General features: G+C 30.6%; 5 protein-coding genes across 8 annotated transcripts; 4 read left to right on the top strand and 1 right to left on the bottom strand.

The window, feature by feature from the left end:
• The first annotated feature begins 11,497 nt into the window (after window positions 1-11,497).
• Window positions 11,498-21,726, top strand: LOC107934687 (ATP-dependent DNA helicase 2 subunit KU70). The gene is made up of 20 exons (XM_041086849.1): window positions 11,498-11,708; window positions 11,802-11,879; window positions 12,106-12,222; window positions 13,116-13,230; window positions 13,465-13,570; window positions 13,684-13,801; window positions 13,932-14,015; window positions 14,108-14,166; window positions 14,830-14,963; window positions 15,051-15,094; window positions 15,769-15,845; window positions 16,613-16,760; window positions 18,060-18,121; window positions 18,248-18,308; window positions 19,183-19,275; window positions 19,354-19,474; window positions 19,989-20,091; window positions 20,197-20,370; window positions 21,047-21,081; window positions 21,258-21,726. The coding sequence occupies exons 1-19, from the start codon at window positions 11,643-11,645 to the stop codon at window positions 21,069-21,071; spliced, it is 1,785 nt and encodes a 594-aa protein (XP_040942783.1). The 5' UTR covers window positions 11,498-11,642; the 3' UTR covers window positions 21,072-21,081; window positions 21,258-21,726.
• Window positions 21,727-22,678: 952 nt separating this feature from the next.
• LOC107934688 (LEAF RUST 10 DISEASE-RESISTANCE LOCUS RECEPTOR-LIKE PROTEIN KINASE-like 2.1) lies at window positions 22,679-25,913 on the top strand. Its single transcript, XM_016867170.2, has 3 exons — window positions 22,679-23,811; window positions 24,422-24,463; window positions 24,555-25,913. Exons 1-3 carry the CDS (start codon window positions 23,004-23,006, stop codon window positions 25,706-25,708), a joined length of 2,004 nt encoding a protein of 667 aa, XP_016722659.1. The 5' UTR covers window positions 22,679-23,003; the 3' UTR covers window positions 25,709-25,913.
• Window positions 25,914-29,146: 3,233 nt separating this feature from the next.
• LOC107934656 (LEAF RUST 10 DISEASE-RESISTANCE LOCUS RECEPTOR-LIKE PROTEIN KINASE-like 2.1) lies at window positions 29,147-34,511 on the top strand. Its single transcript, XM_016867136.2, has 3 exons — window positions 29,147-30,151; window positions 33,022-33,063; window positions 33,147-34,511. Exons 1-3 carry the CDS (start codon window positions 29,290-29,292, stop codon window positions 34,298-34,300), a joined length of 2,058 nt encoding a protein of 685 aa, XP_016722625.2. The 5' UTR covers window positions 29,147-29,289; the 3' UTR covers window positions 34,301-34,511.
• Window positions 34,512-36,596: 2,085 nt separating this feature from the next.
• On the top strand, window positions 36,597-40,678 carry LOC107934685 (BES1/BZR1 homolog protein 4). 3 transcript variants are annotated; one of them, XR_001693985.2, is made up of 4 exons: window positions 36,826-37,525; window positions 39,395-40,152; window positions 40,224-40,324; window positions 40,536-40,678. XR_001693985.2 is itself a non-coding variant. In XM_016867166.2 (3 exons), the coding sequence occupies exons 1-3, from the start codon at window positions 37,310-37,312 to the stop codon at window positions 40,225-40,227; spliced, it is 978 nt and encodes a 325-aa protein (XP_016722655.1). In that variant the 5' UTR covers window positions 36,597-37,309; the 3' UTR covers window positions 40,228-40,678. The 3 variants fall into 3 exon arrangements, 2 of the variants coding, with proteins under 2 accessions (XP_016722655.1, XP_016722656.1); XM_016867166.2 differs by having other exon boundaries at window positions 36,597-37,525; window positions 40,224-40,678; XM_016867167.2 differs by lacking the exon at window positions 40,536-40,678 and having other exon boundaries at window positions 36,823-37,525; window positions 39,395-40,239.
• Window positions 40,679-55,604: 14,926 nt separating this feature from the next.
• On the bottom strand, window positions 55,605-59,626 carry LOC107934692 (uncharacterized). Of its 2 annotated transcripts, none has more exons than XM_016867173.2 (5): window positions 59,423-59,626; window positions 57,600-58,508; window positions 57,272-57,472; window positions 56,822-57,017; window positions 55,605-56,202 (listed from the first exon to the last, which is right to left on the bottom strand). In XM_016867173.2, exons 1-5 carry the CDS (start codon window positions 59,489-59,491, stop codon window positions 56,018-56,020), a joined length of 1,560 nt encoding a protein of 519 aa, XP_016722662.1. In that variant the 5' UTR covers window positions 59,492-59,626; the 3' UTR covers window positions 55,605-56,017. The 2 variants fall into 2 exon arrangements, with proteins under 2 accessions (XP_016722662.1, XP_016722663.1); XM_016867174.2 differs by having other exon boundaries at window positions 57,600-58,548; window positions 59,423-59,554.
• Window positions 59,627-72,089: the final 12,463 nt, after the last annotated feature.

Consider the following 72,089-nt stretch of genomic DNA (forward strand, 5'->3'; position numbering starts at 1 on the left):
AATTTTTGAATTTTGAATTATTTAGTGATAATATTTAAAATTATTTAGTAATAATATTTAGGAAAAATCTAGCTAAATTTTAGCACTAAAAGTGTATATAAATAATTAGTAGCTACAACCAATTGAGCACAAAATAATAATAAAAATTCCTTTTTTTTTTCTTCCCTTTCCGGCGTCAATTCACATACTGTTTCATTCCTTTACTTTCAACATTTTTGGTTTAATTACCTTTCAAGGCCATTTCCTTTTCCATTTTCCATAATTCCAATTAAACTATTTATTTTGATTCTTTTCATGATTAACTAAACTCTTTTTAGCTTTAGCCCGGTAATTGCTCCAATAAAACAATCGTGAGATACGAGCCCACTCAAAAAACCTCTCAATGCAGTATTTTCTATCTCTCCAGTATATGGGATAGTACAAATTCGTCCTTTAAAGTTGATTCAGCTTCAATTCAAAAAGTGCACATTGGGTTGGAGTTGTTTTGCGTACAGTTGGGAAGATGAATCGGTTATACTGTGTTCGAATTCCCACGAACAAATTCGCGTGTCTAGGTGGGAAAAGCCAATTGGATTCCGTCAAGGGAGATAGAGATCAGATTTAAACGACCCACGCAGTTGAGACTGTTGATTCGAGTTGGGCTTTTCAGATCGCAAGGCTGTCGAAATCTTAAATTGCGAACACGTGTATCGTAGTTAGAAATTTGGCAAGAGTCAGTTTGTAGGTCGAACCGGGATTGACTAAATAAGGAAAAGTTAGCGGTCGGGACGTTCTTCGTCGGTATAATCAGCTTATTGCTTGGAAGGAAAAATATATTTCAATGATTGATTCAAGATTGGAGTACACCGAGGCTAAGGCTAAGCTTAAAAAAATATTTTATTTATCCATTTATTTTATTTTCTTAAATTTATTTTTACATTTTCAAATATGTTTTTATTTTATTTTTCGTATTTCTTTATTTTATTTTCTTAATCAATTTAAGCCCCACATTTTTATTTTTATTTTCAGCATTTTTACACACAAGTTGTGGGCACGACTGTGATCGCAACAATGATTTTGGTTACGGAAAAAGGCAAAATTAGATAGCCAATCCATGTGAATTCGACCTTACTGCTCTATACTACTAATTATTGTTATTTTGTCGTAGGAATTTATATTTGGTGGTTTCGACGCCTATCAGAGATATATAGGCGAGAATGAGGTCTTGAAGACCCAAGAGGTGGAAGATCGTGTTTCGAACTCTACAACCAATTCCTAGTTCGATGGCTCAATGATGGAGGTGTGAAAATTGATGAGCTCAAAGTAAGGGGTATTGGTGCTGATGGTGTGGGCGAAGGTGATGCCCAACGCTTGACTAATTTGATAAGGAGTAAGGTCAAACATATAATAAAATTTATTATTTATAAAATAAACTAAAAAAAAGAGAGAGAAAAGTTTGAATATGATTTAAGTATTGTTTGTGAGGTTTTTTTAAAAATATTTTATTTATAAAAATATTGTTTTAATAAATAAATTTTATGTTAGAAAAAAGAGAAAATATGTATTCATTTATTTATAATTTGTTATGTATTTTTATAAAAAAAAACTTTTAAAACTTTTAAATATTTATTTTTGAATTTTTAAGAAGTAAAACTACATTGACAAAATGTATAAAGTTGAGAGCTAAATTTGTTGATTTTTTAGATTTAAAGCTAAATTGATAGTATCTGTCAACATTGGAGGGTTAAATTTGTTATTATATTAATAAAAAAAGGCCACCGTTAGTGATTTAACAGAGGAGCAACCAAAATATTAAATTTCAATAATGTTAGTAAATGAAATAGAAAATTTTAAACTTAAATGACCAAAATAAAAACACACTAATAATTAGATAAACTATTTTTATAGTTTGCCCTAGATTTAATAATGGTTACCCAATTTTCCATGATTCTTCCATTTTCTTACCCCTTTCTTGGGGTTGGGACCAGGCGCCTTGACCTGATTTGTTCAATCTAAAAGCCTTTCAACTATGTCATCAATTGCTTATGACCGTATAATGTCAAACCTTATAAGCAATTGGGCAATTGGACAACGAAGCTATCACTTTTCTTCTTCAAGGATAATTAAGATGGGTCCGGTTATTCTTTTTTTAATCTCTATACATTCAATAATGCTCCAATGGTTATTCTTTTTCTAACCCTTTTTTTTTTCCTGGACTTTGTTGTGCAATTTAAAGTCTTTCTTTGGATAATTATAAAAATAGTCACTCAATTTTGGTTAAATTCATCTTTTTGTAATTGAATTATGAAAATATTACAGTTTGGTCGCTAACAGTATCAAGTTATAACATTTTGGTCACTCGTCCATTAATAGTCGTTACATCATTAGCTGAAAAGTGACATGGCATGTTAACTCAAGGGTTAATATCTAAATTGACTCTAAATTATAGTTAAAATATTCTATTTGGTCTTTTTACAATTTTTTTAACAATAATTCTAAAAATATTTCATTTTTACAGAAAATGATAATTATGTAATTTTTTAAACTATAAAAATATATTTTTAAAAATGATAATTATGTAATTTCATCCTAGCAATTGGACATTCAAGCTGACATTTAAAATTGATTTGGACTACAACATAGGACTGTCGTTAGGAAGATAATAGAGTTTAACGGTAGAGTGACCACTTCTTAACAAAATGATAACGTAAGTGACTAAAACATAACATTTTAAACATAAGTTACTAAAATGTAATCTAAGGCAAACAAAAATAATTATTTTTATAGTTTACCCTTATAAATAAGTAGATATAGATATAGATTATATTTATGTCAGGTGAAAAATAATATTTTTCAAAATAATTAAAAATGAAAAATAAGGAAAGAAAATTATAAATATGAAAAATTGAAGGTGGAAAAATAGAAAGATGAAAAATATGATTTTTATTTTCATAGGTGTGCTTCGCAGGAAATATGAAAAAATTTAACGAAATTTAATTTTCTTTCCACCTATTGCTTGGTAGTATTGAAAAACGCATAACTTTAAATTACCATACACATCTCTTTCATTTTCTTTCGGTTTATCATTCCAATTTTGAAAGATTGATTTTAATGTATTATGATGAAAAATTATTATCTTTCCTATTTTATTTTCTTTCACTTTTCTTTCTTACCAAGGATATTAAAAAAATTATTTCTTTCCACTTTTCCATTTCTCCCCTCCTTCCTTCAATTTTCCACCCAACCAAATAAATCCTAAAATATTGTGACTCAAGTCCATCACCACCCTTCCACACCCTGCTGGACTTGAATACCCTCTCACTGTACCATTCACATTAAGGGTAGATTTGGATGGGCGATTAGGTGCGGTGCATTTAGCTTACTTTTAGTCTCACATTACAATATCGCTACAGTAAATATACCGTCCATCCAAACCCACCCTAAATTTAATGGAATGAAAGCAAAATCAAGGATAATCCCACCTTAAAGATTCAGTCAATGCACCTTGAACATTGATCTCAGTTTAGTTAGAAAAAAGAACCTCCTCCATTGAAACAATCTTATAATTAGAAACCACCTTGTTTTTAGCTACCCATAAGGACCACAACACAGTTGAAATACAAATAAGCCACCAACATTTTAACAGATTTATAAAAATTGTAAAAAAAAATGTTTGTAATGACAATATATCGTAAAGAAAAGAGAAATAAAAAATAAAGAACACAGATTTTACATGGAAACCCTTTCGGAAAAAACCACAGACAAGAGGAGTAGACTATGTCTATTTATAGGCTTGTAAAACCATATTCTAATAGGAGTGTAGTAAGATTGAAACACCTTATTCTAATCAATATCAAATAGATGGAGTTTAATAAGGTTTAAAAAACCTTATTCTAAAATAAAATAAAAGAATTGTAGTTCTATAGAGATTTTACTTTTATATTATTTTACCATTGTATTTTATTTAAATAAGGATTCGGGTCACTTAATTCTAACAATCTCCACATTGACAGGAATTCTCAATGAACATGTTCTTCATCGTGAACTCTCAACCCTAAACCCTAAACCCATAAAACCCTTTAAGGGTTTAACTTCAACAATGAACACCAACCAAGTCTAAGCAAAGCTCAAACTTGGTTATAGGAAGTGACTTAGTCATCATATCTGCGGGATTTTTGTGAGTACTAATTTTGCTTACAACAATATCACCACAAGCAATAATATCACAAACAAAATGATATCGAACATTAATGTGTTTTGTTATCTCATGAAACATTTGATCTTTTGTAAGGAAGATGGCACTCTGACTGTCACAAAATATTGTACTGATTTAAAGGTCTTCATTGAGTTCACTAAAGAGTCCCTTCAACCAAATAGCTTCTTTACAAGACTCAGTAATCGCCATGTACTCAGCTTCAGTGGTAGACAAAGCGACTGTAGTTTACAAAGTAGCTTTCCAACCGATTGCACAACCTCTGATTATAAAGACATAACGTATGAGAGATATTCTTCTATCAAGGTCTCCAGCAAAATCAGCATCAATATACCCAGTGACTCCATCTCTAGTTCTTCCAAAATGTAAGCAAACATCAATAGTACCTCGTAAGTATCTTAAAATACACTGAACTGCTTTCCAATGTTCTTTATCTGGATTTGCCATGTATCTGCTAACTGCACTAACTACATATGATAAATCTGGACGTGAACAAACCATAGCATACATGAGAGATCCCACTACACTAGAGTATGGAACATGTAACATGTACTCAATCTCATCATCTGATTGTGGAGACAAAGCCGATGAAAGTCTAAAATGGGTTGCTAAATGAGTATTAACAGGCTTAGCACTCTGCATATTGAACCTGCAAAGAACTTTCTCAACGTACCCTTTCTAACTTAGGTACAATTTACTTGTTTTTCTATCTCTAAGAATCTTCATACCAAGTATTTTCTTTGCTGGTTCCAAATCTTTCATCTCAAAATTTTCACTTAGTTGGGCTTTAACCTTTCTTATCTCCTCTTTATCTTTCTCTGCTATCAACATGTCATTAACATAAATTACTAGATACATAAAAGAACCATCACTATTTTTCTTAAAGTAAGCACAACTGTCAAAGCTACTTCTTTTGAAATCATGAAAAGTCATAAAGGAATCAAACATCTTGTACCACTATCTTGGTGACTGTTTTAAATTTTAAATGGACTTTTTTAGCAAGAAAACATAATCCTCTTTTTTTGAGATTGTAAAACCCTCTGGTTCTTGCATGTAAATATCCTCTTCAAGTTCTCTATGCAAAAATACAATTTTTACATCTAACTGCTCAAGCTTTAAATCATGCATGGCCACAATACCAAGCAAAGCTCAAATCGAACTATGCTTCACAACTAGGGAGAACTCATTTGTGAAGTCCACTTCTGGAATTTGACTGAACCCTTTGCAACAAGCCTTGCTTTATATCTGGGTTCTTCAACTTCTGGAGTCCTTTCTTTCTTTTTAAACACCCATTTACAACGAACAACCTTTTTACCTTTAGAAAGTTTCACAAGATCCCATGTTCTATTTTTGTGGAGTGGTTTCATCTCCTCTTGCATAGCAAACATCTACTTTTCTGAGTCTTCACAGCTAACTACCTCAGAATAATTAGATGGCTCTTGGTTTGCATCTATATCTTCAGCCACATTTAAAGTATAAGCAACTAGATCAGCCTCGACATACTTCTTTAGATGTTTAATTTCTCTTCTAGTTCTATTTTTGGCGATAGTGTATTATGATGAAGAAGTAACTCTATTCTGAATTTCTGTACTAGCTTGAGGAGTCGACTCTGTTGTAGATTCTGGATTAATTTGATGCTCTACCTGCTTTTGACTTTCTTTATGGGAATAGTATTTAATAGATAAGTTAGGTAGCATAGTAGTTTCATCAAAAATAATATCTTTGCTAATTACAACTTTTCTATTTTCAGGACACCATAACTTATACCCTTTTACACCAGCTTTATAACCAAGAAAAACACATTTAATGGATCTCGGTTCCAATTTTCCATTATTAACATGAGTATATGCAGGACACCCAAAGATTTTTAAATCAGAACAGTCAGTAAGATTACCAAACCATACCTCTTGTAGAGTCTTTTTCTCAATGGCAACGGATGGAGATTGGTTGATAAAAAACATGTAGTAAAGGTTGCTTTGGCCCAAAATGACTTTGATAAGTTGGAATTTGACAACATACATCGAACCTTCTCTATGATCATTCTGTTCATTCATTCTGCAATATCGTTTTACTATGGAGTATGACGAACTGTCAAGTGTCTTACGATCTCTTCTGACTTGCATAGTTTATTAAACTCATCAGAATAGAACTTTAAGCCATTGTCTGTGTGGAGGTATTTTATTTGTTTTCCCATTTTTTTCAATCATAATTTTCCAAGACTTAAATACGAAAAACATATCGCTTTTCTGCTTCAAGAAGAGCGCCCAAACTTTTCTGGAAAAATCATCAATAAAAGTTAGCATATAATTAGCTCTACCTCTCGAAAGCATTCTAGATGGTCCCCACAGATCAGAATGAATATACTCCAATGTTCCCTTCGTGTTATGGATTCCTCTAGTGAATCGACCTCTCTTTTACTTCCAAAAAATGCAGTGCTCACAGAACTTCAGTTTGCAAATTCCTTACCCATCAAGAAGTCCTCTTTTGTTCAATTCTGTCATGTCATTCTCACTCATATGCCCTAGGCGCATATTCCAAATTTTAGTAATATCATCATCTGACAAGGAAGAGGAAGTGACAGCTGCATTACCAGTAATAGTAGAACCCTACAAAACATATAACTTGGCAGTCTTTCTCTGCCCTTTCATCACAACAAGGGAACCTTTGGAAATCTTCAAAACCCCACTTTCAGCTGTGTATTTGTACCCTTTTAAATCAAGAGTACTCAACAAAATTAAATTTATCTTATATTCTGGAACATGTCGCACGTCACTAAATTTTCTAACAACTCTGTCAAACATCTTAACTTTAATCGTTCCAACACCTGTAATTTTACACGAAGTATTATTTCCCATCAAAATAATACCTTCAGACACTGTTTCGTAAGTTGTAAACCAATTCTGATTGGGACTTATGTGGAAGATGCAGCCCGAATCAAGGATCCACTCCTCGCTCACTTTAGAATTGTTGACAGAAGCGACTACAAGTTCACCATCACTGTAGTATTCTATAACATCAGATTTACTGAAATTTTTTGGTTGTTTTCTCTTTTGATTCACAGCCTCCCTTTTGATCTTGTTCTGTAGCTTATAGCACTCAAATTTAATGTGTCTTTTCTTCTTGTAGAAGTTACAAGTTTTACCTCTTTTTGAAGACTTTAATCTACCCTTAGATTTACCGCGAGGACTCTGTTTCTATGTCCTTCCACGATCATCATCAGTATTTCGATCTTGTCTCCTACGAACAATGAGGCCCTTTCCCTGAGAGTCGGTTTTAACCATAAGATGCTTCATCTTATCATACGAGGTCAAAGAATCATAAACCTTATAAACTATGAGAGACTCGCGATTATATAAAATTGTGTCTCTAAAGGTTGAATAAGATAGGAGAAACGAACAAAGTAGAATCAACCCTAGATATTCCTTATCATATTGAACCTCCATGGCCTCCAAGTTTAAGAGAATTTCTTTAAACACTGTTAAGTGTTCGTGCACAGACGCACCTTCCTCCAAACGATGAGCATAAAAACGCTGCTTCATATGTAACCTAATTTTCAGTAATGTCAGAAACAATGATTCGAGATCACTAAATCTAACCAGTGAGTTTTAAAATCTAATAAATAAATACATATGAGACAAGTGTGATTATAGAAGAATTCTTGAATTAGTGAATTTTGTGATTTAAAAAGAATTTAATAGGTAAATTGGGTCTAAAACGAAGTATCGAGACCTCGAATTCATAAGCCAAGCCATAAATATTTTTATAAATATTTATGGAGTGTCATTGAGTTAGTATAAAAGTTTCATTAGAAAATTTTAACGTTTGGATAGTTAATTAACTAAAAAGGACTAAATTGAAAATAGTATAAAATTTGTTAAATATGTTATTAAATAGCTTAAGTGACTAATAAGGAGGGATTTAAAAGGAAATTAGGCCCAAATTATATGGGCTGGACGGTTGGGCAAGAAAAATCAGCAAGAAAGTAAGGAGAAACAAGGGCAAAATTGGAAACTTTACAAATTAAATATATAAAACAAAGACAAAAGTGAAAAATCTAGAGATTTCTTCATAATTTATCAGCAAAAACGCCATAAGAGGTCTGAAACAAGCTGGTTTCTCATATTTTTATACCATATTGGGAATTCAAAGATAAACGCGGAAAAGAGAAAATATCAAACTAGTCCCTAAACTTTTACAACTCTTACAAATTGGCCCAGGTAAGTTCATACGGCTGAACTTTTATGATTAATTGTTAATGTGGGAATGATATATTGTATCAATTCGTATATTGTTGTTGAATTATGATTATGGTAAAAATGAGAAAAAAAATAAGATTGTTAGTTCAAATTAAGGGATACACAGGATTGAGTACAGATGTTCGATAATCAGTGATGAATTGACGAATAAGTCCATGGTGAATCCATGGCAAATTGTGAAAAGTAGGTATGGTGTTTCAATGAAGAAAACCATATTGAATTGTGAAAAGTAGGTATGGTGTTTCAATGAAGAAAACCATACTGAGTTGTGAAAAGTAGGTATGGTATTTCAGTGAAGGAAACCATACTGAGTTATAGCATTGTAAAAGATTCAAGCAAATCGGGGCACCGGGCAAACGATGTACCCAAATCCGTAAGACGATCCTTAATTTGATAAGTATTTAAAAATGCAATTGAAGCTAAACGTTGGAATATAAGTTGACATCTGATATTGAGCTCGATTGAGTAAATTCATTGTTTGAGATTGTGGTTGGCAGAAGATGTTGAATTTTATTTGTTTATTAATATTGTTAGTGAAATTTTGGTAAGATTTTATTATGAGCCTATGAACTTACTAAGCTTTCTGTAAGCGTACTTGTGTGTGTTTATTGTTTCTTGTAGATTGACGTATATATATATATGTTCGGAGGATCGGATCTACATCAACGATCACACACTATCCAGATTTACTCCGGTAGATTTTGTTAAACAACTTTTTGATTTATATGGCATGTATAGGGACTTGGTCATTTTGCGTGTATCCTTATGATATGGCTAAGAAGTAGTACGTAAATATTCGATAATGATTAACTATTGAAATGGCTATATAAGAACATGTTTTGGTGTTGTGTATGCCTAAATGATAGTTAATACAAAGAAATTATAAAAGGGTAAAAAAAAATTGCAATGGAACAATTTTTTTTTTGGACAGCAGCATTGATGTGAATTTGAAAAATCACCAAAAATGGTGGAAATTGAATTAGAAGCTGAGTGAGATATGAAATTAAAGCTGAATGAGTCTATTTTAACATGAAAGAAATAGAGTAATAAAAAGAGTTATATATTTTTAGATATTTGAATTTTAGTGAGACAGGGTAAGAATGGTTTTTGATTTCCCCTGTTCTGACTTTAGAAAAACATTAAAAATTTTATAAAAATAATTATGAGTTATAATTTATATGTATAGATTCCTTAGTGAGTCTATTTTCAATAGAAACAAGTGGAATCACCATATGAGGTCTGTACAATGAGATAATTGATTTTTAGTGAATAGAGGTCAAAACCGTCAGACAGTGAAACAAGGGAGACTTTAACGAATAAACTGTACTAATTGGCTAACCCAAAAATTCTGAAAATTTTATGGTAAGAAGATATATGAGTCTAGTTTCAAGGAAAATTTATGGATCTAAATTTAAAGTTTTGTAACTTGAGTTATAATTAAATTAGTGACAGTTATGCAGGTGGACAGTTTTATTGTGAATAGTGAAATAAATTATTTTGATTTGTTTAAGTATTCGAAAATTTTTTAATGTTTCCAGTTTGGACCCGAATAATTTCCGTTGTATGTTTTAGGGTTTCGAGTGCTCTTTTTAGGACATATTGATTGAACGCGAGCAAATTAATTTTAAAAGCAAATTTTTATGCTCCGAACTGGTAAGTTAAGTCAGGTAACGCTTCGTGCCCGACTCCAAAAAAGGTCTCGGCAAAGATCTATCTGCGCAAGAACTGCTTGCATCTTAATCTACTACAACGCAAATATGGTGTTGCGATCCAATAATGGAATTTCATACTTCAAAGACGCCATTACCGTGATCAAGATGAACAACCCGGAAGCTCTGATACTAATTTGTAAAAAATAGAATGTTGGTAATGACAAAATATCGCAAAGAAAAGAGAAATAAAAAAAATAAAGAACACACAAATTTTACGTGGAAACCCTTTCGTGAAAAAACCACGGGCAGAGGAGAAGAAAATTCACAATGTCAAATTCGAATGATTACAAGAGGAGTAGACTATGTCTATTTATAGGCTTGTAAAACCATATTCTAATAGGAGTGTAATAAGATTGAAACACCTTATTCTAATCAATATCAAATAGATGGTGTTTAATAAGGTTTAAAAAACCTTATTCTAAAATAAAATAAAAAAAAGTATAGTTCTATAAGGATTTTAATTTTAATTTATTTTACCACTGTATTTATTGAAATAAGAATTCGAGTCACTTAATTCTAACAAAAATTAATGTTCAAACATTCCATCCAGAAGCTTCTCAATCGATTTCAATTGGAGTTTGTGTTCTATTGTTTTAACCAATAAAATGATTACCTTTTTTAAGAAAAAAGTGCATGTGACCTTAATTTTATTGTTTCAATGCCTAAATTTTAATTTCTTCTTAGTCTTCACAATTACAAATACAATTACAAATAGTGTAACCTAAATAAATTATAATTAGAATCAATAATTATAAAGCACCCTCATAGTAATCAACAATAGATATTCGAAGCAAATTAGAATAGTTTCGGAGAGAGAGAATTCAAACATAGAGAGATTTAGGCCAAAATAAATATGGAAACAATTTTTACATAATTATTTGGATGGGAGTTGAACTTGAAATATTAAAGTTTCAATTTGGATGGGTGATACGGTGTGTTTAACTTATTTTTTATCTCACACTACAATATTATTACAATGTCTAATTACATTGCCATAACTATTTTTACATTAATCGCAGATAAACACATCGCTCATCCAAACCCGATATTATTCCTTCTTAAATTTTAATATTAGTACGAGAATTCAGTTAATTTAAACAAAATTATTTCATTAAGTTTAAAAATATATGAAAATCATAAATTCTAAATTAACAAAAAAAGAAGAAGATAGAATATCAAACAACATGATTTCCTATTATACATAGAAAAAAAGAATCTATAAAGACAAAGCAGGCCAAGCTTAAGCCTCAAAAACTTTGCCAAAACCTGGTTGAAAAATGTATCGGACCCGAAGCTTTATATGGAAAAGGCTCTCAAGCCCATGAACACTTTGATCTCCAATTGTCAGTGTCCTTCCTTTAGCTTGTCCAAGACACCTCCACTCCAAATATCGAAATGTATTTAAAAAATGCGTAGGAACTGGGAAAGTTAGCAGCACTTCAGAAACCGGCAAAAAACCTTTGAAAAATTTCATCTTTAACAATGGATTTGGACCCAGAAGATGTTTTCAAGGACGAAGAAGACGACCCAGATAACGAATTCTTCCAGGTTTCCTCTCTTTCTCTTTATTTTCTTCTATATTCTTCTCCACGGTTAAGAAACGAGAGATGTAGTTGTGTTGTTTTTGTCCAATATTTGCAGCAAAGTGAGAGTTCCAAAGAGTATGTTGTTTACTTGGTCGATGCTTCTCGGAAAATGTTCAGCACGACATGTCCTGGTGTAAGTTTTTATGTATAATCAAAACAGATAAAGAATACCCATTTCCTTTTCTTTACAGTTTTTTTAGTAATTGGTTTTCTTTTTTCTTTCATGGATTAATACCCTAATTAAGCTTTTCTGTAATGGATATGTTTTTTGATTAACATGTTTTTCTTCTTCTTCTTTTTCTATTTGAGATGTACTGACTAGCTGTTGGTTTTTTATTTTTATTTTTAAATATTGACAGAATGACCAAAAGGATGAAACTCATTTCCACACCGCTGTTAGCTGTATTGCTGGATCACTCAAGACTCAAATCATTAGTAGATCGTATGATGAAGTTGCAATTTGCTTCTTTAACACTGTAAGATGCAATTCTAGCCCTTTAGGTTGATATTAATTATTTTATTTACTGTAGTTAGAGCCTCTGGTCCTGGTGTACAAAAAAAAAAAAGAAAAATGGCAGGGGTGGGGCTTTCCACTTAGTCTACTCACAAAATATACTGTTGAACTAGTAGGTGTAACTTTTTAGTTCTAGGGTGGTAAACTCAATTGGGTGAAAATCTTGAATTAGATTAGATTTCTTTGAAATCTCATGGCGATCAGTGAATTGTGGGGAAGTGTTGGAAAATAGGTGTACGAATCCTCAGTAAACAGAAGTGTACATAGCAGTTCCAATGCTACTCTTTGGATCACTTGGCCATCATTCCTACATGACAAGATGCTATCAGGGCTTTTTGGTAACGAGTTGGTTAATCAAAAAGTTTTCAAATAAATAGCATTTTCGTTTGTATATCTCAATTTGGTTTTGCCACAATCACACATGGAATCAAAAGAATAGGTAGGAATGCACATAGAACACCAAGTAGCTGCCTTTGTTGGTCAATGGTTTCCATCAATGTGGGATAACTACTCCTAGTTTGCTATATTTTCTATACCAACGTCAACTAGTAAATTGGGTTTACTAGCAAAATATACCACATCTATTTGCAGGGATTGGACTTATTTTCTATATGTTTATTAAAGGACTTGTCTATGTGCGGAGATTGTACTTATTTTCTGTGTGTTTATTCCGACCAGTTGACATTGGTAAAACTTGGACAAGTTTCCATCAAATAGATGAGTCCTTTAATAAATATACAGAAAATAAATACAATCTTTGCAAATAGAGTTGGTATATTTTGCTATATGCTCTGGAAGTCTGCTGCCCTAAGTGCCTATGATATGTTTTCTTACTATCTTGTGTTCTGTCTGCAGAGGGAAAAGAAGAACTTGCAAGATTTAAATGGTGTTTTTGTTTTTAATGTTGCTGAAAGGGAGCACCTAGACAGGCCTACAGCTAGGCTTATTAAAGAATTTGACTGTATAGAAGGTAATTTATATTCAAATTAATTGCATTATTGGTGATCAATAATGAAGATTTGATTCTAAGCTTTTGACTGCCTGCTTTAACTATAGATTTTTGCTACAATACTATAAACTGATCGCAAAGTACTACTTAAAAGTTCATCATATTTCATTAGATTCACTAAATATGATCTTTTATGTTAAAATTTGTAAAAATCTTTTGGGGAACCAATGTACATATTTTTAAGCTATTTTGCAGAATCATTTATGAGAGAAATTGGGAGTCAGTATGGTATTGTTCCCGGGTCTCGGGAGAATTCCCTTTATAATGCCCTCTGGGTTGCTCAAGCTCTTCTTCGTAAAGGGTATGGTTTCCTGTTGCATTTGTGTTATGATTAAACAGCGCTTGTTTCCTTTCTTCCTTTGTTTTCCAAGGTTCCTGCATCTGGTTCAGTTTTTGACAGCAATACTCTTTCAGGTCTATTAAGACAGCTGATAAGCGAATTCTTCTCTTTACTAACGAAGATGATCCCTTTGGAAGTCTCCAGGATGCTGCAAAAAAAGATATGACAAGAACTACATTGCAGCGAGCTAAAGTAAACTAAATATAAAGTTGCACGTGCTTTGTGGTTCAGTGTTATATGAGTGCATTCAAACTGATTCCCATTAGCAGATTATGTCACCAGCATTTTTTTTTTTTTTTGCTCTTCTTTTTTTCCCCTCCAGGATGCACAAGATCTTGGAATCTCAATTGAACTTCTCCCTTTGAGTCGTCCAGATTCAGAGTTCAATGTTTCTACCTTCTATGCTGTATGTTTATTCATTCATGTTGTGTTTTCTTGTGCAGATTGAACGGGTGGATTATACATTTACTTTGGATAACAATTTTTTATTTCTTTCAGGATTTGATTGGGTTAGATGGTGAGGATCTTGCTCAATTCATGCCTTCTGCCAGCCAGAAGTATGTATTTATGGTTTTTTTTTTTTTTTAATATTAATCTCATTACTTTTATGCAATTACTATTACCATCAAGTGAGCTCAAATTCAAAAGAGGATCATTATTATGCACTGGTATAGATGCGTGCTGGTCAGTGGTCACATGTTGTGGAATTGAATTAGATTGTACTGACTGTAACAATGAGCTGATCATGTTCAAAAAAGCACAACACGTAGTATAACGAGCTTTTGTTGTTGGATGCTAATTAGGAGTCCACTCTTCTTTCTTATGACAGAAGAGTTGGCTACTTACTTTTTACATCTGATTCACTTTTCTAACTGCAAAAGAAATAAATACTCTGCCAGCACTTACACTCCCTTCAAATTTCTGAGTACCTATAAAATAATTGTTCATTTAGAAGTAAAAAAGAATGTGATAACCAAACATCGTGATGGATTGGTATTTCTAGGCCTTGTGTCTCTCAAACACTGTGTATGATCTCTCACCTCATGCATAGAGCTCATATTAACTTCCAATGGATTGTTTTCTTCAAAATTTTGTTATCTTTAATGATTTCGGACTAGTTATAAGTATATAATCATGATATACCTAAACGCAGTAGCAATATTATAACTTACAGATTTTTATATGTACGTTCATGATTCTTGTTCATAATCTAATTTCAGATTGGAAGATATGAAAGATCAACTGAGAAAGCGTATGTTCACAAAGCGAGTAGTTAGAAGGATTGGATTTCATATTGCCAATGGACTGTCAATTGAGCTGAATACTTATGCTTTAATTCGTCCTACAGTTCCAGGTAGACAACTCTCCATGTTCTAGTTGAATCTTGAATGTCAGGTGCCATACTATTTAACTCTTTTCCCTCATTTTTCTATGTCTGTAGGGGCCATTACATGGCTTGATTCTGTCACAAATCATCCTTTAAAGGTAATTACAAGTTGTTTTTATGGCTCATGTAGGATATAGGCTCTTAACATTTGGTAATTCTGACGTTTCAAAAAAAAAAAATGGTAATTCTGAAAAAATACATGCTATATATGACAATAGGCAACAATCATTTATACACACATAAGCATCTGTCGGCTAAGTTTTATGTGGAGTACTTGTTCTATTCTAAGCTTTTATCTTCTTTATGTTCCATCCTTTTCTCCATCTTGCAAACTTTTATATGTTTCTGGTTCTCTCTCTCCTCCAGCTTCCTCCACTTCTCTTAGGATATCTATGAGTGATTTTAATTAAAATATCTTTTTGCATTTGTGATGTAAATGAATATCTATTTTACTTCAATAGAGTGGGTCTTGTTTTGCTTTATGCATGTATTATGGGCTGCAGAGTAAGATATCATTAGAGTTTTGAATAGTTATCTAAATGGAGCTTAGAAGAAACAATTTGTTTGCTTTTAAGCTGTATGAGTTGGTTAGTAGCTTTTGCTGAGAAGAAAGTTCGTATTTTTCCTTCAATAAATCCTTGCTTCTCTGCATTGCAATATATTTATATAGAAAATATATTAATGAGGATTAGGTAGATAGAATGCGATCAAGAAGTATGCTGCTTGTGTTGACCATTTGTGATTTGAACTTATTTTCAATGATATGGTGCAGACTGAAAGATCTTTGATATGTGAGGATACTGGTGCACTGATTCAGGAACCTCCTAAGCTCTTTCAGCCGTATAGAAAGTAAGCATGGCTAGTATTTTTAGTGCTTTATCTAACAAATTAAGGGAATAGATTATGCTTGTTAAACATTGAAAGCTTCATGCATTTGTCTGGTTACATGTAAAATATTACAGTTAATTATTATCGGATGTAACCTTATTAGCAGATTGAATATACTATGACATTGTATTTCATTTCTCGGTTACATGTAAACTATTAAAGTTAATTCTTATTGGATGTTGACCTTATTAGCGGATTGAATATAGTATGACATTGTATTTCCTTTCTCAAGGAAAATATAACATTTCCTTTTCTTCAGTTTATTAGATTTGCTTCTGATTTTGGGGAAATTTGGTTCAAGTGGCTATACAAGATATATCTTCATCTTTTCTTTGATAAAGACCCAAAGCCTTTTTCTAATAAAAACTAATTCATCGAGAGAGTAAACGTAAAGTTTTCATTTTTTGTTAATTGATGATACTTGTGATGCATACTACGGGGAAAACATGGAAGCATATGTCCTTGATTAATGAGAGCAGTTTTCTAGTGTAGAGCATCATGCCATCGCTTTGATGCTTGGGTTGCTTGTCCAGCAGGGTTGTCAAAAGAAGTTTTCTGATTTAGACGGAACTTCCTGTCACAATTATGGTTGGGTTATTGATGTCTGGGAATAATGTAGTTTAAGACTTTGAAATTTGTTCATATGTTGTACTCGTTAATATTTTGGTTTATTTTTGTACAACTTTTTCTTAATCAACCCCCTCCCCTGTGCGACCCTGCATTTTCAGTGAGAATGTCAAGTTTTTACCAGAGGAAATAGCTGAGATAAAAAGAATATCACCCGGAAAACTTCGTCTTCTTGGATTCAAGCCATTAAGTTGCTTAAAAGATTACTACAACTTGAGACCATCCACGTTTGTATACGCCAGTGACCAGGTTAAGTTTTCCTCAAATGATACAGAAGTTTGTTTCTTGAATTTTTTTGCATCTTCTTTACTCTTGATCTTGTACACTTTTATATTTTGAGTTGTTGACTGTTATTCTTTTTGCCCTCTTTCTTCCTCACAGTTATTGGTATCAAGAAAACAAAGTGTGATATAGTATAATCCTTTTACATTAGATAAATTTGAATAGGACTGCTTTATCAAACAATGGATGACAAGGTTGTTGGAAGTATAATTGTAAATCTATTGCTTGATGTGTCTTTTCTGTGAAAGGAATGGAACTATAATGCAATCTTGAGAAAATGGACAATGAGTTAATTGTGAACAATGCACAAAGAGTCGAGAAGAGCATGTTTTCCTAAACATAAAAGTCTGTATTAATAAAATGAAAAATTTTTTCAAAGGTCATACAGTTCATTCCACAGAACTTCAATATTTAACATGTATTGTTGATTGTTTGACGGATTTGACTAAGGTTTCTTTTTAAAATAATAGAATCTGGTGGCTATAGAGTTTAACAAACCAAAATCTGACATATATGTCCTGAGTTTGGTTTTACGTACTTTATGCTTGAATAGATAATGCAATTTCATTGTTGCTTGTGAAATAAAATATGCTGAGATATTTAGCATTTCGTTACGGGTGTCAGATTTTTCTGTATCCATCCTAGTGATTTTCAATAATCTCCCACCTGACCCTTTTGTAAGATAGCATTTTGATATTTTCAGTTCAACACTTGATTAGGAGCACTCATAAAGAACCTATAGAAATTCATTGTATGCTGGTCACCCAATCTCCTTTGCAAGGATCAAATGTCAGGTATCACCTCTGGGTCTATACCATTCTGATAATCAGCTAGGTAGTTGTATTAAAGACATCTTCAATTGAGGGCCAAAGATTATAGTATGCACTCATAAAACATATTTTCAATATAGAGGAACGTATTAGGGCATGTGGGTGGTCCAAGCTCAATTCAAGTTTAAAGTGCAGATTAAGAGCTAGTTTAGTGTTACTTTTGAGAAGTATTTATGTAAAGTTTGGTCTAATATTCTAGCGTTTAAAAATGTGAAGTACTATTTTATTGTAACTCATTATTAACATTTTGATATATGAAATATAAATTTTAAATACTTTTTAAGTGACTAATGGTATTATGATGTTGATTTGCTTATGAAGGCATGTGTTTGTTACTTATTGCCCTTAGCTTTAATGAAACCTGCTTTTTTTTTTTGGGGGGGGGGGTTGTTTGTTTGTTTACATTTACTAAAAGTTTTCTGCTTGACCAATATAGGAAGTGGTGGGTAGCACCTGCATTTTCATTGCCTTGCATAGATCTATGCTAAAGCACAATCGGTTAGTATTTTGCAACTTCAGCTTCTATGTGCTGGTCTACTGTTCTTCTTCAAACTGAAGCTCCAAGAAGTTGATAACATATCATTGTTCTTGATCCTAGTACATGATATTTTTGTGTCATTGCAGTTTTGCAGTTGCATATTATGGGGCCTCAAATCATCCTCAATTAGTTGCCTTAGTTGCACAAGTAAGATATCTGTTGCACTTCAGACTAATGCATCTGGCCTTGTGATTCATGCGAAAGTCCATATTTGGGAAATTGGTCTTCATTGCTTGTTTTGTTATACGTTGTCAACTTCTTATTTGTTTCTGTTTTCCCCTATCACTAAACGCTGAGATAATATAAGCATAATAGTGGACTTCTGCTCTCTGACATATGACTCAAATCATTCAGTTCTCAACAGTGAGAATATGGTGCACAAATATGATGGAAATTTAAAACTACCATCACATGTTGTAAGAGTGTTAGGCTTTGTAATTGGATCTGTTGTATAGAGGAAGGTTTCAGCTATTTTTTCTGCTGAAGGTTATATATATGGAGTTTGCATTAATGTCAGCATCACCAAGGTTTGAGGGGGAGAAATTCTTAAGGGAAAAGGCGAAGGTTGAAAGGCTGCTTCTGTTGGACTGAGTAAAATATGACATATTTTGATATTTTTAGGATAGTAGACTAAGTGGTAAATATAAATCTGAGGAGTAGAACTTCTATGCTGTTCTATTAATGTTACAATATGAGCAAACTTGAAGGCCTCATTGTATCTCTGTGTCATTGTAGTTCTTTATCTGTTCTTGGTATAAACGAAGCCTGAACCAGATTTAATGTGGTGCATATGTGTATATGTTACGCAGCTGATTGTGGTACTTCTTGACATGTGCAGAGAAATTAAATTTGTTTTATGAGAGAACTTTCAATTTCTTTATGACAATGATGTAAAAACGACAGTTAGAATTGCAAATTTTGCTATTCAAAACTGAAAGATACAATGAGACATTTTCATTGCATTCATTTATGTTCATATAGACAATTGTGACAGTTTATCAATCTTCTTTAAACTTCACAGGATGAGATTACCAGTGCTGGAGCTCAAATGGAGCCGCCTGGAATGCACATGATATACCTTCCGTACTCTGATGACATCAGAGATGATGAAGAGGCAAGGACATATTCTTGAGTTTATGCTAAAAGATTTTCAAGTCATGTTATCACTGATAAAATTGGGGATGTTTCACAGATATTTCCAGATACAGAAGAGGATGCACCTCGAGCTGATGAGGATCAAATTCAAAAGGCTGCTGCTTTAATAAAACGTATTTATGTGAAGGATTTTTCTGCTTTCCAATTTGCTAACCCTGGTAAGCTGTCATTTTATAGTTTATACTTATACACTGTCATTCTATTGCTTATAGGTATTCACAGACTGTGTATGAAAATCAATAAATCATTAAATACACTGTAGCCCTGAAATTTTAGAATGGTTCCAAGTGTGTGAAAAGCATTATTTTTGTTTTTAACATGATTGAAGTTAAGAATCAGAGTACACCTGTTACTCTAGAGTTATATAATGGAAGTACAATTTGCTTATGATACAGAGTATAAACATCTATGGACAAGGTTAAATCATGAATTGATATAATTTCAATTGATTTTTTTCCTTCTGTATGTTCAAGTTTATGCAATTACCGCTTGTCAAATGGTATCAGTTCCCATTCTTTTCAAGCAATATGAGTAATTTTAAGGTTTGATAGTAATAAATTCTGAGGTATCAGACTTTTTTGTTTGTGGTTAAAGTGGACTGCCAAGTTGTTGATGCCATTCTTCTGTTATACTTTGTTGACTCGGTCACCATGTTATATAACATTGTTGCAGCTCTGCAGAGACATTATGCAGTATTGCAGGCTCTAGCTTTAGCAGAAGATGATATTCCAGAGACCACTGATGAGACAGCACCTGATGAGGAAGGTTTGACTAGGTAATAAGGATTTGGCTTTATTCTTAAACTCTTTCATCCCGTTCTGGTTGTTTATAAAATCTTTTGGCCTACAAACCGGTCATCATGAGAAATTTTTTGGCACAGACCAGCAGTTGTTAGGGCAGCAGAAGCATTTAAGCATTCTGTTTATGGGGACAGCTATGATGAGGAAAGTGACATGGGTAAAGAAAAAATGAGTGAGGCCTCTAGAAAACGTAAAGCTATTGCAGAAAATGCAGCTAAGGATTATGATTGGGGTAACCTTGCAGACAAGGGCAGGTGAGAGGTTTATTTAATTGTTTTCTTTGATTCAACAATGCTTTTAATTTCTCTTAGTCATCGAAATGGATTCTTTTGAACTAAATTTGAGGGTAATTGTACAAACCAGGATTTGAGGCAAAAAAACTTGAGGCTTAATTTATTTGAGTGAATGCTATTTCAGAAGAAAATGCTGTTTCACTTAAAGAAAAAGGGTTTATAAACTTCTTGGTAGGGGTGAAGTCGGTTTGGTTCCGATCAGGTTTCTTTTATTTTTTGAACTGCCCGTGATAATTTGGTTTGGTGCTAGGTTTTTTCTTGCTAATTTTGGGTTTTGGGTTTTTGGATTTTATTTTGATAAAATGGTTTTGTTTTATGGTTTTCGGACATTATTTGGTAAAGTTTCAAATTTTTTTTCATAATTATTTCTAAAAAGGATTAATTTTTCAAAGTAAATAAAAATAATCAATAACTCTTATATAGTACCTTTTGAAATATATTTTTATATTATATTTTAAATTAATATTCACTATTTTAAATATAAAATATTTATGTTATGTCATAAAAAATGTTAAAATTAATTAAAAATTTTAGAATTATGTTCAATTTGGGTAATCTGGTTTTTAACTTGTATTCCAAAAATCATCAAAATACCACTGTTTAGATCAATTTTCGGTTTCTTGGTTTTTTTGCACAGCCCTACTTGGAACGTATTCAGTTGAATAACTCTCGGTTAGTAAAAATATACTAGTGTTGGTTTTTCCGATTCTATTTTCCCCTGACTTTGGAATGAGCATTGGCATGAAACCTAGTATATGTAGCAAGATTGCTGGTAATTGGGGTACTGAAATTGTCACACATAACAAATCCAAGGAAGTTTATCTTGCTTATTTATTCCTCTTTTGCAGTTGAAGAATTTAACAGTAGGAGATTTGAAAGTTTACTTAAATGCCCACAACCTTCCTGTTAGTGGGAAGAAAGAAGCTTTAATTAGCAGGATCTTAACCCACATGGGCAAATGAGCAAAGGTGAAGCCGATAAAATATTGAAGACCAATATCAGATAAGCCACAAGTCCTACCACATTATGCTTGTTTCCTATTCGAATGCTAAAACTAGTTTGGCATTTGCATGATGCTACTGTACTTTTCAAGGCTAAACATCTCTTTTTGCATTGACATCAAAGCTTTTATTGCGCATATTAGGTTTCGTTAGCTCATCAAGAAATTCGACTTTTTGATGATGCTTTGTTTAGATCAAGGAGATTAGATTTTATTGTCATTATGACAATGTGTGGACATCAACTAGTATCCATGATCCATTTGTGTACATTTGGCAAAGTTTTGCATATGAAATGAAAGTATCATTTGATCTGGTAGCTTCTTCTACTGTTTCTGCAGCTTATATCCCTCTACCAAATTGTCAAATACTCAAGTTGGTACCATAGTGTTTGATCTTGAACTTTGAGCATTAATGCTATTAAGAAAGTGTACTAATAGAATCTGGATACTGTTTGTAGACAAATTGGAAGTTACAAATGATGATTCCATGCCCTGCAAAGCTTGGCATCTCTCAGTTTAATTGCAAATGTCAAATTGGATGTGATAGCAACTAGGGAATGGGGTCAGTCAGTGGACTATTATTTATAATATAATGTGTATCACTCTGCTGCTTCTCTTTAGCATATATATGACCTGGTTAAGGGTTTCCTGTTCGATATAGTGTACGATAAAAAAATTATATAAAACCAAAAAAACCTGTTATTTTTAAATATTTTATTATAAAATATCGATTCAATAATTAAATAGAAAAATGGAGATATTATTCGATTGCCTTTTGACTTGAAAAAAAAAAACAATTTGGGTTTAAGCAAGCACCTAGTTTTGGCAATTGTATTTAGACTCAGATTTTAAGATTAAAGCAGTCTAGCTACTTGCAATGGCACAAGATTTGTAAACAAAACTGATGAAACATTATATATATACATATTATATATTTATGGGCTAGATTATATAGATAGAGATAATAACGGAATCTTAAAACATAATTTTATTATTTATCAATTTATAATTTTTTTTCATTTTTAAGGGACTAAAATGATTATTTGAGGGGTCAAGTGCAATTTCATTATATATAAATTTGTAATATTATTATTTACAAGAGGATTGAACTGGAATTATCTTTATTCTTGTGGGAACCAACATCTTTGTCTGCCGCTTAAATTTTTATATATATATATTAAATCAATAATTATCGATCAGAGTGTGTATTACATTTAAATTTAAAAAAACATTATGCAAATTCTAAAAAAATTTATTGTTGGTTAAAAAAGGAAATCATAATTACATAGAACAAAGGAAGCAATGGCCAAATTCCTTTCTTGTTTCTTTAATGGTCACCTCCCCGGGACCCAGCATCATTAAATACCCAACCACAATCCCATTAAGAATGTTTTTCATACATTCAGATTATCAATGATAAAGAAAAAGAAAAATGGGGGGAAACTTCCTTTTTACTTCTTCCAAGTTATTAGAATCATTAATCACTTCCTTTAATCATAAAAACCTCTCTTCATCACATTCAGTGTATCCTTTCTTCCACTTCCCAATGTTAGTTTTTCACTTCATTTACACGTAGACTTTTTACCAAACAAACATGCCTCTCTTTATATCTGCAATTTCATATCCCCTCCTGGTTCTTTTCACCATTATCCTTTGGTCTGTTCAAGTTCCACCATTGTTAAGTTCAAGCAATGAACACTATGTGGGCTGCAGCAAACAGTTCCATTGTGGGAAGATAAAAAATGTTAGCTACCCTTTTTGGGGAGGTGACAGGCCTGAGTATTGTGGTCAACCAGGGTTGAAGTTAACTTGCCTGGAAGATGAAGAAACCCAGATTACAATCATGTCTGTAAGTTACAAAGTCATTGAGATCAACATCAATTTACAAGCTTTCACTGTTGCAAGAATTGATTATCTTCAATCCCTTTGTCCCCAAACCCTGCTCAATACCACCTTGAACTTCAACCTTTTGAGTTATGCTTGGAACCTTGAGAACATAACATTGTATTACCATTGCCCTTTGATTTCCAACATATCTTCAGGGTTTCCAAGTCTGTTTAACTGCAGCACCAGCAATGGAGCAGATATGGTGAATTACTATGTTATAGCATCTGTTCTGGGCAACCTTTCAACTGAAGTGAAAGACGGGTTGAGATCTTGTGATAGCCATGTGATTGTTCCAGCTTTTTATACTGCAGTTGAGACAATCAAGAGAAACCCAACTCCAGATACTTTGGTTTTGCCTCTTGGTAATGGATTTGGATTGAAATGGGATGCAAATATAGCTTCCAAATGTGAAGACTGCAATGGTTCTGGGGGTAGGTGTGGGTATAATAACAGTTTGAATCAATTCACTTGTTATTGCCCAAATCATACTGATGCATCAACTTGTCTTCAATCAGGTATGCAGTAAAAACACATTTTCTTTTGAGTAATTAGAGTTTTTGGATCAAATTAATTAGGTTTCTTGGTTTAACTGCTTCATATATGCATTTAGAGAGCACTATATAAATTTTTTTCTAAAACCAGCAACTTTTTCAACCATGTGAGGTCTCAAAATCTAGGTGCTTCCATCCCTTTGATATGTTTAAGTTGTGAGCTCTACATGGATTCTCAATGCTTGGTAGCATAAATTAAAGAATTCAAAAGAAAAAAAAGTGTTGAATCAGCTGTCTGTATTTGAAATATAGTTTAGGTGAAAGCATCAACTTTAAAGCTGACAAATTTGAACATATGTTATTATTCTAAAGTAACATGCTTGCTTTTCAGCAGGAACAAGGAAATATAGCCAAAGAAACAGCTATATCTTTACTGCTAAAAAACCCCCCACTTTGCTGGCACTTATGGATCGTAAAATTTTAAAATTTTAGAACATAGTATTTGCAAATTACATTTCATTTTTTATTAATTTTTTTCTTTAAATCCAAATACATATCAGATATGAATATAAAACACGAATAATTTAAGAAAAATGTACGTCTAGGTAACATGATTGTCTATTTTATGTTCCAGGGTCGTCTGTTGGTACCAGTTTGAAGATTAAGCTGATCATAGGTAATAAACACATTCTTATATCTGTGTTTAGAAGAATGAAAAATCAACTAATATTTCTGACAAAAGATAATTGACCATTCATTTAAAACAGGGTTTACAGTGGTAGGGGCTACTATCATGGTAGTTTGCTTTATGGTGTTTGCCTTGAGGCTTAAGAAAGGATCGTTGTCAAGCGGAATGCTGATGAGTTTGCAGCGAAATAAAAGGAAGAACAGTGAAAGGATTGAGGCATTCATCATGAGATATGGTTCAGATCTTGCTCCGAAGCGGTATTCTTATTCGGACATCAAGAAAATCACCAAGTCGTTCAAAGACAAGCTTGGCGAAGGCGGATTCGGCAGTGTCTACAAAGGTAAGCTGCCAGGTGGACGTCTTGTTGCAGTTAAAGTCTTGAGTGAATCTAGGGAAGATGGAGAGGAATTCATTAACGAAGTGGCGAGTATTAGTCGAACTTCTCATGTTAACGTAGTGACGTTTCTTGGATTTTGTTATGAGAGTTCGATAAGAGCTTTGTTATATGAGTTCATGCCGAATGGATCGCTGGATAAGTACATCTACCACCACAGATCACCAGATAAAAGTTGTATACTGAACCGGAAAACAATGTTTGAAATTGCTGTCGGCGTTGCACGAGGGTTGGAATATCTACATCGAGGATGTAACACGAGAATTTTGCACTTAGACATAAAACCTCATAACATCCTTTTAGACGAAAACTTTGTTCCCAAGATTTCGGATTTTGGTCTTGCTAAGTTATGTGAGCGGAAGGGAAGCATTCTTTCGTCGATAACTGCACGAGGAACAATAGGATACATTGCTCCAGAACTATTTTGTCGAAACTTCGGAGGCGTTTCTTACAAAGCCGATGTTTATAGCTATGGGATGATGGTTCTTGAAATGGTCGGAGCGAAGGAAAACATTCATGTCGGAGGGCCTTTAACAAGTGAAATGAACTTCCCTTCATGGATTTACAAACATCTCGAACAAGAAGCATTCAATCTTGAAGGAATCACGGTGGAAGATGAAGAAATAACTAGGAAGATGATTATAGTGAGCTTATGGTGCATTCAAACTAATCCATCAGACCGACCATCAATGACTAAAGTGCTAGAAATGTTACAAGGAAACCTTCAATCACTAGCAACTCCACCAAGACCTTTCTTGTTTTCTCCTCAACGGTCGCCCCCAAACTCCTTGTCGGCAATATCATTTTTTGCATCTTCTATTACCATGAATATCGAATAATAAGGCTGCGGTAAAATTTTTGACTTCACAAAGGAATTAAGATTTTAGAAAGTATTTTCTTTTTTACTTTTTAAAACATTTAACCTGTTTTACCTAATAGAAAATGTATATTTCATTAGAGTTGTTTATCAATGAGATCAGGTTCGGAATGAACCATTGTATGGTAAAACAATCAATATTTGTTCAAGTTTAGCTTAGTTCGATATATGAGCTTCAATTTTTACTAAAGTCCTTTTATATTTTGCAAATGATTAACACAATCCTATCATATTAAAGAAAAAGGTTTAATTTATACTAATTCAATTTTATTATTTAATATTTTTAATTAAAATTTTAAAGATGAACAATGAAACATATTTTTAATATTAATATTATAGTATTATCTATATTATTTGTTGAGTGTTTTACTGAGTTAATGTTACCCTCAACCGGTTACCATCTTAGGTAGGAAAATTACGAAAATACTCTTTCGTAAGTAAGTTATAATTTTCGAGAGCATTTTAATCTTTTTATTTTTTAAAAAATCAATAAAAAATATGTATAAGATAGGATTTGAACTCACACCAATTAAATTAATAAAACTTTAAATTTACCACACAACTAAAATTTCACTTTAATATGTAGATTTTATTATCTCTATTAGTTATATATAGACCTAATCATGGGTTGAGCCACCCGGCCCAGCCCATTATAAATGTGTGAGGGTTTGGATAAAAATATAGGCCCGAAAAATAGGCTTGGACAAAAAAAAAAGGCTCATTTAAAAAATAGGTCGGACATCAGGTAAGGTATTTTAGCCCGGTCGGGCCCGAATTCACTAAAAGACAATTTTTTAATGTTATTTTCTTGTTATTTTCTCCCTATTTTGCTACCATTTTACTATCATGTTGCTACTATTTTATTGTTATTGTTTAGATATTGTATAAAACTTATTTTTATTATTAATTTTGTATTTATTTTAAAGGCATTTGTTAATTTTGTTATTATTTTAGAGGCATTTGCTTGTTAAGTTGTATTTATCTTACTGTTATTTAAGTCTACATACTTTTTAAAATTTATTTTCAATTTGTTGGGAAATATTTATTTTGATGTTTTTAGTATTTTTGATGTATTATATATATTTAAAAATTATATAAAATAATATAAAAAATTAATACGGGCAGGACAAATCGGACTCGAGTTTTAGCATTTTTATCTGGGTAGGGCTCGGGCAAAATTTTAGGCCTGTTTTTTGAGTCGAGCCCGGGCCTAGTAAATGGGTCTATATTTTTAGTTGAGCCCGGACCGGCCCAGCCCATGAGCACCTCTAGTTGTATATATTAATAATATTTTTAATTGAATTGGTGTCTCAAATTACCTCGACATTAACTCACAATTGATGACAACACCATAATAAATAATTGTAGTGTATTTAGTATTGTTAATTTAATGTATTTATGTTGTTAATTTCACGTGTTACTACGTTTAATTATTTTAAACCATATATTTCATTGTTTATTATATGTTGTTTTAAAAATATATGTGTTTTAAATTTATAATTTTCACACACATACGCGTGTGATAGGATTTCCAATATATTATTATAGATTTAAGTTAGATTTAAGTTACATAATATAATATAATACAATACTTAAAAACAAATTGGATAAGGTTAGACTAAAGCTATGAATATTAAAATTCAAGTCTTGAACATTTTTTATATTGATTAATTTTTTTTATCTATAGGGTACATACCTCCAAAACTAATTCAACTATAAAATATTTTGCCCACATTTTAGTCCATAGATTCAAGATGCCTTGGTTGCCCAACTTTCCATGGTTCTCCTCGTTAGTCGTTACCCCTTTTCTAGGTAAGCATGAGTTAATATGTTTACTTTTTTTTTTTAATAATTTTGTTATAAATTTTAATCATATTTGTTTTTTTATATAATATTTAGAATTATTTATAGTCTTTCCTTAACCCATAAATAGGAGAATAATGCACTTCAGCACAATCAAACTCACGTTCTTCTGCATTTGCAATAATGTTAATATTAATTGAACTAAAACTCAAATTGATTAATACATCTAATTCTTAAATCATATTTTTCAAATTCTACAATTAGTACCGTTTTTATATATTCTAAATTTTTATCTATGATATTTTTAAAATCAATATTGATTCCAACAATTCAACAGAGGTAGTGAAAATTCTTAGAACATGCAATGAAGTTGAAAGATTTCTTTTTTAATTTCTGGAAGTAAATATTTTCCTTTGTCCTATCACTCTCAACAACACACCACTTGAAAATCAGAGTATTCAACCATTTTATTTTCCACATCTAAAAATAAAATAAAATTAGAGTAAGGTTGAATTCAATGGAGATAGAATAAATAGAATAAAATTTTGCCATGACTAGAAATTAGTTGGGATCATGACTAGGTAAACTGTAATTAAATAAATACAAGAAGAGGTTTTAATTATTCTAAAATTAAAGAAATAAATACAATCAATAGGAAATGAGATAGAAAATAGAAAATCAAAATTATGAATAAGAAATCAACTATGTTAGTCTTGGTATGATGACATATTTCTTTTCATTTATAAGTCAACTATAGTAATCCAAAAACAACTTCAAATCACTACTTTTTTTTCCTTAAATTGTAATTTAAATACGAAAACGATTGTCAATCGAATATTTCTAAGAGAGTTTCTAGAATTTAATTCATCAACAATCTGACATATTAGAAGAGCCTTACAAATTAAAAAGATCTGAACCTAATCAACAAACTCAACTGTGTCCTATTTCTTTTATATATTCTTTTTAATTTTTGTACTATATTTTATACACACCTGTCATCAATTCAACGTATCAAATATTTTCCCATAAAAATACCATATTTTACTAAAATTAATATCATACACCTTACAAAAAAATAGCATACAATCATGACCAGTCTTTTCTTCATAATCTACCAAAAAAATGTCAAATATGCGCCCAACAATTATGTAAGATATATTAAATTACATTTTATATCTAAGAGATGAAAATTGTAATTAGATTAATTATAAGCATTAAAGTTAATGATTGAGATAAATATAGAAGCAGCGACTAAATTAATAAAGAGTATCTTGATTTGTTTCTTTTTAACTACTGTCGATTTTTGGCTTACTTTGGTTTCCAGTACTGTTCTTGGAACTTAATATCCTTGCTGACTTAAATTAATAAAGCTGCACCATTTTATACAAGCAATCGAACAATATCCTTAGTTCTCACTTTTCCTTTTCGATTATAAATGATATTTGGGTTGGAAACGTAGATCCACTCACTAACTTTTCACGACTTTTATAAGATTCAATAATGGCTAACCAAGTTTCCATGACTATTCCTTTTCTTATATACCCCTTTCTTTCTGCAATCTAAAGTCTTTCAATTTTGTCCTCTTAAAAATATCAACAAAGATGGGGAACTTCCTTTTAACTTTCAAGTGACTAGAATCATTAATAACTTCTTTAACCATAAAGGTTCTCTTGATGACATTCATAATATTCTAATTTCTTCCATTTCCAAGTTGATGTAACCTTTACTTTTTTGGTTAGGATGAAAATTTTTGCCAAATTCTCTCTCAAGCTAGTGCTTTTACCAAACAACATGGCTTCCTTTAATATCTCTGCAACCTCATCATCCCTGGTTTTTTTCATCATCATCATCCTTTTATTAGCTCAAGTTCCAACCTTATCAAGTTCAAGCAATGACAACTATATGGTCTGCAGCAAACAATTCCATTGTGGGAACCTCAAAAATGTTAGCTACCCTTTTTGGGGAGGTGACAGGCCTGAGAATTGTGGGCAACCAGGGTTAAAGTTAACTTGCCTGGAAGGTGAAGAAACCCAGATCACAATCATGTCAGTAAGTTACAAAGTCATCGAAATCAACATGGATATACAAGCTTTCACTGTAGCCAGAACTGATTATCTTCAAAACCTTTGTCCCCAAACCCTGCTCAATACCACCTTGAACTTCAACCTTTTGAGTTATGCTTGGAACCTTGAGAACATAACATTGTATTACCATTGCCCTTTGATTTCCAACATATCTTCAGGGTTTCCAAGTCTGTTTAACTGCAGCACCGGCAATGGAACAGATATGGTGAACTACTATGTTATAGCATCTGTTCTGGGCAACCTTTCAACTGAAGTGAAAGATGGGTTGAGATCTTGTGATAGCCATGTGATTGTTCCAGCTTTTTATACTGCAGTTGAGACAATCAAGAGCAACCCAACTCCAGACACTTTGGTTTTGCCACTTGGTAATGGATTTGGATTGAAATGGGATGCAAATATAGCTTCCAAATGTGAAGACTGCAATGGTTCTGGTGGTAGGTGTGGATATAATAAGAGTTCGAATCAATTCACTTGTTATTGCCCAAATCATACTGATGCATCAACTTGTCTTCTATCTGGTATGCAGTAAAAAACACATTTTCTTTTGAATAATTAGAGTTTTTTGGATCAAATTAATCAGGTTTCTTGGTTTAATTGCTTCATATATGCATTAGAGAGCACCCTTTTTTTTTCCCTGGAAAAGAAACTAGAAAAATTTTCTAAAACCTGCAGCTTTTTCAACCGAGATCAAAATCTAGGTGCTTACATCCCTTTGATATATATCACAATCGTGAACTCCACATGGATTCTGTTTGCTGGGAAGTGGCTTTTGATGGGCATAAATATGAAGAATTTGGATTATGTTAATATAAAATCAAAACACAGTATTGAATCAGTTGTCTGCTGTCAGTCAATTTGAAATATAGTTTAGGTGAAAAGCATCAACTTTAATGCAAACGAATGCGAATATTTTATTATTCTAAAGTTACATGTAATATGGTTGCTTTTTATACGAAACAGAAGGAAAAAAAAAAAGAAAAAAGAAGAAGTAAACTTTACTACACTATTATTAATAAGTTTAGGTTTTGTTACTTAATTTTAAAAAGTTACAAAATTATAATTGAAAAAGTTTTCATTTAAGTTATTGAACTATTCGATAGTTTTTATTTAAGTCCTTAGGCTATTAAAGTTTTCTTTAAAAAAGTCTGACTAAGAAGCTCTAAGCGATAATTTGACAATTGGTATGGTAGATCAGTACCCATTGATGAGTAGAACATATATTAGATTCAAGCCGATCTGATGGTCAGTGTCGGAGATTGGAAAAGAAAACTATTTCGATTTTGGTTTGTAGATTCGTGATTTTCCTAGCTATTTCATAAAAAAAAACTAAACTGTAAACAAGAAAGGGGAGAAGAGCTTTCGATTGGTGCAGGCAGTGTGAACGGAGAAGGCCATACAACAACGATTTTAATAGCCTAGTCTTAAATGAAAACTTTTAAATAGTTCAATAATCAAATTGTAACTTTTTAAAGATGAGTGACCAAAACGTAAATGTACTAATAATTTAATATCTTGGGTGTAGTTTACCTAAAAAAACAACAAGGAAATTGCTTAATAATTTAGTAATAAATTGAACCATCAATCGAAAATAACATTCAATTGAAGCCTTAATTAAATATAAACAATCAATTAAGCACTTGAAAAATCAATTTTTGAGTAAGCACCTAACATTGGTAAGTTATCCGTGTGACAAAATATAGTAATTTTCCCTAAAAATGTTTTAAAAACATTAAAAAAATTTTAAAATTTATAAAAAATTTAGATTTTTCAAAAAAATTTAAAAAAAGAATTTTCAAAAGTTATAAAAAAACTACTAAAAAAATTAAAATTTTAAAATTATAAAAAATGCACGTGTTTTTATTATAATTAAAAAAATTATATATTTTTTAAAAAAGCAAAAAATTATAAAATACTAAAAATAATAGAAAATTATTAAAAATTTGTATAACAATTATAAAAATATAACAAATTATAGGAGACATGATTGATCAATTTATTGATATCATCAATATAAGCATTAGTGCTGTGTGGGAACATGTTGTTGTTCTTAGAACCTGAACCTCCTGCCTTCTATGTTAATTAAATTTTGATTTTTTTTTTCTCGACAGTTAAACTTTTTATGTGGCACCTTAATAAATCATGTAGACACTTTTTCATAATTTTATATTATTTTTATTTTTTTAATTTTCTAAAAAAAATTAGTATTTTTTGCAATTTTTATAATTTTTGGAAATTCTAATTTTTAATAATTTTATATTATTTTTAAATAAATTTTATAAGTTTTGAAAGTCTAACTTTTTATTTTTTTTTAAAAAAATCCTATTATTTTAACAATTCTTTTATTTTTTTTGCGGTTTTATAAAATTTTAAAAATTCTATTTCTTTATTTTATTTTTTGAAAATTTAAGTTTTTTATTATATAATTTTAGATTTTTCTAAAGAACATTTTAGAAATCTTTTATGTTTTTTAAAATTTTAAAGGAAAATACCATATTTTATCACATGTCAAATTTAATAGTGTTAGGGGCTTACACGAAAATTATTTTTTTCTTTAAGGTTTAATTGATTGTATATATTCGATTAAAACTCAATTGGGTGTTATTTTCAATTGAGAGTTGAATTGATTATTAAATAACTTTAGAGGGTTTTTTTTCATATATTAACAAGCAAGAGTAATATAGCCAAAGAAACAACTATATCTTTACTCTTGAAAAACTCATTCTGAGGTTAAAAAAATCTATAACTCGTATTTTCGTAAATTTAGAATTTAGTTTTTATATTTTTATTTTTAAGAATTTAGTCTCTTTATTTTTTTGATTTTAAAATTTAAGTCAAACTGATAACACTGATAAACTTATTTTGCAAAATTCGAGTTCATTAAAATGTTATTTTTTAGTTATATTTCTTCCAGGTGAGTATTTCTTTTTTAATTTTAAAATGCCATACCAACGAATTTAATAAAAGAAAGAGTATTAACAATTGAGCCTAAATATTGAAATATAAAAAATAGAGATTAAATTTTTAAAAATAAAAATATATGGATTATATTCTAAATTTGTGAAGAATGCAAGTATCTATAAACATATTTTAACCTTTTAATTATCAAACTTGACATGATAAAACTTTTAAAACTTCAAACATAGGTCGATTGAGTTTTAGTTTGATTGACATAGACATTGTTGCTAATGCAGGAGTATGCGAGTCCGAGTGCGTTGAATAGTATTATCCTCCTATTTATGGATAGTTTTAAGCATTGTGTCAAAAAAGAGTACTAATATAGTCAGAACTTGACATAATCATCTATTTTTACCGTGGCATGGTCACTTTCTTATAGGAAGTTCCTGTATGAGAAAGTGGAATTCTAAATTTCTTGGATTTAACGTTACAGGGTCATCTGAAGGTACCGGTTTGAAGATTAAACTAATCATAGGTAAATATACTGACTCCTTTATATCTCTATTTGGAAGAATGAAAATCAACTATTATGAAACTGATCCCATCCCTTTAAAACAGGGTTTGCAGTGGTTGGGGTTACTGTTATGGTAATTTGCCTTGTGGCGTTTGCCTTGAAGCTTAAGAAAGGATCGTTGTCAAGTGGGACGCTGATGAATTTACAGCAGAATATAAGTAAGAACACTAAAAGGGTTGAAGCATTCATCATGAGATACGGTTCAGAGCTTGCCCCAAAGCGATATTCTTATTCAGACATCAAGAAAATCACCAAGTCGTTCAAAGACAAGCTCGGCGAAGGCGGATTCGGCACTGTCTACAAAGGCAAGTTGCCTGACGGTTGTCTTGTTGCAGTTAAAGTCCTGAGTGAATCAAGGGAGGATGGAGAGGAATTCATTAATGAAGTGGCGAGTATTAGTCGAACTTCTCATGTCAATGTGGTGACGTTTCTTGGATTTTGTTATGAGAGTTCGATGAGAGCTTTGTTCTATGAATTCATGCCGAATGGATCATTGGATAAGTTTATTTACCAGCACGGATCGCCGGATAAAATTTGTATGCTAAACCGGAAAACATTGTTTGAAATTGCTGTTGGCATTGCTAGAGGACTAGAATATCTACATCGAGGATGTAACACCAGGATTTTGCATTTGGACATAAAACCACATAACATCCTGTTAGACGAAAACTTCGTTCCCAAGATTTCAGATTTCGGTCTTGCTAAGTTATGCGAGCGGAAGGAAAGCATTCTTTCATCGATAACTGCTCGAGGAACAATAGGATACATTGCTCCAGAACTATTTTGTCGAAACTTCGGAGGCATTTCTTACAAATCCGATGTTTATAGCTACGGGATGATGGTCCTTGAAATGGTTGGAGCAAGGGAAAACGTTCATGCCGGAAGGTCTCTAACAAGTGAAATGAACTTTCACTCATGGATTTACAAACATCTCCCACAAGAAGCATTCAATCTTGAAGGAATCACAGCAGAAGATGAAGAAATAACTAAGAAGATGATTATAGTAAGCTTATGGTGCATTCAAACTAATCCATCAGACCGACCGTCGATGACGAAAGTGCTAGAGATGCTACAAGGAAATCTTCAATCATTAGCAATTCCACCAAGACCTTTTCTGTTTTCTCCTCAACAATCGCCCCCAAACACCTCGTCTACAATATCATTATTTGCATCATCCATTACCATGAACACCGAATAACTAGACCACGGTAAATTTTTTTCCTTTTTATTATTAAAAAATTAACTTCTTTTACCTTATAGAAAATTTTTAATGCATGTATATTTCATTAGAGTTGTTTGGATCAGATCAGATACGGATCACACTATTATACAAGTAAAATAATCAACATTTGTTCAAATCTTATTCCTACTAATATTAAAATCTAAGTCAAAATCATATTTTACATGTATCCAACTATTTTTTCAAAATTTATTTTAAACCTTCTTAAATATCCAAATAACAGTTTGTTAGGATACAGGGTTTATGATAAAGTTGTTCTCATAATAGCTTTCATTGTTTATATATATCGCTGTCATGTATTTATTTTTATCTTATATGCTTTAAGAGTTTGATCTCTTCAATTAATATCCGAATTATTTATTTTAATTAAAAATAAATTAGATGATTCCCTGCTAAAATTCAATTGGATTGCCCTTTTTTTACTTTAAATTATTTTAATTTGTTTAAAAATAAAGGATGAGTCACAAGTAAATTATTACTCTTTGAATCTATTGATACCATACTTTTTCTTACTTTGACTTGACAAATAATTAATAATATGAAAAATCATTTACTGCGCTATTACTAGATTTTAAAAATTTCACAAGTAGACGTGAAATATTATTAAAAAACCTGAAACATACATGTGTTTTATATTAAATCTTGATTGTAGAGTTAAAAATTCTTTTTATATTAATTACTTGAGTAAATATTCGGGATAAAAAAAGGAAAATTTTAATCTAAAAAAATTTATGCTTTAATTGATAAAAAGATTTTTTCAATTTTAATATTGAGTAAATTTATTTTTTTAAATATTTTAATCCCGTCAATTTTAAAAGTGAACATCTAAATATATTTAATTACAAAATTAATATTTTTGTCAATTGTACATAATTTTAATTTGTATAATACCTTAAAGTTTTCAAGTTTTGCTTATTTATATATATGTTTTTTAATTTTGTATTTTTTAAAAAATAGATATTTTTAAATTGATAATATATATAAACATTGAAACTTAATTGGTTATTATATCAATTAAAATTATGTATAATTGATGAAAATATTTAATTTAGTTTAAATTTTTTTAAAGGGCTTTAGGTTAGTTTAATAAACTTTCAAGCTTCAATACATTTGATTGTTTTAACAAATAACAAGTAATTATATGCTATTTCCTGGGAGTAATGTCTATTTAATATCATTTTAGATTTATTGATGAAATTTTGGTTTAATATCAAAATTAAAATTATCAAGGTTATAAACTTTAGGTTTGAGTTTTACTCTCATGCATGAATTTTATATTTCAATTATTAATCCATTTATATTTATAATAATTAATTATAATTGTAATTATTTGTTATTATTTTATAATTTACGCTCACAGAGAAAGGAAAGTAACAAAACTGATAAAAAGTCACAAGACATACCAACATAAATTTGACTTTTGACCAATCTTTTTCCTTTTTTGTCCTTTTCAAAGTTCAAAAAAATAGACAAAAAATATGACCAAAAACACTATTGGTTAACCAAAACTGAATTTCAAGTCAACAAAAAAATCAGTTTTATTGAAAATATCTTAAATTTGTGAAAATGATCCCTTTTTAGTTAAAACAAAAAAAAGCCCATCCCTATCTATAAATAAAAATAAAATAAAGAAGACGTTTTATAAATAAAAAAATAAAACTGTATTTTTAAGTGTAGATAATTTATAAGCAAACAGTAAAAATTTTCAGCTATAATTTTCGTAAATTCCTAATTATATATTTTGTTATATACTTTTTATTTTATTTTATTTAATGGGAGATGGGTCCCACCTTATCTATCGTCACGCTAAACTGCATGATCACGTGAAAGGGAGCAGAGGTGGGAGGTCCCCCCGAGTCCGCATCATCTTTTGCTGGACTCCCACACATGGAGACACAGAGATCGGTTATATAACTTTTTGTTTATCTATTAATTTATTTGGGTTGGGCCGGTGGGAGTAAACTCGCACGTGCGCCGAACTTTTGACACTTGTGATATTATTATTATCTTGCTTTTCTTATTGGATAGTCATCGACGACAAAGACGGTTGCTGAACCGATAATAAGAATACTGGACACGTGGCTTCCAAACGTCACACTTTGGTCACGCAGTTAGAGAGACTAACATGTCGCTTTATCATCTGCATTTTCACTTTTTCCAATTTGTCCCTCCTTTTTCTTAAAAAAAATTAATTTAAATATAAAAAAATTTTATATTCCAAGATATAATAATTATTCAACACATTAATATCTATGGACTTGTTCAGCTAATGCTTAAAAAATCCTCTGCCTCTATTTTTTTTTTTCTTTAAAACAACTTCTTTGAGTTGATGTTGATGCAAATTTTAAATTATTTACATTGTTATTCACCTGTATTTTATTAGCAAAATTTTCAATGATCAGTGGCAAAGTTGTAAATTGAGAAAAGATCAAGGGCGATTATATCCAATAAGTACAGTTTTAGCTGACCACCTCGCAAATCCGTGTTAATTTCCAAGCACTTGTTCATTTCATTTCAAAGCTTTTTCTATCAAACATACATCTTCTGTTTTTCTTCCCGGGTTTTTAACTTTAACAACCCAAAACCATTCCCGGTTTCCCGGTCTACCCATTAATCCGTCGATTCGATTCCACCTCCAACTAGATTTTATCAAATCTGCTTTCACAGTTCCCCACCGATTCACCCGTCTGTAAGCGCCGCCGTTTTATATCTTCAGTCGCCGATCTAAAATTTCTAAACTTAAGATCCTTCTCCGATCAGCTCACGATTGAAACGGCGTCGTTGCAGCAAAAAAAATCATCGCTTTTAACTTCACACACACGATTCTTATTCTCTTTCCCTTTAAAATTTTTGATTAATTTTACTCAAATTCTTTTTTTTTTGTTTTCCTTTTAATAGGACAATTTTTTTTCTATAAATTCAATAATTCTAGGATCGATTCTTCTTCTTTTTTCCCTTCGATTTGAAATGACGTCGGGGACGAGGCTACCGACATGGAAAGAACGAGAGAATAACAAGCGGAGAGAGCGGCGGAGGAGAGCAATAGCAGCGAAGATCTTCGCCGGACTTCGGATGTACGGTAACTATAAGCTTCCGAAGCACTGCGATAACAACGAAGTTCTCAAAGCTCTTTGTAACGAGGCCGGTTGGACCGTCGAACCCGATGGAACTACTTATCGTAACGTAAATTACTATCATCACTTGAACTTTTTTTTTCTGCTCTTTGTTAGTTTATTGATTAATCTTATTAGGGAAAAGATAGAAGATAATGCCAATGGAACGGTTATTGTTTTGTTTGAAAATGAAATTTCACTGAAAATATACGTTTTGTTAATAGCTTGTTTGAACTCTAAGATTGCTTGTTTTATTTTGTTTGTAATTTTTGAAAAATCGAGACAACGGAAAATTGCTATTTCGGAATTTACTCTCTTTATCGATTTCTTTTGGCGTAATTTAGCACGAAGATCATAGTTTTTAATGGAGTAATAATAAATTAATAATTACAAAAAATTCCAATAAAACTGCGGTCCGTATGCTAATTTGTGCCGCTTCTTGCGGTGCATGTTAATCAACGGAAGTGTCCCCGTTGTGCTAACATACGCCGATTCTGGCGGGCTAATGTTGAAATCGGAGAAACAGGAAGATCTGCTGCCAACGGTTAAAATGCACGGCTCGAACCGGAGTTAGTGTTTTACACACGGCATCAATTTGTTTTTTAATTCTTTTCACTGCTTTTGTTTATTAGTGTTTCTTCTTGTTTGAGGTATTAGTGTAATTTTGTATGCTGGATCAGGGCAGAAGCGTCATTTTATTAGTCTTCTCTTATTTAGATCTGGTCAGCCCTCTTTTTTTAATATCTTTTTATTATGTGTTTTTTTACTCTCACTTTGGCCAACGCGTGAGCCGTGAAGTACCAACGAAAGATGCTCTCTTTCTTTGATGACCGTATTCCATATAACTTGTAGTTATTCCAGATGAGAAAGAACATGGGACTGATCATCACACTTAAAAAAGAAACCCAATTTGCATAGATCTCGAGGAGAAAGACCTAACTACCCTTGTTAAATTGATGATTGTGACTGTAGTTTTTGCACCATGTGAATTTACAGTGTGCTCTGATTTACTCTTTTTTTTTTTAATTGCTAAGTAACAAAGAGTCACTCGTTTGCACAGTTCCCCACTTTGCCTAACTTTCATTTTCAGTTGATCATACAAGAATTTGCGTTTTCTTCAGACTTGGCAATCCGTTTGTGTTTGTATTTTTTTAATAATTGTGTTTAAGCCTTTAAGGTTTTATAGATATAATAATATTTTTATACGCAAATAATTGATTTTATATAGATTCTGGCACATGTTATGTTTCTTATTTATTTTGTTTGTTTATGGTTGCTTGGCTGTATTTACAAATTATCACACCTTTTGGCCAATTTATTACCCCATTTTTATTATCACACCTTTTGGCCAATTTATTACCCCATTTTTACTTGTTTTGATGTCTTAGCTTGATTACTCAACTAATTTAATTAGTACGGCCTACAATTGTTTAGAACTCTGAATCAGATGGACTATGTCTAAGACTGCAGCTCAAAGGGGGAGTTGAGGTTTTTATCATGCATAAAACAAGGGTTTTTGCTTCTAAGCAAACTGAGGATTTAGCAGAGAGATGAGGTTTTCAGGGTAGATATTGTGATTTGTATGTCTGATATGTGAACTGGTGGAATAACATTGTGTAAAATGACCCAATTACTAAAGCTCCAATTAGCTGATATTGTTCACATATGAAATGTTTTAAAATGGAAAATAGGATTATTTTGATGGAAAAGCGAAATGAAGGGGTGAATATAATGATGCCCTAGTGTGGTGGAATTAATGACATTCATAAGAACTGGAATTGCATGTCTAATCAAATGATGGAATGAGTTTTGGTTTCTGAGATGCTATTTGTTTAAATTTCCTATTTCCTGGGTTGAGTATACTTTGCAGTTATGGTAATTTTATCGCTGCATGTGATTCTAGGAATTTAGGGCACTGATAAATATCTAATTTCTGCAGGGTTGCAAGCCTGTGGAGCGCATGGATATAGTAGGTGGATCTGCAACAGTGAGCCCCTGTTCATCTTACCACCCAAGCCCTCGTGCTTCTTACAATCCGAGCCCTGCATCATCATCTTTTCCAAGCCCAGCTTCTTCTTCGTATGTGGTTAATCCCAATGGTGATGTGAATTCTCTTTTCCCATGGCTCAAAAACCTCTCATCTGCATCCTCATCAGCATCCTCTTCCAAGCGTCCCTATAGCTATATTCATGGTGGTTCCATCAGTGCTCCTGTCACCCCTCCATTGAGCTCACCAACTGCTCGAACCCCACGAATGAAAAATGATTGGGAGGACCAATCTGCACTTCCAGGTTGGAGTGCACAACAACATTCTTTCCTGCCTTCTTCAACTCCCCCTAGTCCTGGTCGTCAAATTGTTCCTGACCCAGAGTGGTTTTCTGGACTCCAAACCCCTCATAGCCGACCAACTTCTCCCACATTCAGCCTTGTCTCCTCAAACCCCTTTGGCTTCAAGGAGGAAGTTTTAGCCGGTGGGGGTTCCCGCATGTGGACTCCCGGGCAAAGTGGGACATGCTCACCTGCAATAGCTGCAGGTTTAGATCAGACAGCTGATGTTCCAATGTCTGAAGTTATTTCCGATGAGTTTGCATTCGGAAGCAATGCAACAGGGCTAGTAAAGCCATGGGAAGGAGAGAGGATTCATGAAGAATGTGGATCAGATGATCTAGAACTCACTCTTGGCAGTTCCAAGACTAGGTGAGTTTGTAAGCTCGTTGCATCAATTAGCTAAAATTGACCATTTTTTAACCTTGTTACCTTAACTGCAGATAAAAGTCCGTGTGAGAAAAAAAATCACTGCCCTCTGAGTGTGAACTTCGATCCCATATTTATGCTCTCCGGAAAAAGAAGGGAACAAAAGGGACTCGAGGTGAGCCCGAGTCTGAGCCGTTACTCACTCTTGTTTTAGTTTTCATTAATTTTTGAAGATTTAACTCTGAATTATACATATATAGTTTGTACTGAAGGCACCGAGGTAGTTTCATAGCCTCGTAATCGGCGGCCCTTCTCTATTTAGATCTTAATTTTCCCGAAAGGAAAGAACTGTTATACTTGTATGATTGTTCTTGGTTTTTGTTTAGGTTTGCCATTAGAAGAAATGCCTGAATGACTGTTTCTCAATGGCGGAATCATTTGTGAGAATTAGGATAGGTTAAAGTTTTACCATTTTCTCGTTGTACATCGCACACATTTTAACCTTATCATTTTGTCACGCTTTTGAGTATCCAAGTCCACTTCATCTTTTCCTTTTTTTATTTTATTATTTTCAATCCTTTTTCTTTTTTAAATCCATCTGTTTACAGTTTTTGTTGACCACACCACTGCGATTTCTGCTAATGGAACTATCGGAATTGCTGTATTATGTCACGTTTTTTGTTTTTATATTCACAAAACATGTGAATGTAGGAAGGTAAATGATTTCAGCTACTGATGCTATTTTCAGTGCTATTGCTTAATATATATATATATAAATAAAATTTGAAATCAAACCAAAAGAAAAGGAAAACAAAATAAAAACAAGAGGGCGTGGATTCGGATTGGGTATTTTTTTGGATTCATATTATTGTTTGAATTGTTTTTAATTTGGGTTTTCTCGAGCTTTGATTTTTTTGAGCTCGGCTCTTTTGGATATGGATTTTTTGGGCTTCGGGTGGATTTTTACATATTCATATAATTTTTGAATTTTTAAATTATAAATATTTTAATTTCAATTATAATATAATAGCACAATTTAAATTTATTTTATTAAAAGTATAAATTATATATAATATGCATTAATGTTACATATTTGAATTATTATTAAAATATATATAAAAATACGGGTATTAAAAAATATTAAATTGATGAAAATAATAAATTTAAATATTCATATTCTAAAATATATATTTCGAAATCCAAATGTTTTATTCTAAACTCAAATCTAATAAAATATAGATAATTATCTAAACTGAAAATAAATTAATAAATTAATTATGTTTATAATTTCAAGCTCAAAATAAAATGAAATATTCAAATTAAATTTGTAAAATTTAAAAACACAATTTAAAATCTAATTTAATAAGAACAATATTTCATTAAGATGTCAAAATTTTTATAATATTTTATATATTACCAATTATATATATCTATTGTAATATGCTAAATTACAACAATTACTGGTACTATAATGTGTATTAATATATTATATAATATTATATTGTGTATACTATAATCTATCATATATTATTATTTATAATTAATAAAATATACATCATTATATCAAATTAATAGAAGATGACATATATTAAAATTACGAGTATTATTAACAATTTAACTGAATAAATATATATATTAATAGATAATCATATAATACCATTTTATTACGTAAAGGCTACTAATTTAGATTGTATTCTCAATTGATATGATAAAAACGACAAATTTATTTAAACCTTATGTGGATGACAAATACAACTACTTCGATAAATTTAATGATTAAATTGTTAAAATAAGATATATATTTTAATGGTTTTAGTAATAATCATATACTATATTATTATTTTATGTAATAGTATATTATTTATTATAGTTAATGATTAAAACTAAAGTAAAAGATTGAATCAAGTCAATTCAATCAAATCGTATTTGTTAACTTAGTTTTGATTTTAGACAGATTAATAGTTATAAAATATATTATTAAAGAAAGGCAATATTATAACAGATACTATAATAGTAATACATGATACATTAATTATTATATATGTTTTGTTTATTATTATATTATGTAATGTTATATTATATCATATATAATATTGTAATGTTTTATTTGTATGCATTAAACATTGTAATATTATATAATACTATATCTTTTTACTATAATTTATTAATAGTTTTAGTAGTAGTATATTATCTATAGTTAACCCTTAAAACCAACTTAATAAACCGAGTCAAAAAAATTCTATAATTCAATCAAATTGATTTAATTATGTAGATTTTGAGTTTGGACCGATTAAAATTTTATACCCGAATCCTTCAATGCCTAAATTCACTCTCTAAAACTTAAATCCCAAATAAAAACAACACATTTTCTGAAATCCAAACCTAAAATATAATTTTACCCAACTCAAATTCATAAATATTAAATAATTAAAATTAGGAAGAAAGGAGTCCTCGTAGTTTATAGATTTGAATAATAATTAATTTTATATCTTTATTTTTAAGAAATATTTTTATATATTTATTATACATATATAATTATTGTATTAAAAATATTTTATATTCATATATTTATTAAATTAAGTGATAAGAATTATGAATAATTAAAAAATGTTCTATTGATGCTGAAATTGAAACTTTTGTTGTATTGATTGAGCTTATCATTTAACGTAGACAACGGATGTTTATTATTATTTTCCCCAAATTGTATGATTTTATTCATGGATTAATTTTTAATATAAATATGTAATATTTATGAAAATATTTTCATAAAATAAATAACTATAATTTATTTTTTAAGTAATATCATATAATTATATTAATTATTAATGCTTATTCTACTTGTTCAATTATAGATTTAGGTCTTTTAGATTCAAATTTTTTGAACTCGAAATGATTGAGGTAGAATTTTTTTATAAAATTAACTCAAAAATATTCTTATATCAATGGAAATTATAAGTACAGCACGGAGTATAAACTGTAAAAATACCAGACAAATGGAGAAACACAAACTCTACCTTTTTCCCCATGCAAGTTACCCGATCATTTAAAAAAAAAAAACAGAGAGACCTTCATTTATTCTAAGCAAAGGTCCTATTTTTCCAAGGTTTTACCATTCTAATCATAAGAAGAATATGGTGACTTTGGAAAGATAGTGAGATCCATATCTAATCTCTGAACCTGACAGGTCTGAAACACTTTAACATGCTTTCCAACCATAGTGGTAGTTTCAAGCTTTGCATGATCACATCGGTCTAATTTCTTTCCATTGTTTAATATTTGTTGGATGGATTGTGACTCATACATGTTAAAGAGGATGTGGTCTCCGGCCGGGACATGGTCGAGGCCTCATCGAGAACGGATATCCGCCATGTCTTTCTATGCTTTCCCTAATTGCTTCTCTGCCTTGTTCTATCAATGAAGGCTTATCAGTACTGCTTCGAAATTTATAGGCTTTAGGCTGTTCTTCTGCCACCAACTTTACCATAGAAAACTCAACAAACAAGCGAGCCCCAAAGCTCCAAATCAAGAACAAAGCAAACAGTGAAATACAGAACAATACTTTGAATCTAGCCATTTCAGGCCTCTAATCTGCGTTACTGATATTCTGCATGGACGCTTCAATGCGGGGTCCTATTTGTAGCCCTTTCTCCACCACGTTCTGTATGATAATAAATAAATGAAGTTATTTGGCCGGATTAAACCTCACTTAGGCGTTGCAACAATATCAAATCGGGTGAGTTGGAATCATTAATAAAAAGTTGTCTGATGTGGATCCCCTTGATTCCTTGGTTTTTAATATCTATCGAGTTCAATTTTTTATCAATAGCTTACTACAACGAGACTCCATCCCATTGGGTGCTCAATCAAAACTCCACTTATTCTTTTCCCTTCTGATAAAAGAGAGAAAAATAAACAAACCAACAGCTACACCCAGCACCATTCTTACCTCATGTATATATATCATCATGCAGTACTTGAAGTATCATCATGCAGCACCATTCTTAATTTTTATAACTACTTTTTCGACACTTGTAATTACTGTTTCCATAGAAGCTATTGAATCATTTTATACTTTCTTAGTGGAATCAATTAACATTCTCTAGTTTCCACAAACAGGTTTGAGAAGCATGCAGAGAAATTTGTTAGAGAGAGTTGAATATCTTGAGTTAATTGATCCTAAAATGATGCCCAAGGGCATGGCACATATATCAGATTAGGAAATTGTGAGCATGCATTATGATATTATACTAAGGAGAGATTTAAATCTGTGTCATTTTTCTTTAGATAAATTTTAGATCAAAATAGCAGATAATATCTCATAGTTCTGGTGCGAGTTTTATTAGCAACTAGTGACACATAGTCTATCCTGTTAAAGGGAAACAATTTAGGCAACCTTAATCTTCCTTCTGCCATATTTTTATCAAATTAATAATGTTAAAACAGGGCCTTGAGTTAGCAGCTTTCTTTTTCAAGCTCTTCTGATCTTGAAGAAATGAGAAAAAGGGCAACCAAAGGAAAAAAGGAAAGAAGAAAAAGAGAGAGAGAGAGGGTAAATTAGTAACGACCCATTGTTTGGCAAGAAAGAATCAAAGAGAAAATGGAAATCCAGACCACACTGCTTTCAAACAAATTGTGGTGCAATCATGCAAAATGCCAAGACCCCTGACATGGAACACTTCCTTTTTCCTTTTTGTCAAAACGCTAGAGCTTAGAAGACTAAAAACTAAATGAATATTATTGACTTAATCTTTAAGCTAAAACAAAGTTAATCTTGGATTAGTGGGGCATTAATTTTATCTTCAAAGTCGGTAATATGCTTTGGCAAAGCTGAAATAACTAAGTTTGTTGGTTAATGTTCACCTTCTTCATCAACTTTAGTAGAAAAGAAAATATTATCTTCCCAATAAAATATCCTGGAAAATGTTTCATCTCTAGACCCCAAAAAAGAAAAAAAAAGTCATCTTTCCAATAAAACGGTGCCCATTTGACCAAGCATAAAATATCCTGGAAAAAGATGCAACGAAGCCTATATACCCAATTCATGCACCCCCAAACTATTGGGTGTTTAAACAAACGAGGATAAATCATAAAAATAATCACTTTTATTTATTTTAGATTATATTTTTATAGTTTATTCAACAAATTAATTACATAAGCGAAGTAAAAAGTTCCATTACAGCCCAAGTCATTATTATCTTTCCAAATCTCTAAACCTCGTGGGACAATATTTTTACACAGTTTTATTTTTGTTTAAAATATTTTATATTTGGTAATTAAATTAGATGATAATTAAATTCATAGTAGGTTTTAGGTATGATTAATTAATTGGATTATTAAAGAAGAAAAGTTCATCTTCATGACTACTGACTGAACTTCACAATCATTGAGCAATGAGTGAGATGTTACTTCATTGCCACTGAATTTTTAGTCAAATGGGATAACCTATTCCTTTTTCTTTACATTTTCTTCTTCTCTTTGGGTGTAAAATAATTCAGTGCTTTCATTAACCATATTCAACAATTGTCCCCTTCTAATCAAATGACGAAATCTCAAAAAGGTAATGAGTTCTACTGGCACTTAGGTAAAGTGGGTTTGTTCAGTGGAGGATACAATTAAAGCCCCACTTGAACATGTTTTCGTCGTAACCTGTTGGATTTGACGAATGAATATGAACCACAAAGTTTAGGGTTACAATATTTCATAATTAAAAACAATATCCTTTCCTTATTACCGCTAGAGAATTGCGCCGATTGTCGAGTAGTTGGAGAAGGGTTGATGGATTCAAATAGGTTTAATATTAATGAACATTAATCTTCATATATAACATTCCAAGGTCCATATTGTTTGTGATAATAAACAGTGGTTGAACCAAAAATTTTTTTTTGGAGAGTCGAGTAAAAATATACAATTTATCATTTTAATAGTCTATATCTTTATAACTTTTAAATGATTAAATCTAATTTTTTTAATCAAATTTTTATTATTTTGAGGGTCAAAGTACAATTTTACCATTACTAATTTAAAATTTATAAATTATGAATGGGCTAAATAAAGAATTTTCTAATTTAGGCTCCGCATAAATCAAAATGTGATGACATGATTATATTATCACTAAGAGTTGGTGAATTGAGAAATGTTAAACATGAAAAAATTTATGTAAAGTTATTCATAGGGCCGAATCGGATCAAGAATTGATTTTAAATTAAATTTTATGTTTAAAATTATTTTTGAGCCGGCTTGATTTGTCAAAAAAAATTAATTTCATCAACATGACCTTTAAAAAACCCAATGAAACCAAAACAATCCTAACTCCAAGAAAAATTGTAATTGACCAGAAAAAAGAAAAAGTAGAAATAAAAGGTGAGAGTTAGGGTTAGAGGTGATCATGGATTGGGCTACCCAGCCCGGCCTGACGGTCCGCTCAAAAAATGGGAGGGTTCGGGTAAAAATATAGGCCTGAAATACGAGTTTGGGAAAAAAATGAGGCCCGTTTGCCTCAGGTAAGACATTTTTTGGCCTGGGCCCGACATGCCCCGCCCCAAATTCTATATTAAATATATATATTTTAAACTTTTAATTTGAATTATATATTAAATATTTTTATTTTTTTATTTTTAATTAATATGGACCGGGCCGGGTTCGGGCCTAAAAAAATGACCTAAAATTTTGTCCAGACCCAACCCGATTTGACCCACGATCACCTCTAGTTAAGGTTGAGTGGCTTTCTAAATCACCTCTCCAATTTTCTTAGCTTTCAATGGGAAGGATTTGGATATAACTTGACAAGTTAAAAGAAAAGACAACCTAAACTTGTTATGGTGTTTGACTGAAACTTTAATAGCTTATTTGTTAATCATCTACAACAATATTAAAATAAATTAATAAAATAACATTAAAACAATCTTTTTGTTTTTATTTTTAATTTCAGAATTTGAGTAAAAGTTATCACTCCATTAATTTTTTTAAATGATTTCATATATATATATATATATATATAAAAGAAATTTCATCAACATATCCTTTAAAAAACCTAAATGAAATCAAAGCAATCCAACGTCAAAAGCAACTCCAAGAAAAATTGTAATTGATCGTAAAAAGAAAAAGTACAAGTAAAAGGTAAGATTGCTTATGTCACAAACTTAAGTATGTTTATGTCACAAAGTATGCTTACGTCACAACCTAAATCATGATTTTAAATAATAAAAAAAGTAGTTTTTCAAATCAAATTTTGATTTTAAGTTAGGTACAAGTTAAATGGTCAAAATTTTTAACTTTTGAAAATGTATTTTTCAATAAAATTAATTTTTAATCCCCTCGTTAAATCTTTTATTTTACAAGATTAAATTTAGGATAGGCATTTTATTTTTTTAAAAGTATTTATGGACAACCATGATAAACATTATCAAAATTTTCAAAAGCACTTTTCAACCTCAATGATAAACTAGCTCTTAAAAATTTTGGGAGGCACAAGTGATACAAATAAAGAAAAGCCTAATTATTACTATGGTGTATGTTTTTTGGCATAATGATAAATTTAACTCTTATTGTTTACATTTTTTTGTCAATTTGATCATTATTCATTTTTTAGTTAAATTTGACACTTAACCTTTTAAAAAGAGCCAAATTTAACCATCCACTTTTCGGAAAGAATTGAATGAAAGGCATTGTTTTATTATTATTATTATGGAGTTTATACTCAACCGTCGTTAAAGATTTAACACTTGAATAATTAAAATGAAAACGCCTTGAAAATTAGGTGATGACATTGTGAAGATTTCATTTTGGACACCCAAAATGAAAATACCATAAAAATTAAAATTAAACAAGCGATTGAGAGTTTACCCTAATTTTAATTTAGATTACTTTATGGTTGTTAATTACTTAGACTTTAGGAACACATGTTTAAATTAATTTATGATTGACAATTTAGACTTCATTTTGATAATTAATTACATTGTAACTCATTACCATTATCTCTAGACCCCAAAAAAGAAAAAAAAATCATCTTTCCAATAAAATGGTGTCCCATTTGACCAAGCATAAAATATCCTGGAAAAAGATGCAACGAAGCCTATATACCTAGTCATGCACCCAACCTATTGGGTGTTTAAACAAATTAGGATAAATTATAAAAACAATTATTTTTATTTATCTTAGGTTATATCTTTATAGTTTATCCAACAAATTAACTACATAAGGCAGTAAAAAAATTCCATTACAGCCCAAGTCATTATTATCTTTCCAAATCTCTAAACCTCATGGGACAATATTTTTACACAGCTTTATTTTTGTTTACAGTTTTCTATATTTGGTAATTATATTAGATGATAATTAAATTCATAGTAGGTTTTAGGTATGATTAATTAATTGGATTATTAAAGAAGAAAAGTTCATCTTCATGACTACTGACTGACCTTCACAATCATTGAGCAATAGAGTGAGATGTTACTTCATTGCCACTGAAATTTTTAGTCAAATGGGATAACCTATTTTATTCAATGGATACCTTCTTCTTTACATTTTCTTCTTCTCTTTGGGTATAAAATAATTCAGTGCTTTCATTAACCATATTCAACAATCGTCCCCTTCTAATCAAATGACGAAATCTCAAAAAGGTAAGGAATTCTACTGGCACTTAGGTAAAGTGGCTTTGTTTAGTGGAGGATACAATTAAAGCCCCACTTGAACATGTTTTGTTCATAACCTGTTGGATTTGACGAATGAATTATGAACCACAAAGTTTAGGGTTACAATATTTCACATAATTAAAAACAATATCCTTTCCTTATTACCGCTAGAGAATTGCGCCGATTGTCGAGTAGTTGGAGAAGGGTTGATGGATTCAAATAGGTTTAATATTAATGAACATTAATCTTCATATATAACATTCCAAGGTCCATATTGTTTGTGATAATAAACAGTAGTTGAGAGTCGGAATTAAATTGTATGTTTTTACGATAGTAAAAATATAAATTTATCATTTTAATAGTCTATATCTTTATAACTTTTAAATGATTAAATCAAATTTTTATTATTTTGAGGGCCAAAGTACAATTTTACTATTATTAATTTAAAATTTTATAAATTATGAATTGGCTAAATAAATAATTTTCCATTTTAGGCTCAGCATAAATCAACATGTGATGACATGATTATATTATCACTAAGAATTGGTGAATTGAGAAATGTTAAACGTGAAAAATTTTATGTAAAGTTGTTCATAGGGCCAAATCGGATCAAGAATTGATTTTAAATTAAATTTTATGTTTAAAATTATTTTCGAGCCGGCTTGATTTGCCAAAAAAAAATTTAATTTCGTCAAGATAACCTTTAAAAAACCCAATGAAACCAAAACAATCCTAACTCCAAGAAAAATTGTAATTGATCAGAAAAAGAAAAAGTAGAAATAAAAGGTGAGATGTAGGGTTAGAGCTGATCATGGATTGAGCTATTCGGCCCGCTCGAAAAATAAGAGGGTTTGATTAAAAATATAGGCCTGAAATATGGATTTGAGTAACAAAATGAGGCCCGTTTAGAAAACGGGCCGAGCCTCGGGTAAGACTTTTTTGGCCAGGGCCCGGCCTGACCTTGCCCGAATTATATATAAAATATATATTTTTGTTTTTAATCAAATATACTTTTTATTAAATATATATATTTTGAACTTTTAATCCGAATTATATATTAAATATATATTTTTTCATTTTTAATCAATTATGGGCCGGGCCGAGTCCAAACCTAAAAAAATGACCTAAAATTTTATCTGGATCCGACCCGGCCTGACCCATGATCACCTCTAGTTAGGCTTGGGTGGCTTTCTAAATCACCTCTCCAATGGGAAGGATTTGGATATAACTTGATAAGTTAAAAGAAAAGACAACCTAAACTTGTTATGGTGTTTGACTGAAACTTTAATATCTTATTTGTTAATCACCTACAACAATATTAAAATAAATTAATAAAATAACATTAAAACAATCTTTTTGTTTTTATTTTTAATTTCAGAATTTGAGTAAAAGTTATCACTCCATTAATTTTTTTAAATGATTTCATATATATATATATATAAAAGAAATTTCATCAACATATATATCCTTTAAAAAACCCAAATGAAATCAAAGCAATCCAACATCAAAAGCAACTCCAACAAAAATTGTAAATTGATCATAAAAAGAAAAAGTACAAGTAAAAGGTGAGAGTTAGGGGTGGGTGGCTTGCTTATGTCACAAACTTAAGTATGTTTATGTCACAAAGTATGTTTATGTCACAACCTAAATCATCATATGTATGTTTATGTCACAACCTAAATCATCATTTTAAATAATAATAATAAGTAGTTTTTCAAATCAAATTTTGATTTTAAGTTAGGGATAAGTTAAATGGTCAAAATTTTTAACTTTTGAAAAAGTATTTTTCAATAAAATTATTTTTTTATCCTTCATTAAATCTTTTACTTTACAAGATCAAGTCTAGGATAGGCATTTTATTTTCTTAAAAGTATTTATGGACAACCATGATAAACATTATCAAAATTTTCAAAAGCACTTTTCAACCTCAATGGTAAATTAGCTCTTAAAAATTTTGGGAGGCGCAAGTGATACAAATAAAGAAAAGTCTAATTATTACTACGGTGTATGATTTTTGGCATAACAATAAATTTAACTCTTATTGTTTACATTTTTTGTCAATTTGATCATTATTCATTTTTTAGTGAAATTTGACACCTAACCTTTTAAAAAGATCCAAATTTAACCATCAACTTTTCAGAAAGAGTTGAATGAAAGGCATTGCCTTATTATTATTATGGAGTTTATACTCAACCGTTGTTAAAGATTTAACACTTGAATAACTAAAATGAAAACGCTCTGAAAATTAGGTGATGAAATTGTGAAGATTTCATTTTGGACACCCAAAATGAAAATACCATAAAAATTAAGCAAGCGATTGAGAGTTTACCCTAATTTTAATTTAGATTACTTTATGGTTGTTAATTACTTAGATTTTAGGAATACACATTTAAATTAATTTATGGTTAACAATTTAGACTTCATTTTGATAATTAATTACATTGTAACTCATTACCATTATCTTTTTCTATTATCAAAATAACTATAAGATCCAATTACAAATGAAACTCTTCTTTTCTTCTTGTCAAATGTAGGTTATCCATCCTTCTTCTTTAACCTCTCATGTTGTGGATTGTCCATTCAACACCACATCCCACACCATACAAAGTAGACTTAATTTGCCACCTGTCTTCCACTTAAGTGAAAATCACTCCATTTGCTATTACCATATATGCCAATACACACTTCCTTCCTACGCAATTAAAGGGGAATCTATCAAGCCTAACACTTGACATATAGCTACTTAATTCCCACTCATTTCTATGCATTCACAATTAGTTATTTGTTATTTAACCTCATTTTCTATATTTTCCAATTGTGGATAACTTCTATAGGAAAAAGTATTTTTAAGATAATTTAATTTATAATTTCAACATAAAATAATTGAGTAGAAATGTAATCATTAGGGTTTTATTTATACTCTCTTACAATTATAAAGAATTGTAATTCCTTAGATGTGTCTAGTTGACATAGTATAATTATATTGTAATTTCCTATGTCATATTTGATAGTACAAATTGTAATTACGCATCAAATGATTCAAATCATTATATGTATTATATTAGTCTAAAAAAGTAGATAATAATATGATTACGGGTAAAATTAGCAAGAAAAATAAACATCATATATGTAACTTTATCTAATTGTTCTAATGCATTTTTGTTGAGTTATTCCATTTTTAATATTTAACATATGCTTCTTAATTCTTATCATCATCCGTTAGTCCTCAACCATGTTCATTGTCATCTAAATTTAAATCTACATTATTAAGATTATCAAAATTCATTCTTTCATGAACTCTTCAAGATCATCTCAATTTTACCTATAATTAACATGTAAACCTATTCAACCACCTGCAACCACAACTGCAATACATATTGGTTCATATTCTTTAGATGCAGCATCTGCACAAAGTAACACATGCTTTAAATTTTATATATACTTAATTAACAACCATCATGTTGAAACCAATATCTGAAATATTAATTTAAACTTGGTTTAGGTTCTGTTTATTGTTAATGAAGAGGTATATAAAGTCCTCTGTCCCATAGCTCAGTATAAAAATATAAAGGTGTCAAGGTGCCAACCGACCCATCCAAAACTTTTAACTTCATATCCGACAAAATCTCAAATTGCTGCATCTCTCTCAACTATTGATGCTGTGCCTCTTACTGGGCAACTTACATCTCATACATGAAAATTTAATAATTTAATAGTTTGTAGTTTAATCCAAATAATAAAAGAAAAACAAAAACTACCTAATTGCACCTCTTCCTAGGTTAGGAGCTTTGTATTTAATATATATATATATTTCTCCTCAAAACAGGAAAAAGAATATCAAGGATTATTTTTATATAAATATATTTTTCATTTTTGATTTTTCTATACAATAATGTCTAGAACTATTCATAATCCTTCTCTAACTCTTAACTAAAATAATAATACATTTTAACGCACTCAAACTCACATATTCTTGCATTAATAACAATACCGATACCAACGGAGTAAAGACTCAATCGGCATCGTTAGTTGATATTTAACTCGATCAAATCCATCACTTGATTTTGCTTTTATTTAATTTTTATAACAATTTCTACGTTTGTCAACAAAGTCGTACACCCATTCCTATGGCAGAAAGCTCTTTTGCTTTCATTACAGTTCTACATTTCATTCGAATGCTCAAATTCACTGCTTACTGTGACAATAGGTCTCCTCATCACATGGATTAACACGGAAGAGAAAACAAGAAAGCAAAGATGTTATGACACGATGCACAATATGCTTTTTCGGCTAAAGGACTACGAATGATGTTTTCCAAAGAGGATAATGGCTCTGGACTGACAATTTCCAAACAAGATTATCATGAACCAAGTATCAAACGTTAAACACACCATCTCTTTCTAATGTACACACCTCAGGGGCACGAGAGGGCTAAATGCAAATAAATTTTAACTCAAATCCATCACTTCCAACAATCTCATCTAACTTGTATCCAAATGAAAGTTTTCCCCAATTCCCGGAACTATACAACTCTTAACAAATTGGCCCGAGACAAAAGAATGAATGTTGAAGTTGATCATAGAGGAGAGGAGGAGAGGGATTTACATGTTGATACGAGGCACCTTTTCACCTTCCAGTAAATTATCAGAACGAAACCACAATACTTTTAAATGGACTGCAGAACCAATCATCTCTCGAGCTTTTCAAATAGAGAGCTTGATAAAGAGTGGAAGCAGCAGGAGGCATAGGCAGTGAACTGAGAAGAATATCTGATGCAGATAGCTACTTAATTCCCACTCATTTTTATGCATTCACAATTAGTTATTTGTTATTTAACCTTCATTTTCTATACTTTCTACTTGTGGCTAATTTCTATACTAATTTGAATAAAGTTAGGAAAAAGTCATTTTTAAGATAATTTACTTTATAATTTCAACCCAAAGTAATTGAATGGAAGTATAATGATTAGAGTATTAACTATATTCTCTTACAATTACAAAGAATTTTAATTTCTTAGATATATTTAGTTGACAGGGTATAATTACAATGTAATTTTCTATGTTATATTTGGTAGTACAAATTATAATTACACAGTTATATAATTTATATTTTTAAAAAATATTAGTATGATAAAAACTATTTCTAAACAAGTAACAAAAATTAAAATCAAATCATTATATGTATTATGTTAGTCTAAAAAAGTAGATGATAATATAATTACTAAACTAATAAAAATAGCAAGAAAAAAAAATATCATATACAATTTTATTTAATTGTTCTAATGCATATTTGTTGAGTTATTCCATCTTTAATATTTAACATATGCCTCTTAATTTTTATCATCATTTGTTCACCATCATCTGAATTTGAATCTACATAATTAAGACTATCAAAATCTCATTCTTCCATGTATTCTTCGAAACATATGGATCATCTCAATTCCACCTATGATTAAAGTTATAAAATATGCAACATGTTAATACAATCTAAATGTCTTGAACCACTTATTCAACCGCCTACAGTTAAATGTATGTTTAACTGCTTGTTAATATCTTGAACCAGGAGTTGCCTGATACCAAATTACCATTCCAACATATTCCACAACATGTATTTAACAAGTTACTAATTTTGAGTATTGTAAGAGTGCTAAAACCGCAATCACTCGTGACTAACTTTCAAATCTGATTTGTACTTTGATTGGCAATGTTGTCTTTTTAAAATAATTTTTTAATTTTTTTAGAAAAGAGACAATCTTATATGAGTTCGAACACATTTAGCTAAAAAAAAACACTGGCAACAACTTTTATACTAACTAAAAACTCCCAAGTTTTTCTCAAGAAAAAAAATTTTAACATTATTGATTTTTTTAATTTACATTTAAAATTTGATCGCCACAACCGTGAGAGTGTGATGAGTTCAGGAGATGGACTAATAGATATACAATAATAATATAATAGAGTTACTTATGAACTAAGGATTAAATATTACGTAAATGTAGAATAATAACATGTAGTGGCGGAGTGTAGTAGAGAACCAGGGATTATGGTCCCTTAAAATGATAAAATTTTAATTTAGGCCTTTTATAATTTATAGAATTTTAAATTAGTAATAATAAAATTATACTTTAGCCTCTCAAAATGATAAAAATTTAATTGAACTCTTATAAAAATATAGACTATTAAAATGATGAAATTGTAATTTTACTATCATAAAAATATACAATTTAATTTCAATCCCTAAAAGATTTCAGTTCTGCCACTATGTGAATTTCGAGCTAAAAGTGCTAATATGATGTACTCATACATGAAATTTTTTTTTAGAAAAAAAGAAAAGAAAGTTGAGTGGGAAAAGAAAAATAATAAAAAAATATTGTTAATAAATATGTTAGATTGTTGTTAGACAATTAACGAAGGATAATTAATAATTTAGTGATCGAATGTAACAAATCGATAATGTTAATAATCATATTATAATTTTTTAAAATTTGATGAGTAAAATATATTTTAAATAATATATAAATTATTAAATAAAAAGATAGCGCTTTAGCGCACTCGAACCAGCATCTTCTTGTACTAACAACAATGCTAATGCCAACTGAATTAAGACTCAATTGGCATTAGTTATATTTAACTCAATCAAATCCATCACTTGATTTACTTTTATTGCATTTTATAACAATTTCTACGTTTGTCAACAAAGTCATCCACCCATTCCTATGGCAGAAAGCTCTTTTGCTTCCATTACTGTTATACATTTCATCCGAATGCTCAAATTCACTGCTTACAGTGACAATAGATCGCCTCACCACATGGATTAACACGGAAGAGAAAACATGAAAGCAAAGATGTTATTACATGATGTTTTCCAAAGACGATAATGGCTCTAGACTGACAATTTACAAACAAAGTTATCATGAACCAAGTACCAAACGTTAAACACACCATCTCTTTCTAATGTACACACCTCAGGGGCACGAGACGACTAAATGCAAATAAATTTTAACTCAAATCCATCACTTCCAACAATCTCATCTACTAACTTGTATCTAAATGAAAGTTTTCCTCTATTCCCTGAGCTATACAACTTGTAACAAATTGGCCCGAGACAAAAGAATGAATGTTGAAGTTGATCATATAGGAGAGGAGGAGAGGAATTTACATGTTGATACGAGGCACCTTTCACCTTCCAGTAAATTATCAGAACGAAACCACAAAATACTTTTAAATGGACTGCAGAACCAATCATCTCTCAAGCTTTTCAAATAGATTTGAGAGAGCTTGATAAAGAGTGGAAGCAGCAGGAGGCATAGGCAATGAACCGAGAAGAATATCTGATGCAGTGATAGATGGATTACCATAAAATCTAGAATTTTCTTGGTTTCTGGTTGTCACTACACTTCCTTCAAGTGAGCACCCCAAAAATGCACCTGCAGAGGTCACCAAGACATCACAACATCATAAGCCCAATATTTTGTATGCAACCGGTGATGAAGGGGAAAATGGTGCATAAAAAAGCCAGATATATAATATTTAGTAACATTTGGAAATTTCTCATATAAAAAGGTTAAGTAAGCATGTCTTCATAGCTTCGCATTTCCATGCATGCACTCAGCTGCCAACTCTATCTCTACAGGTCCACAAGACTATGGAGTGTCCTCACTATCGCAATACTATCCAAATCCCTTTTGTTTGAAACTCGAGGCTTTTAAACTTAAACCTTAACTTGATTCCCAGTCCATCAACCCCTCTAAGCTAATTTTGACATCATTGTATTCAAAATCTTTTGTTTAGTATTCTTCCTTGGTTATTCAGGGGGGAAGGAATGCACATGGCCAGTAGGAAGGGGTTTTTCCAGTACAGTCAAAACTGGACCCCAGTGGGCAACAAACGCAACATTAACTTAATCTAATAACATTAGCCCCAACTTTCTTCTGGTTAGAGAAAGTAGAACTGGAATAGTTCCGACGGGCTTTCTGAACAGCAAAGCAACAAAACTATGCAAACTAACAAATCCAATCATAAGTTTATTAGGAAAAGAAATCTGACCTTTACTACAGCTGTATGTATAACAAGCAGCATAACCTCCAGAGCCCCCCCGTATGTCAGCTTCAGCAGCTCGCCCAACAATGCCAGCAGCTGCACTCAACCCTGCTCCAACTGATAAATGCATGTTTCCACTAAATGTTGCAACAGAACTTTCGTTTCTCAATACAATAATGAAATCCGTAAATTCACCTCCAGCCTGTTAGATTCAAGAAATAGAAGTAAAATAGTTATAAAAGTACGTTGAGTCAGATTGGCACTACACATTCAATCTTGTGAAGGATAGTGTTCAATGATTTTCAAAACAGTTTCATCATCACAACTGGTAAAGGGAAAATTTATTTTTCTCTATTTGTTTTAGCCTTAATACAAACAGCATATTGAACAACGACCAACATTTTAAAATACAGTAGGAGCTAAGCAGTTAAAGAACCACGGAAAATATCAATTCACCTGAATTCCCCAGCCAACACCACAGGAAGATATTGCAGATGGTGGAGACCATGATCCATCATCTCTACGAGCAACAACAAGCCCTGTTCCAATATTGTATGTCACCATAACCCCGACCTTTGCAACAGTAAGAATTGCAAGCCCTTTCGCTTGTCTTAAAATAGCATCGGGTATGGACTTTTCAGGTTTCAAGGATCCAACCTGCTACAAATTAATACATCCAAACTTAAATGTTTAAGAACTTTCACCAGCTTTATGATATGGTCTATGAGATGAATGCTTTCAAGGATAAATCCAGATGAGTTCGAATTAAAAAGTGAGACATTACCTTACTATAATTGCTAATTGTATTTGCAGCCTTATAAATCTCATATTCCATGGATTGGCCCCAAGGAAAATTCAGCCATGATCTTAACGTACTGAGGTCTGTCAGATCATGGGTAGGCAACTGAGCAGCTCGACAAATGTGGTCCATCAAGTATGGTTGGACGGGCTCAAGCCGCACGCAACAAACATCACATACTCGTTGTGGGTTCCCCATGTGGAATTTCGTTGGTAACAGGCTCCGCCCTTTAGAACATTCATTGCAGAATATCCCACCACAGAATCGGCAATGATGACGGGAGCGCATGATAGGATGGAACCGCACATTACATAACATGCAATTAGAAGCAGCACTGTCAGCCAACCACTTTGGTGGCTCTGCTTCAAGAATTTCATTGACGTTACCAAAATTAGCTTCTGCAAGCGTTTGAGCCATCTCTTTCCAAGTTTGTTCAAGAAGATGGCTGGATAACCAAGTGATCCCATATCTTTGAACATCACCCGAAGCTATAGAACTCACTTTGCCTCGAGCGGCTATTAACATCTCACTGAACACATCCCACATGGTCAGATCCTTACTTTCTCCAATAAACTGATTTGATCGTACACCATCATCAGGAAAGTATCCTCCATTCAGACAAAGGCCTCTATCCCATTCTTCATGTTTATTTTCAGACACAGGAGGGACAGACACAGGTACCCAAACTCCAGTTTCTTCAGAAAATGGGGTATCATAGTAAAAAGCTTCTCCTTTTTTCTGATTTCCATCGATCGAAAGAATTTCCATACTATTGCATCCACTAACTCTAGGATGTACTTCACTTTCAGATCTTTTAAGCTGCTTTCCATCTTGCATAACATCGGTATCTACAAGAGTACATTTTTCTCTACTTTCGTCCACTTTTTCCAGATCCTAACACCATCATTAAAAAAAAAAAGCACTATTGTTTTTCCTTGAACCAAAAAACAACAATAACAAAAAAATCAAAATAAAAATAGCTATCATTCACCAAGATTAACAAGCTATTCCACAAACTAAAAGAACAAAGATAAGCATATTATGCGAGCAAAAAGAAAAAAAAGAAGCAAAATATGCTATAGCCTATAGGTACATTTCGACATAAAACTTGCTGCCATACTAAAATCCATATCAAATTAAATAACCTACAATTTAAACAATGACTTTGCTCTAATACTGGGAAATCACATCAATGCATATCAAGATACACACTAAACATACAAGAAGGAGGACATCTGATAATGAAATACCATCAATATGCAAAGATATCTCTTTACAATAAAGTCTCTGTAGCTATTCATACAAGAATATGTATAACAGCTTCGACTAACAGCTACTCTTAACTCCTTAGCAGACTATAACGGATAGCAAATAGTTACAACTGAACTAATTGTATAACAGCTTCGACTAACAGCTACTCTTGACTAACAGCTACTGACTATCCTTAACAATGCAGAAATGCTAAAACAGAGCGATCAATCTCAGGCATCCAATAGGAACCTTCAATTTTTGTTATACAAAGAAATACTAAGAACAACCCTCTACTTGGAGAAGCTAAATAACAATTAATCCAAATCAGGAAGAAAACTAAAACTAACAGATGCTCCCTTTTCAAAGAAAAAAAGAATAAACAATAAAAGAAAATTGTATTCCATCTTAGTTAAGGTTATTCATTCAACCATCTGGGCTAAACCCAATTAGAAAAAGCACAGAAACAGCATTTACAAACTTTCCAGTTCCTTTTCCTTGGTTTTCTATGCAACCAAACAGATATTTAACACGAGAAAGAAAAAAATAATAAGAATTACCTGGGAAGATAAGAATTGAAACTGGTTGTCTTCTGGTTCAATTTTAGGGTATTTTATCAGCCCCTCCATTGATTCCTTTCGGATTTTTTTTCAAATGAAAAGAAGATTTTATACGACCAAATAGAGAAAAAGAACGAACGAGAGCTAAAACAGTATGTCGTTTTGAGTAAAACATTTATGTTTTTTGCCGTTTTGTTTTGGAGTTACGTACGTCGTTGAGGTAAAGTTGGAGGCTTAAAACTTGGGATCACGTGTTGTACAGAACGGTGTTTTTTTTTTTAAAGCATAAGATACTGTAATTTATGTATATATTTATTTTATTTTGGCTTAATTTCACAGAAAGAACTTAAACTATATCATTTGTTTGAATTAAGTAACAAAACTGTTTTTTATCAAATCAAATACTTAAACTTTATTTTCTTAATCAATTTAGTCTCTGTATTTATTTTACATCTATTACGGAAATAAAGTTTAAGCATCTGATTCGATCAAAAAATAATTTAAGTATCTAACTGAAACAAATGACATAATTAAAGGGTCTACTATTCAATTAAGCCTTTACTTTTTATAACTATAGCTATCATTATTTGTTTTACTGTCTACTATTAATCATGATTGGTGTGAGATGATATTAAGATAAAATCATGATAAATTATAGCATAATGGTGTTTCTGTACTATTGTATCAAGTCACAGATGTAACACACTAACACTTCATTAATTTTTATTTTATTTTATTTTATACAGAAATTAGAATTTAGAACAGTAGCTTTTCTAAAAGTATTTTTTTTTCAAAAAATCAATTATTATTTTTTAAAGAATTATCTTTCTTTATAAAATAAAGAATGATCTTTTTAAAGCAACTAAGTTATGTACACATTGAATTTTAATTTGTTAAATCACTTCAAAAATAATTATATATTATCTATTTATATTATCTTCAATAATATTATCTAGAGAATAAATCTAAAATATTATATATATAAGCTACACAAGTATGTTTCTTTTAGAAAAAAAATTAATGTGTCGTTATAATATTGAAACAAGTGACAACTTGTAATTGCTTTTTAAAAAGTTAAATTAAATAGATAATATTTTAAAAAATAAATTAGATAAGAATTTAAGTACATAAATAAGTAAATAAATATTTATATATCTAATATCTAGTATGTCATATATATTATAATATTTAAAAATGTGAATAACTTATTTTGACACATGGATAATTATTATATTTTAAAAAATTTAAATAAATAAAATTTAAGATTTTAACTAAGATTTAAAAAGGTTAAATAAATTTTAAAAATTTTACCTAAATTTTTTATGTAAGAAAATTAAAATATATACAATTATAATAATATAAATACTATTTAATCATCATAAAGATAAATTAATATTTAAGTTAGTTATCATAAAAAATTTAAAATTATCATTATAATTTAATTTGATTTTTTAAAAATTTAATTTTTAATTATTTCTTGAAATTAAAAAACTATCTATTATCTAATTTAAATTTAAGATAACTAAATTTTTAAATTTTTATATAAATGTTCTTATAAAATTATTTTTAAAAAATAGTATTTTAGTTTCTTTATTTTTAACATATCTTATTCTATTTTTTTACTTCCAATTTTTTTTTACAGAGCATCAATTCTTTTAAATTTCTTCGTATTAAATTATAAATAAATTATATTTTAATTAATATATACAATCAACCCATACATCACAGTTGAAAAAAAAATATAAATATCTTAATAATAATATTACGACAAGTGGCACATATAACCTACTGATTGAGCTACAACTGATTGAGATAATTCCTGTTGCTTTAATTGTAGAAAGAATAATAAATATAGCTTTTCTCCATTGGTTAAATGTTTTTAACCTTTGGATTTAAAAAATATATTTTTTAATTTTAACTCGTTTAAAATATTAATGATTTAACTTTAAAATTTGTTAACACCTTAATTAAATGAAAAATATTGTATTTTAATATATTTTTAAAGATTAATATGTATTGTGTTATCCACTTCTTTTCCTCCCACATGTATAGAATTCAAAAAATGGTATTGGGTATTGAATATTATATTTATAGTTATAATTAAATAATTAATTTGTCAAAAAAATAGATTAAATCCAATGATATTTAAATACGATACTTCAAAATTATTTAGAAAAGCACTTTTAAATACCAATGTGAAAAAAAGTTATATGAATTAAAGGTAAAATCATGCTTTAAACCAAATATTTATCACAGTGGAAAAATTTATCAAAGATGTTAAACCAAGTAAGCAATCTGATTTTTTGACAAACATTTAAAGCTAACATAATGATATATATGTATATATATACATATATATATAAATTAATCATCAGATGGAAATAGAGCAATGTCGGGTGTTGGAGCTGGAGAAGGAAAACCGACACCCATAAATCCAAATTTTTTTATAAGCTCTTTAGTGTTGAGTTCATTGACATTGTCCGATGAATGGTACTTGTCCCAAAACACATGTTTGCTTCTATCTCTGCAAAGTGTTAATGCTAAGTGTCCATATAAGCGGGGGTTGAATCCTCCCAAACGAACAACATGGTGAACCAGCAGTAATAAATCCTACAAAGCAATCATGACATCCATGGATTATCCATTTTTCTTCCAATGATATGATTTTAAAAGAAATTGTGAAATTATGATCTTTGGCACAATATATTTCCTACGTCGCAAACACTATTTGCTATGATTTTCTTCCAACGAAATAGTTCTAGTGACGAAATAAACTAGTTTCATAGAAAATTTTGATTGAAAAAAAATCATTCTCTTGTAGGATTTATTCTATTTTTCTTTTTAATTTTTATCATAGTCTATATATATTTATATAGTTACTATTTGGTACACTGACATTATATAAATTTTATTTCATTATTAATTTTAAAGAATTGTCATATGTTTTTTTTTAAAAATTTTACTGTATTCTTATAAGACACTTGTCAACCCTTAGATCTTGTTTGTGCAATTCAAAAACTCTACTAACAGTATACCAAATATTATTTTATCATTTAAGTTTCCAAATTAGTGTTATGACTCAACCTATCAATAACTCAATTTAAAAATGTGTAAAATCTCTTTATTTTTACAAAGTAATAAATATTAATATGAAGGTTTTTTTTTTGTCTTTTTTCATATGTTTATAAAATATTATCATAATGAGATTTGGACTTAAGGCACCATAATTTTTAAAGCTTTAATTTAATAATTTTAATCGTGTTTTATATTTTTTTATAAAATTATTTAATAGATAATATTTTTTGATAATTTAATATTATTATTTTGGGGGTAATGGACTCACTATATTTGTAGGGATTAGGAATCACATCATCTACAACATCGTAAACATCACCACACTTGAAGCTAACATTGGTAAATTTAGGTTCAAAATTGACATCAACAATACAAAAAAAAAATTAAATTAAATAAATTAAATATTATTATTTTTAAATCACTCGCAATAATTATCATATACTTTTTAAAAATAAATTATTGCAGTTTTTAAAAGAATTATCTTTTAGATTAAATAATTTATCGATTAATTCTATCTTAATATTAATTTCAAATCACTTCACAATAATTATATATACTTATATTATCTTAAATAGTATTAAAAATTAATATTAATTTATCTTAAAAATTAATGATACATCAACAAAAATCAAAAGGATAACCTATTTAAAAAATAAAAAGTAAAAAAAAAAATACAACGGGATATAAATTTTATAGAAATTTTAGATAAATTAAATATTTGTACTATATTTATTTAAAATTTTGATTTGAAAATAAATTTTAAAAATTATTTATAATTTCTTTTAAAATAATTATATTTTAAATTAAATAATTTATCTATTAATTAAATTTCAATATTATTTGCAAATGACTTCACAATAATTATTATATATTTTTTAAAAATAATTTATGATAGTTTTTAAAATAATTATATTTTAAATTAAATAATTTATCTATGAATTAAAATTTAATATTACCCAAAGAAAAATTAAATTTATTATAAACATCATTACTAGTTTTTGAATAGTTATTATAAAAGTTTGTTATCCAATTATTTAATATTTAAAATCACACATTTAAATTATTAAAATTAAAATTTTAAAAATAAATTTCATTATCACCTTTCTCAACATTTCCTACGCTAGCAATACAGGATTGTATGGGTTTCTTGTTTCAAAAAGTTAATCTGATGGTTTAGGTGTTCATTGTCTCAAGTGTGGTATCACACAAGTTAAAATATGTTAAGGGCATGGTAGCATGAGCAAGCATGGAGATATCGGTTTGAATTGTCTATTTGTGTTTGCGTTTAACCAATCCATTTTGTTCAAAAGTATGTGGACATGTAAAGCAGTGTATGATTCTTTGTTGTAATAGATACTGCTTCAATGCTTGAAATTATCCTCCCCCATCTGTTTGCAATGCTTTGAGTTTGCAGCAAGGTATCCTCTCAACTTGCCTACGAAATTGAGGAAAAATCGTGAGAACTTTAGACTTTTTTTTGTAGGAAGTAAACCCAAGTACATGCATTTGTGAATATAACATAATACCGAAAACCATTAGATGGGACTAGAGCAGGTCCCGAAACAATAGTAGCTACAAGTTGGAGAGGTGTAGTGTACTCAGACAATGACTTATGAAATGGCAGTTTATGTTCTTTCCTTAAGTGACAAGCAACACAAGCAAGGGGTTTTTTTTTATTTGAACCAACTAGTATATTACAATAATGAAGTGCCTTTTTAAGTGTGACATTACATGGATGCCCTAGCCTAACATGCCTTATTTGCAAAAGAACAACAGTATTAGTAGCAAAACACTAAGCTGAGCTAGAAGATAGAGTATTCTTGGAGGAGTCATTTAAGTGCAACCTGTAGAACCTATTATGCACTGATCCTTAAAGAAGTATCTCACTGGTTTTCAAATCACGAACCTAACACTATGTAGGAAGAAACTCAATCATAACCTGATTATCCTTGGTAAACTTGGACACATATAAGAGATTTTTGGTTATGCCAAGTATAAACAGCAAAGATTGTATGTATAACGGCCGTAAACAAGTAAGCAAAGAAGACTAACTAGTAGACATAATAAGGAGGGCATTCCCATTACCAACATACACATTACCTGGACCATTGTAGGAGGTACTTTCACCTAGTGAAGCAGCTAAGTGCATAAGATGATGTGTTGCTCCAAAGTCAGGATACCAAGCATTATCACCAACCGTTTTAGGTGTTGTAAGATAAGCCTGAGGGAAATGACTTAAGCTAGAAGCTGCTAAGGTCGAGGCACTTATGTTACGGGTCGTAGTTCAAAGTCCGTGACCATCACACCAAATACATCTAATGAAGGTATATTGTTAAATGAGGATCATTTAGCCCACAAGAACTGGCCTGATTCAATGAGTTATTGGAGAAGCCTGTCAAATTGAAGCTTGGGTGCCCTAATAATGAAAATATGACAACATAGACTACCTTGGTAAATATGAGAACTAATATTAGAAGATTGATAGGAACCATATCTTATAAAGATTATATTTGATTTGATATTGTATATCTTGTAAATCCCATTATTTAAAGGATAGGCCAATCTCGTCCATCAATTTAACTTAATCTAGACCGTCGATTTTGAAGGTGCTCAACTATAAATAGATAGGCTCCCCTCACTTGTAACACACTTCATTCATCCATTGTTTCATTATTATTTGTGAATAAGAGCATATTGAGAGCATTTACTCAAATACCTTTCGTGCATTATTTTCTGTGGTTCTGTTGTTCTTTTGTGGCTTCTTTTGGCATAATTGCTTTTGCTATACAAATTGGTACCTTGGAGAAATTCTAAAGGAATCATCACTTATGGTAGTTAGGTTGACTTAGGCGAGTTTGGAACGAACGGATGGTCTAAAGCCGCATGGATCGCAAGACGAAAGATCTAGCCTCGTGACACTTACAGACTGCGGAGAGCTACCAGTGAATGGATTGGTCTAGGTAGGTACTGAAGCAAGTGAAAAGAACTAACCTGATTGTGAACTAGGAACAATAGGATGCATCATGGGTAGGGATGATGGTATCCATGGTGCTATGGGGGGACCATTACCAAATGTGCACATATTTTCCAGTGGAGGAGGTTTGTAGCTTGCACTATTGTAGAAGAAATCAAAACGATAGTAACATCGATTGACAATGTGACATGTTTTCCTACATAGTTGGCACTGAATGCGTGACCCAAATGAGTGACCACGCCCACAACCTCGAGAAGAGAAGAAGGAACGATAAGCTGGAGTAAGCATACTGTTAACAACAGATTCAGCTTGTTGATGAATGGGCATATTTGCTGAACTAGGAGCTTCAACCATTGTAACTAGCTGTTGTGCTTCAGCATCAAGTAGCATAGTGGTGACACCCTAAACACTATAAGGTATCTGACTTGTTGTTATAACTGTAATAACAGACTCATACTCAGGCAACAACCCATTCAAAATTGCAGTGACATGTTCATGCTCACTAATAACTTCTCCACAATTGGCAAGATTATCACAATAACCGTTGATCTTTATAAAAAATTCATTCATTGAGAGATCATCCTTGTGTTGAGAGTGCAAGGCCCTTCTGTAAAACATCAACCGAGACTCAGTCTTATTGCCATACAAGTTTTCAAGAGCAGTTCATATCTGAGCACTGGTATCCATACCAATAATATATGGAAGAACTTTTTGACTTACTGATGAGAGGAACCACGAGGCAAGGGCATTATCTTATTGCTTAAATCGAGCAAAATCAAGATTTTCGTGAGGCATGCCATTTTCATCTGGAACTAATTAAGGAGGAGGAATAGTACGAGAATCAAGAAAATGTTGAAGCTTATAAGTCTTGAGGGACAGAAGAACTTGTTGATGCCACAAAAGGTAGTTATTGTCATCAAGAAAAATGCTAATTTTCTTGGTGAACAAGAACCGATTGTCAAACACCCCATCACCAAGATTGGAAGCCATAACTAGTGTAGCAGACTGAGCAACAGACGGGCTAGATGGAAGAGCCATGAAAGCACATGTACTTTAATGAATGAACTCCAAGAAGAAATAGACTTCTGATACCATATTAAACTAACACAAAAAACAAAGAATAAAAGAGAGATTATAAATCAAAAATTGATCATTGAATTCATCTTAAGAGATACAATAGTTGCTATTTTATTTATACACAATAACAAGAATTGTTAACAACAGTTAATAATGTAACTGTTAACTAACTGATAACTAATAACTAACAGCTTAACGAACTTGATCAGTTACTTTAACATTCGATCCAAAATTCGACTTAGAAAATTGATCTGAAAAACCTCTTTAAAATACAATTTTAAATACCTTGTTTAGGGACTCTATTTGGAAGGTTTTTTTTTCTGCTTTTTCTTCTCTACTTCTTGACCAGGAGACTATTCCCCCTTCTTATTCACCTCAATATCAACAACTAGGTTAAACAAGCTGTGTTCTTTGCTTAGTTTTGCTCTCAAGCAATATAAGGTTACCTTTGTTTTTCCCCTTGCAGAGTGGTGGCACACTTTGTCTATGCATGGAACCACCTGGCTTGACCTGGCAAGGAAGCTAAAATATGTTTTCCATGCAACTTTTCTATCCGTTTCTTGTTGTTGTGGTTAGAGGATGTTAATGGTCTAAGTCTACGAGATGGATTCTTTAAATCTTTAAGGTTACTTTATAGCTAAAAAAAGATTGACAAATGGTGAATCCAACTTTAAAAATAAAGTAGAGACTATTGAAGTGTTGCAAAATAACTAGGACAAAAAGTCAAAACATATTTATACCTTAATCTAAAAATTGTCTCTCAAAATTTTCTCTAACTAGAATTTGAGAGGCTAATTTCATGTAAACACAACAATGTCTTTTAAGAATTTATTTAAGTTATTTTAGATATTTGGTTAACTATAGATCAGAAGGTGGTGACACTTGTGGACTATTAAGGAAAGGTGGCTTGGAATCATGATTTTTCTTTCGGTTAATTGAAGTAATCGTCCTAGATTATTAGTTAGACGTTAAATTTGTAATAGCCTAATTTTGGGGCTAGATGGAACAGTGGTTTCGGGACTACAAATCCGACAAGGAAAAATTTATTTTAACATTATGACATAGGTTGCATTATGATAGGAATGTTGCATGAAAATACTGATATGGTAAAATAAGGAAATAAAGTGATAAAAAGGGGAATTGAGTTATGTCAACATTGGAAAGTATATTATGACATATTAATCCAAGAAAGGATTAAATTGCAAAAGTGAGAAAAGTTTTGTTACCCAAGAGTAAATACTCAAAAATTGAGGGGTTAAAGTGTAAATATGAAAAAGTTGAAGGACCAATAATGTAAATATCTTAAGGGTGGAATAATCTAGAAACTAAGAAAAATGGATGGATTAGGACCAAATTGAAAAAGGTGAAGAAGTTTGAGGGACTAAATCACAATTTTACCAAATTAAGTGATGATTCATGAAATTTTAAAAGATAATAAATGGCAAAATGGTCAATTAGAAGAGAGAGAAATCTAGAAGATAATGATGATGTTGGAGATATTTTAGATTAATAAATAAATATTAGTTTATTAATATTTTAATTTGATTTTTTTATGATATTATTTTTTATTATTAATTTATTTAGTATATATATATGTGGAACGTGAGAAGAAGAGGGGAAGAAAGAAAGCTTTGCTTTCTTTACAATTTAGTCCTTTCACCAAAAATCTACCATTTTCACTTAGAAATCAAAAGAATTTCCATATCCATCAAGAGAGAAAGATAACAATGAGACTATGGGGAGCTAGAATATCAAGTTAGATTCAAGAAATAGAAGATGGAGGAGGGAGAAAATCAAGTTAAAGATTGAAATCAATGGCATAAGGTAAGAACATCAAGATTTTTATATACTTTTGAGTTTGATATTATTGAAAAAGTTGGAAATTAATGTTAAGGTAAAGTTTCATTATATAAGGTTCTATATTCTTGTTATGTTAGTAAAGGGAAATAAGAGAAAGTGATGGAAAATATTGAAGAGAAAGGAAAGGAAAGTGTTATAAATTTAGTTATCAACATTTTACACTAAAATAGTTTTGAAACAGCAGCAGTAGTCTGACTTTGAAAATCTACCAAAAATCGTATAAATTGAATTAGAGGATGAAAAAAGTATGAAATTAAATCTTATTGAGTCTAGTTTCTCATAGAAGAAACGGTGTAAGAAATTGAATTTTAAGTTATGAGATATAATAGGTTTTGTGAGATAAGGTCAGAATGATTTCGGGTTCCACTGTTCTGACTTTGAAAAATCATAAAAAATTGAAGAAAAATAATTATGAGTTATAATTTATATGCTTAGAATCCTTAATGAATCTATTTTCAAAGTAAATAAACATAAACATCATCTGAATTCTGTACAATTATGTAATTAATTTTTAGTGAAGAAGGGTCGGAACTGTCAGACAGCAGAATAGAGATGACTTTAAAGAATAAACTGTACTTATTGGATAAATCAAAAATTCTGAAAATTTTATGGTAAGAATATATGTGAGTCTAGTTTTAGAGAAAATTAACGGATTCTAATTTCAAGTTCTGTAGCTCAAGATATAAATAATTTAGTGACTACGACTCAAGTGGACAGCTTTGAATGAATATTTAAGTAAATGGTGAAATTATAGATAATGTTACCTATAAGCATGCTATATACATTAAGGATGTGGAATGGAGAGGAGGAGGAGGAAAATATATGATTATTCAACGAGCATGAGTTTTCATTAAGAATGACCAATTTACATGTTTTAGGTTCAGAGACAAAATTGAACAAATGTGAAACTTTAAGGGTAAATTTGTAAAAATGTCAAAAAGTGACCAAATTGCATTAAATGAATTGTTTTATTATTTAAATTACTAAATTGAATGAAATATTAATTTAGATCAAGATTGGATGGAAATTCGAGAAAAATAGAAAATTTTTAAAATGTCCCTGAATTTTGGTATTTCTGCAATTTAGCCTAGTAAGTTCGTATGAACTATATTTTGTATAATTTTAATTGAATTGAATGCTATTTGGTAATGAATATTATATATGTGTGTGTTTGGAATTGAATTATTATTGGTAATATGTATAATTATTAGATGTTTTGAAATGATTATCGGAAGCTCGATAGGGTTGGAAGCTTGTTGGAGATATATCACATTATTCATTGATTCTATCGGTAATTTTGGATGATTGGGTTCTGGTTATAATGACTTGTATAAGTTAATTTGGTTAATGTTAGCTCATAAATGTTTTAATTTTGATTGGTTATAAATATGAATGCTTGATGAAATGAAATGTCTAAAACTTCATTTGTAAACTCTGGTAATGCTCTATAACCCTATTCTGGGGAAGGATACGGGTTAGGGGTGTTACAAAATTGGTCTCTAAATTTCAAAATATTTTATTTGAATATTCAAAATATCATTATTGTATCAATCATGCCATTATGTTAGCTTAGCCATTAATTTAGATGTTGAATGTCAATTTGAATCTGACATGAAACATATTTAAAAATGCGTATACTTATCACATAAGCATGTTGGAGATTTAAAAAAAAAACAATATCAATAAAATTTAGGAGAATTTGTTTTATTTTTAAAACATCAAATTCAAGTTATTCACACATAAGTGACTCAATTAAAAATAATGTTATATAAATTCTAATACATATTATAGTTTTGTTGTGTATATTTTACTTTTAGTGTTATCAAATATTTTTTTATTTTTTTCTGATATGTCTTAATACATCTCATATTTTACATCCTTTATTATAATTGTCTATTTTAAATTTAAATTTATTTATTCAAAAAATTATATTAATACATGTTAATAAAAATATTATATTATTTTCATAAGAAATGGTATTATTTGATTTTATGAAGTGAAGCGAGTACATATTCTATTATATATATATATATAGGCAAATCCAAGAGTTGGTAGGGACTCTAGCCTCTTAAAATAAAAAATTTTTCATTTAAGTTTTTTAAAATTTTTAAAATTCTAAATTAGTAAAGATAAAATTATATTTTATCCCTCCTAAAATGATAAAATTTTAATTTAATTATTTAAAAATTTATACTTTTATTATCGTAAAAATTACAATTTAATTTTAATCCCTGAAAAAAATTTCTAACTTCGCTGCAATATATATAATGCCCTAGTCTAATTTCAGGCACGTTTCTAGTATGATTCAAAGTTAAACTTTAGGGTTACTTTTCATTTGAAGTTAAAAAAAAAAAAGTAGCTGGTTAGACATATGAAACAAGATCAATGTTCTTCAAGAGCCTGTGAAGTTGAATAAACATGTCAGTTGATTAATGCACTCTGCTTCAGCATTCAGCAAAGTAACAATAAAAAGAGGGGGGAAAGTAAAAGGGAAGCAGCAAGCAGAGGCGGATAAAAGGACCTACAAGTATAAAAGGCTACTGATATGCTATCGGTTATGCTAGGCCTAGCATGGATCCTGCCATGGAAGACCCAATTCAAAGAAAGAGTGAAATTATTAAAAATTTGATCAATTTTATACCGTTCGTAAAAATTAAAAATAAATTATCCACTTACACATGAACTATCATATTAGTGTCATTAAAACATTAATTTTTTTGTTTAAAAAAATAATTTGACTAAATTTAGAAGGTTGAGAGTTAAAGTGATAAAATGGACAAACATTAGGGATTAAATTTATCATTATATCGTTACTTTTTAAAATAAGAATAAAATAATTTTAGTAAGGAGTGGTTAGAAATTTTATAAATTATACAAATTATTTTATTATATTCTTTTACCAGAAAATCATTTTATGTTCTTAAATATTTCTAATATTAATTATATTAATTATTTGGAATATTTTTCACGTGAGATAAAACTAAAGAAAATAAAAATATAACTTATGACCAAAAATATCTTAATCATATCAAACTAACATCTAGATTAAAGTTACAGCTAATTATATTCTACTTAGCAAATATATGTGTTCCTCACCGTAACATTATTGTTACACATTATCAATCAACGTAAAGAAAGAGGAGAGGAGAAAAGTCGATTCATCTATTTTAGGGATGAAAATCAAATAAATAGAGGAACTTACGATAAATATCCCACATATTAAGGTTTCTGAGTGGAAAGGAACTCAACTGTATATCAGATTGAGAACTTAATCAATGTCCAAAACTCAGATCAGAACCCTCATATTTCATAGCAGTAATGTGGTCCAACTTTTCTTTCATCTCATTACTCATGTTGTTCTTCCAATCCCCAACACTGCCACGCCTGAAATAAAACTTGTACTCAAAGCCTAACCAAGGATCAGCTCCATGTTGGTTCACTTCCAGGTTTTTAAGCCTTTCCAGGCTGCATCTCCACAACACTTTGTCTACCTCTTCTTCCTTCTCAAAAGGCCTTCCAAGGAAACAAGCCAACCTCCTCAGTTGCTCCTTTGGGTCCTTCTTCATGTCTTCATATCTCAAGAAAAGTATCTTCTCAGGCCTCTTTATACTTTCTTTCCAATAACTTAAAACATGGTCATGGAATGGTCCGAAGACATTTTTGTGGCGTTACAATTTTGAT

Source organism: Gossypium hirsutum, chromosome D01 (assembly GCF_007990345.1).
Source record: "Gossypium hirsutum isolate 1008001.06 chromosome D01, Gossypium_hirsutum_v2.1, whole genome shotgun sequence".
NCBI lineage: Eukaryota > Viridiplantae > Streptophyta > Magnoliopsida > Malvales > Malvaceae > Gossypium > Gossypium hirsutum.

Coding starts and splice junctions, on each gene's coding strand:
- LOC107934685 (XM_016867166.2), top strand. CDS start 37,310: ATGACGTCGGGGACGAGGCTACCGACATGGAAAGAACGAGAGAATAAC. Junction 37,526..39,394: donor ATGGAACTACTTATCGTAAC/GTAAATTACTAT, acceptor TAATTTCTGCAG/GGTTGCAAGCCTGTGGAGCG.
- LOC107934688 (XM_016867170.2), top strand. CDS start 23,004: ATGCCTCTCTTTATATCTGCAATTTCATATCCCCTCCTGGTTCTTTTC. Junction 23,812..24,421: donor ATCAACTTGTCTTCAATCAG/GTATGCAGTAAA, acceptor TTTATGTTCCAG/GGTCGTCTGTTGGTACCAGT. Junction 24,464..24,554: donor GAAGATTAAGCTGATCATAG/GTAATAAACACA, acceptor CATTTAAAACAG/GGTTTACAGTGGTAGGGGCT.
- LOC107934656 (XM_016867136.2), top strand. CDS start 29,290: ATGAAAATTTTTGCCAAATTCTCTCTCAAGCTAGTGCTTTTACCAAAC. Junction 30,152..33,021: donor ATCAACTTGTCTTCTATCTG/GTATGCAGTAAA, acceptor TTAACGTTACAG/GGTCATCTGAAGGTACCGGT. Junction 33,064..33,146: donor GAAGATTAAACTAATCATAG/GTAAATATACTG, acceptor CCTTTAAAACAG/GGTTTGCAGTGGTTGGGGTT.
- LOC107934687 (XM_041086849.1), top strand. CDS start 11,643: ATGGATTTGGACCCAGAAGATGTTTTCAAGGACGAAGAAGACGACCCA. Junction 15,846..16,612: donor CTCTTTCAGCCGTATAGAAA/GTAAGCATGGCT, acceptor CTGCATTTTCAG/TGAGAATGTCAAGTTTTTAC. Junction 16,761..18,059: donor TTGTATACGCCAGTGACCAG/GTTAAGTTTTCC, acceptor TGACCAATATAG/GAAGTGGTGGGTAGCACCTG.
- LOC107934692 (XM_016867173.2), bottom strand. CDS start 59,491: ATGGAGGGGCTGATAAAATACCCTAAAATTGAACCAGAAGACAACCAG. Junction 57,473..57,599: donor CAATTAGCAATTATAGTAAG/GTAATGTCTCAC, acceptor AATTTGTAGCAG/GTTGGATCCTTGAAACCTGA. Junction 56,203..56,821: donor TACATACAGCTGTAGTAAAG/GTCAGATTTCTT, acceptor TGACCTCTGCAG/GTGCATTTTTGGGGTGCTCA.